Source organism: Vigna unguiculata, chromosome 6 (assembly GCF_037176805.1).
Source record: "Vigna unguiculata cultivar grain cowpea cultivar isolate G323 ecotype 2 chromosome 6, ASM3717680v1, whole genome shotgun sequence".
In the NCBI taxonomy this organism is placed as follows: Eukaryota; Viridiplantae; Streptophyta; class Magnoliopsida; order Fabales; family Fabaceae; genus Vigna; species Vigna unguiculata.
Window position 1 is genome coordinate 6,992,787 of NC_140797.1, and position 72,089 is coordinate 7,064,875.

The following is a 72,089-nucleotide window of genomic DNA, read 5'->3' on the forward strand; positions in this document are numbered from 1 at the left end:
AAGTAGACGATATCTCATGTGTTGACACACAATAGTGACAACAGAAAGAGAAGGGGTTTATAATTGATTAAAGGGTTATATTATCACAATCTTCATTTATGTTTTGTTGGAAATAAAGTTCTAATCGTAAAAACAATGGTTTCAGTTTTTTTTAGTTTGTTTTACTCACTCCTTTTTTAATATATATATATATATATATATATATATAGATAGATAGATAGATAGATAGATAGATAGATAGATAGATAGATAGATAGATAGATAGATAGATAGATAGATAGAGAGAGTGTGTGTGAGCGTGAGAGAGAGAGGATTTGAACATATTTAACGATGTATTGGTAGACGTGAGAAGAGCATTAGACAATTTTTTTTAACTTAAATTTTGAAAGGAATGTAATTATATACATAAGTAAGATATCATCCTTTATCAATTTATTATATTATAGATTCAAAATAGATTATACGAATAATTCAGGTTATGAGACAGAACAATTTCAATACAGAGTTTTTAAACATATATCCTATTATTTTGCTTAAAAAAGGCATATAAGCAAATACAATCATAGAAGAAACTTTTATCCTCTTTGCATCTTTCATACTCTCCTTAAACTTGATCTTTTCATTTCTTCTTCCCCTGCCAAACCAATCCCTGACTCCCTCTCCCCCGAAAGTCCTCCTTTGAGTGCGCTCCCCAACATTATATAGATTTCAATTTATAGAATCTAAAATATAAAATAAATTCAAAACCTAATTTTTAATAAACATACATAATAGAAAGAAGAAAATGAAGAGAAGACAAAGATAAATATGTCATTTCAGAGCTTTATGGAATGCAAATAGAAATGTATGGAAATTGGGAAGAAAGTGTAGTAAAAAATCTGACAAAACACGAACAAGAGCGCACTTCCTGACGCGTGTATAATCATTGTCCTTAAGGACTTATCCGTAGTGTGTTGCACAAGCCCCCTAGGATACAACAAGAACTTCTCGGATTTTTCGATATTCTCAGAACTAGCAAGAAAGTACTCTTAAAAGAATAATCAACCTAGGATAAGAGAAGAAAATAGAAAGGAGAAGAGAGCTTGAAAAAGAAGAGAAAAAGAATTAGATGTGTTGTGTGTTTAGGAGAGCGCCAAAGCCGCTTATTTATAGGTGTGAGTGATGGATGGTGAAGGGCTGAAATTCATAGCATGTTTGGAGAAAAATTAATGCATGACAACTGTCAAAATAATTTCCCTGCAACATACAAAAAACTAGCAGCCATGCCTTCAAGATGAAATCAAAACGGAAGCACCTCTAGCATCAAAATTGAAATTGTAGCAGTGAGAATTATGGTCTGTAATGTTAAGAATCTTTTGCAATAAAAAATGACTAATCTATAACAATCCCCCACATATTGCAAAAGATAAGAAAAGAAAGATTGAAAGAAGAAAATCATGGGTGATGACTGTTTTTCAACAATCATTTCTCAGCAAGTGTACTGGTACGTAGTAGTATCAATAAGTATCGTATCCAAAGGGATTTAGCAAGTATATTGGTAGTTTTATTTTTGTTTTTTTAGTTTATAGAGAGTGCAAGTAAATAAAAAATAGTAGTTATTAGATAGATTGAGTGGAGTAGGGGTTATAAATTGATTTCATTTCATCTTCTTCTACTACACCACTACTATCTTGTTTACTTACTTTGCAAATCATTCAATGTCCTGGGAGTACTCTTTCCATGTAGATATAGGTTCATCTCTGAATGCACTAGAACCTAAGGACTCCAAACTCCAGTGTGATCTCTCTACTCCTGGTAGAATGAGTCCTTGCATTAATGTGCAAGACTCTCTCCTCCAGCATCCACTCTGGTATGCCATGAAGCATCCAGTACATGTGTGATGATTTGATTGGACTACAATTTGGACCGGTTTCAAAACTCAAAATCCAAACCAGTTAAATAGATGAGTGATTAAGTCATCATTAAGCATAAATCAAACCATAAACAACTGAATGAAAGCAAAGATAAATACCCAAGAAGTAGAAGTGAATAGAATCAGAATTGATTACATCAAACCTGGAAACAAGGGAGTTCAGCTACTTACAGAATATTACAATGCAATTCCAGTAGTATCTACACATAAGACCTACACTAAGAGCACCTCCCTCGTGCCTCACAAACCCTATTTTGTCCTAATACTACATTGTGGAGCCTCCACTTAATGCCTGAAATGAAGACCCAAGCTTTTTATTTATAGGAATTTTTGGGCGGTGCCCAACCCAACTTTTGGTGCTCAACCACAGGGGTTACTTCATAAATTGGTTTCCTCCTCAACTCAACCCTTTGTCCTAGTGCTTAACACGTAATCTTTCCTTCTTGGAAGGGTTTTCTTGGCTGTCGAGCCTCATGGATTTAGGCTCCAGGTTTCCCTACAAAGAGGGTTTCCTCACGAGGCTCAACTCCATTTCTTGTGCTCAGCCAAAAAGTGAAAATATGTTGTCCTGTATTTTCTACTTCTATGGCTCAACTACATACTTGATATTTTCTTTTATGTTTATTGTAAAATAAGAAAAATATCATTATAATTCATAAAACTTTATTTCTCAATATTTCATTTTGTATCTTAAGCTAAGGAGGTTTGTTTTGTAAAAGAATATCACCATTTGATGCATGATAAGTGTCAACTTCAAATGGAAAATTTACTTATTCTTAACACTTATCAATGGGTTTCATAAGATGTAAATGCATCGGAGCTGGTATAGCAAGCTATATGAACTAGTCCTAGAAAGATATACTTAACACATAGTGTAGTTGATATAACAAACTATATGAACCAAAGACACTTGATGTGTGTTAGTGGTTTATGAATCACAATACACCCCCACAATCCTTGTTATTAACGTTGTGTTGTGCTTTCTAGGCCATGCACGTGCCCGGTATTCATGATTGCTCTAGAGATAATTCCAAGACCTCATACAAGTAGCTTCACTTAACACTTATATTGGTAATTTCATCAAGTGTATACTACAAATCATACACCACCTGTAAGGGATATGAAAATCATTAAAAACTTTGTTTAAACTAAAATTCTTACACCACATCGAATTTTAGTTTACAAAGTTTAACCTCTCAATAATGCAGTCTCTAGCACTTTCACACATACACACACCATAGGAATGGACATAATTGATATAAAATCAATTTAATGCTATTAGAACTAACAAGTGACTTATTTTAACTCATATGAACCTTATTCATGGGATCTCCAATCACAAAGGTTGGGTTACCATCACTTCTTTGTTTGCAAGTGCCTTAAGTCTCATTCCCCTCGATGTTTCTAAAATCATATTTCATCCCAAGGATTTTGTCAGAGGATCTACTAGATTATGTTCTGACTTCACATAATCAATGGAAATAGTTCCACTCTTTAGCAATTGTTTAACTAGATTATGTCTCAATTGTATATGTCTATTCTTCAATTATAGTTTGTGTTTTTAGTTATAGTTATTGCTTATTAGCAATCACAAATTGACACATATGGGATTGGTTTCATTCCTAGAGGAATGTTTGCTAAGAATTTTTTCAACCACTCGACCTCACTACTAGCCATTTCGAGAGCAACAAACTCATATTTCATTGTTGATCTTGCAATAATTGTTTGCCTGGCTGATCTCCATGTAATCCCACCACCCCCAAGTGTGAATACATAACCACTAGTGGATTTTGTCTCATTTGAATCAGAGATCCAGTTAGCATCATTGTACCCTTCTAGTACAGTAAGAAATCTATTATATTCAATGGTATAATCCATTGAACCTCTTAAGTATCTCATCAGCCTTGCAAGTGCATCCCAATGCTCTTGATTAGGACATTGAGTGTACCTACTCAATCTACCTACTGCATAAGCAATATCATGTCTTTAAAAGATCATTAAGTGTAGTAAGCTCCCAATTATCTAGGCATACTCAGGTTGAGAAACAAATTCTCCTCTATTTTTCATTAATTTAGAGTTAGCATCATAAGGAGTACTCACTGGTTTAAAGTCATAATATCCAAACTTCCTAATAAGTTTCTCAATATATTGTTCCTGGTATAGTAATATATTATCTCCCTTCCTTATGATTCTAACACCTAAAATCACATTGGCTTCACCTATGTCTTTTATTTCAAATTTAGATCCTAGAAACAATTTAGTTCTAGAGACTATATCAATGCATTTACCAAAAATTAACATGTCATCCACATACAAACATATAATGACACATTCACCATTTTTATATTTAGAGTACACACATTTATCAGCATCATTAGGTGAAAAACCATCACAAAGTAACACATTATCTAGTTTTTCATGCCACTGTTTTGGTACTTGTTTTAACCCATACAAAGATTTTAAAAGTTTGCACACCTTATATTCTTGACCGGGGGACAAAACACCCTTCAGGTTGAGTCATATAAATTTCCTCCTCTAATTCACCATTCAAAAAAGTAGTCTCAACAACCATCTAGTGTATCACTAGCTTATGGGTAACTGCTGGAGCTAACAAAACTCGAATAGAGGAAACACTAGTCATAGAGGCAAAGGTATCAAAGTAATCTATGTTGGGTTTTTGAGTAAAACCTTTTGCTACTAATCTTGTCTTATATTTATCTGTGGATCCATCAAGGAGATACTTTTTCTTAAAGATCCACTTATAACCAATGTTTTGCTCCTTTAGGCAAATCGACTAAGGTCCAAGTAATTATTTTTCTCAATTGATTTAATTTCAGTCCTAATAGCCTTATCCCACTATTTTGCATCAGGAGCAGTAGTAGCCTCAAAAAACTTGTTGGATCATTTTCAACTAGATATGTATAAAAGTCATCTCCAAAAGAAGTTTCTTTCCTCTGTCTTTAACTTCTTCTTAAACCCTCACTCATGGTATCACTATAAGTATTTATAGGTTGTTCAATTGTATCACTAACCTTTAAAGGAAATATATGTTCAAAAAACTCAACATTTTTTGTCTCCACACTAGTATTATGTTCAATCACATCACTTTTAAGAATAAGAAACCTATAGGCAACATTATTTTTAGCATAACCTAAGAACATACAATCAGAGGTTTTAAAGCCTATTTTCCTTTTCTGGTAACATTACTTTAGCTAGGCACCCCCACACTCTCAGATATTTAAGATTAGGTTGATAACCTCTCCATAACTTATAGGGAGTTTTACCTGTTTATGATGTATTCTATTTTGTAAAAAACATGCAGTAAGAAGGGCTTCTCCCCAAAGGTTATCAGGTACACTAGAACTAATAAGCATGGCATTCATCATTTCCTTAAAAGTTCTATTTTTCCTCTCAGCTCATCCATTAGACTCAGGTGAATATGGTGGGGTTACTTCATGGATAATATCTTCTCTAACACAATAGTCATTAAATAAAACATATTCACCACCTCTATCTGATCTAATCCTCTTAATTTTCTTATTCAATTGATTTTCTACTTCTGCTTTATAAGTTAAAAACACATCAAAAGCTTCATCCTTACATTTGATTAAGTACACTTTGGTGTATCTAGAATAATCATCTATAAAGGTTACAAAATAATTTTTACCACCTCTTAACATGGTTTATTTTAAATCAACTAGATCAGTATGAATTAACCCTAACAATTCAGTTTGACGTTTTACAGGATAACATGTTTTCTTAGTTATTTTGGATTCTACACATACATCATATTTACCACTTTGTTTATCATGCATATTAATTAATCCTAGTCGTTGCAATTTCATAATATACGAGGAATTCATATGTCTTAATCTAGCATGGCACATATCATGAGTCAACAATATAAGTAGAAGAACATGTTTATAATTTCTGAAATATTAAGTACAAAGAGAGACCTTGATCACAATATTCCTTCCCCACAAAAATATTATTTTTTGTCATTACAATCTTGTCAGATTCGAATGACACTTTAACCCCCACTTTTCCCAATACTGCTATAGAGATTAGATTAACTCTGATAAAGGGCACATGTAGCACATCACTCAAGGCCAGAGTCTTTCCAGATGTAAGTTTTAGAGGAACCTTTCTTTTTCCTAGGACTGGAGTTGTCCTAGAATCACCAAGATAAACATGTTCTTCTCTATCCCCTACACTAGTGTAGGAGGTAAAAGCACTTATGTTTGCACAGATGTGTCTGGTAGCACCAGAGTCTACCACCCACTTGCTCACATTGGTCATCAGATTTACTTGTGAAATGACCGCAACTACAATATCTTTCCCTTGGGCTATATTTGCTCTTGGAGGATTGTCGTTTCTTGCTCTACGCTTGCATTGAGGTGCATGATGGCTTGGCTTCCCACATACGAAGAAATTACCCTTTTTTCTTAAAGGTGAGGTTAGATCCACTAGGACGAGAATTTCGAAAGTTGTTTTTCCTTTTGTGATCAGGTTTGTTCTTGTACCTTTTTGAAGAAGGTTTGTCTTCTACCACGTTTGCCTTTGCAGATAATGCTTTGGCCCTTGCAGTAGCACTCTCCTTCTTATTGGTATCTTCTATTATGATGTGTGTAATGAACTCTTGAAGCGTCATTTGCTTATGTCTGTGTTTCAATTGTTGTTTATAATCAATCCAGGATTATGACAATTTCTCGATCAGAAGCTTTGAAACAAACTCATCAGGCATAAGTATGTTCTCTGCTTTGATATCTTCAAGTAGCTTGTGATATTTGTTGATTTGAATCTTGATGTCTTTATCTTCGACCATCTCTCCGCGTAGTAATTTCCTATGACGAACCTTTGTCGAACGACGTCCTTAGCAGTATATTTCATAATCAACGAATCCCAAATTTCTTTCGCTTCCTTATATGAGTAGTACACATTGAACAAATCATTAGACAAGGCACTAAGTAATGTGTGTCGATCGACATACCTTATTTGCATGAGTCCAATCTTCAATTTGTTTTGCTGGAGTATTAGATTCGTTAGGTTTTGAAGTTGAGGGAGCATTAGCTACTCCATACATGTCTAAAAGGTTAGACTCATGTTCTTGCCAACGCCGAAAGTTCTGTCTAGAAAATACCTCAATTTTTGATACATCCAGAAATGGTTTCGCAAAGACGGTCTGAGTTCCGAAAATGTTTTGATTCTCCGAAATAGAGTTGTTATTGATGTCAGCCATAAGTCCTTTAGATTGTAGTAAAAAAACTGGCAAAACACGAACAAGAGTGCACTTCCTAAGGTGTGTATAATCACTGTCCTTAAGGATTTATTCGCAGTGTATTGCGCAAGTCCCCTAGGATACAATAGGAACTTCTCAGATTTTATGAGGATCTCAGAACTAGCAAGATAGTACTCTTGAAAAAGTAATCAACCCAGGATAATAGAAGAAAATAGAAGGGAGAAGAGAGCTTGAGAAAGAAGAGAAAAGAATGAGATGAGTTGTGTGTTTAGGAGGACACCAAAGTCACCTATTAATAGTAGGTGTGAGTGATGGATGGTGAAGGATGGAACTTCATAGCACGTGTAGAGAAAAATTAATAAATGGCAACGGTCAAAATAATTTCCCAACGTACAAAAAACTGGCAACTAGCAACCATGCTTTCAAGATGAAATCAAAATGGAAGCACATCTAGCATCAAAATTGAAACTATAGTAGTGAGAATTATGACCTGCAACGTTTAAAATCTTTTTCAATAAAAAATAATTATTTTATAACAGAAAGTGCCGCTAGATAGATGGTCGATGATGATTTTCAAGTTTGTACTTGATTATACATTTATAATAAATGTTTAATTTAAGAATAATATCTAATTATATTGTGCATGGGTTATTTATTTATTTTTATTATTAGCCAATTTATTGCAGAAAAAAATTGCTTAGAACACCTATTTTCTTGATGGAAAATACATTTTTTGACCAACCCTATTTTCAATTAGTCACGTCAATATAACCTTTCAGATTTAGGCTTTAGATATTTGCACCCCAAATTGCTATATGCACCACCACAAGATTTATATTACCCTTTTGCCCCCTTGGAATTTTATTTAAAACGGAGTCTTCCATGGAAGAAGACCCTGTGTTTTGTTGCAGGGTGTTGGAAGATGATAATGTTCAAGAACCAGAAACATGTGTTCTCCCTCTCCTTCGTCATTTTCATCATCACCGTTACCTCTCTCACACCACTAAACACCACCTTCTCTTCTCTTCCACCTTCTCCCATCAACTTCTCTTCTTTCTCCAAACTCACATCGCAGTGGCTTTCGCGGCCGAGGCGCCTTACGAGTGCTTGAGCGGTTGCTCATGACGGCTTGAACGGCGCCGGCGGGGAAGGAGAATGGAGAAAAAGGTAGGGTTTAGACTAAAAACCCATAAGGGCAATTCTAACATTGCATACACTCGATGGAGGTGCAGTTAGAAAGTAGCGGGTGCAGGAGGCAATAGCCTCGGGTTTATCCTTGATCTCCAGGACCACCGAGCCAACCCATATGAGCAAACATCACCCATCTAGTTTTCTCTCACTGTCTGACAATTATAGCTGAAATGGAAACTATATTTGTACCTTCTCTCTCCCTTCCACAATTTCCAAAGTCTCAAACTTTGTCAAATTCACCACTCTTGGTTCATTCCAAACCCACCTCACTTGCTTTCAATTCAGTAACCCACCATCATTCGACCAAGTGCTTTCTGTTGCACCCACAAGCTGGTGTTAGATTGAAAGCAAAGGAAAAGCAGAACCTTGGAGTTGTACAAGCCTCAGAGGCTGCATCGCCAAAGACGACGACGACGACGACAACAACAAATGTCAATATTGCAGAAAGATGGCTTCTTGAACCAGTTGGTCAGTTAAATCTTCCTCCTCTATAAAACCCATCTCTACAAACTAGAGCCAACAACAAATGCCCATATTGCAGAAAGATGTCTTCTTGAACCATTTGGTCAGTTAAATCTTCCTCCTCTGTAGAACCCTCTCTACAAACTAGAGCCTCAGAGTAATCCCTCTACAATTTTCTGCTTTCTATTAAACTAAGTTGCATAGAATGTGCTTGAAATTATGCAAATAACCTCATAGGAGAGTGTACTTGAATATGGAAAATTGGATTTTATTTTTATTGATATAAACCCTTTTTAGGTAGGGGTGGTGGGGAATTGTACTAGCCTATATTTTAGAAGTATGTATCCAATCTGGGATGCAACATGCACAAATCTAAAGGCTTTAACATGGAACAAAGAAATTCATGTTAGAATTTCATCCTGGGATTCCTTTACGTTTCTTACTGTTATTCACTATTAGAGGAGTAATAGAACTTGTAAAAAGATGTTGTAATGGTGATACCCTTCATATAGAACATTGATAATCCTAGTGAAAAATTGGGAATTCCTTGCCAGAACAACTTTGAGATTTGCATAGGAAATAGAAGATTTTGCATAAAGGACATTGGGCCATAATTTTATTTGTTTGACAGGGTTTTCTATTTGTTTGTATTAGTTTATTTGACTCTGGAGAGAGTAACATTTTCACTTGTCTTATGGAGTAAAATTTTTCCTTTAGCTTAAGAAGCATCTTTCCATCTCTAATTTCACCCAAACCATCCCTTGATTTCATCCACCCAACTTTAATCCTTTAATTTACATCTATTGCTTTTATCGCTTTGTGTGTTAGATCAAAGACACCTAATATGTGACTTGTAGAATAAAATAATCTGCAATTTTTTTTCCCGAAGTCAGTGCTAGCTTGTGTCCTGTTGAATACCCATTCTTTATACTCAGGTGCTAGTTTGATGCATGAGTGTTTAATATGCCTGAATGTTCTAAGCTTCCATAACAGCTTGAAGGCTAAAAGGTTGTCTTGTAGTATGTCACAGAGAGACTCTTAGGTAGTCTTGTAGAAATATAACAATCTTTGCTTCTTCTTTGATCACAAACTTTTCAAGAGGTAGTTAAGCATTAAATAAGATATAAATGGTTTAACTTAATAATTTGATAGAGGGTAGTACGAAATAGGAGTTTGGGAGGTTTAAGGTAAGAGGCCAACAAGATCCAACAATAGATTAGAATAGTTATGACCCCTAAATATGCTCAGTTACTGATAGGGCTAGTAGTCCAAAATGCTGTCAACTACTCCACTGCTAGGCTTCCAAGTTGCTGGTACCGCATTCCCAACCATCTTAACGTCCATCATGATGCCCAACAAAAGAGAAAACTCACCACTCTATCACTTGCCAATGCAGGTAGCATAAGTCTTCCTCAGACCCACAACTGCAGCACACGTCAAGATAGTAATAACCGTTTTAGACACCATTCCAATTTAAATCAGAACCACAAGCACATACTATTTCTACAGTTCTTCCCTGACAGGGACACAAAAGACGCCAATAATCAAAATTCAAGAACAAGAAATTACTATCAACACCAAGTAGACAAACAAGGAGAATTCAAGAAAAATAACAAGGCCAGCCTTTTCACAAACATGTGGTGGGTAGATGTGAAAGCAGCACTTAGCCAAAGAATCAACTGGGAGGGCATTCTATGTTCAACTATGGTGATCTTAAAAGACCCAAAATTGGCAATGCCCCATCTTTCTGTTCCTGATATAAGGTATGTTGATTGGGCTGAGCTGCGCAGAAAGGGATTTAAGGGCGTTGTCTTTGACAAAGATAATACTATTACAGTGCCTTACTCTTTGAAGCCTTGGCCTCCACTTGAGTCTTCTCTGGAGTGTTGTAAATTGGAGTTTGGTGATGATATTGCTGTGTTTAGTAACTCTGCTGGTAATTCTAGCTTCAAGCAATTTAAATTGTTCTAAAATGTATTCTAGTTGTTCACTATGTCACCTAAATTGTTTTGTGCTGTTTTATTGTTGTGAATCAGGACTTCATCAATATGACCATGATGGTTCAAAAGCTAGGATGCTTGAAGGAGCAATTGGAATTAAAGTCATCAAACATAGTGAGTTTTTCCTTTTATTTTAGAGCATTTTCTGCAACATTTCTTTATGGTGGAACTTGAAAATACATGGTCTCTCTGCTCTGTTTAAAATGTTGGGAGTGTGAATCATTCCCTTGGGATAAATGGCCTTAGTAGTGATGTTGATATGCGTACGAATGCTACAGGGGTGAAGAAGCCAGCTGGTACAGCTGAAGAAATTGAAAAGCATTTTGGTTGTGAAGCTTCGCGATTAATTATGGTAGATAAGAATTTTATAGTGTCCACCTTCTATGAGCTACTTTTTTGTAGTTTGATTCAGATTTATGTTAAAAGTTAAAGCATAATATCTATGGCAGGTGGGTGATCGACCATTCACTGACATTGTTTATGGCAATCGGAATGGGTTTCTAACTATTTTGACAGAGCCATTGAGTCTTGCTGAGGAGCCATTTATTGTTAAGCAGGTATTTTTTCATATTACATTCTGGGTGCAAGAATTGTTTGCTGTGATTAATTGTTCTTGATAAGTGGAAATAATTTTTCATTAATGGAAGAGGATGAGAAGTTCTGTTTGACAGATCCTATAACGAAAGCGAAATATAGCAGAGATAAAATCTTCAAGCTTAAAAGCTCCCGTACCTCTGTATAGTCAACTGATGAGATTCTAGTAAAATTGAGAAAATATATGTTCCACAAAAATTCTTAGAACAGCTTGTAGTGTGACCAAGTAAACTAACTCAACTCGTTTAATGGAACTGTCATACATCTCTGGCATAATTCTTTGTGCCAATGGGAAATTCATTGTACATGGCTCTACATATTCTTTCTCCTATGGCTCTATAGATTTTTTATGTAGGTTACTAAGAATAACTTGTTTGATAGATCTGCTTTCTGATAAGCTTTTATGTTTTAATGCCATTGGAATGCTGGGTGTGTGAAATCTGTTTGACATTAGACAAATTTTATTCAGGAATATTAATTAGTTTCTTATGTTTTAACACTATGAATTAATTTGGAAAAAGAAATAATATTCCCTTAATAATTTTTTATGATAGGTGAGGAAGCTAGAAAGTTCATTTGTAAGGTACTGGTCCAGAAGAGGGTTGAAGCCACTTGACCAGAGGTTATTGCCAGATCCAAAGCTATGTGTCAGAGAGCCATATCCTTCACAAGACTAATCTCTAAACACTGTCCAAATTTTTTAGTACCCTGAGTAATGCATACATGTCAATATTTTTTAAATAATTATTTTTCTTTTTTATTTTCCCAAATGGTAAACATATTCCCCACTTGTCTTATATCTGCTAAGTTATCTCCTCTGGTTAAAGCGTGTTTTGAATAACTTTAATTTAAAAAATAATATTTTTTACTAGTTTTTTCTTACAATTTTTTTTTTTCTGAAGTAAATAAACAATTTTTTTGATATAATCATTTACGAACATGTTATTAATTTTATGTGCCTACAACTTTGGGAGACAAAAATATAAAAAGAATTTTGTAACTTTTCACAATTTTCATTGTTTATTGTGGTTACATTATAATAGCCTCCTATAGAGTACTGGCTACTATTGTCATAGATTTTGAAAGTAAACAGATTATGTATCTATATTTTTCAACTTAATTATTTATTGTAATTTTAAATCTAAAAGAAATATTATTACTAAATTACATAATTTATTTAGTTTTAGATTAAATTGGATGGTAAATTCTTGAATTGTGTAGCACCTTATCTTTTTATAACATAAAAAATAATTTTAGTATGTAGTTTGCATCATTCAAGAACAAAATTGAGATTTTTGTATTAATTACAAAAAACAAATCATAATTGCATATAAGCTCTTAAAATTTCACAAAATTACAAATTGACCCTTGTATATTTTGTGGTGATTGAAAATTGGTGTTAGATTTTTTTTTTATTTGCAACTTAGTTCTTGAATATTTTTTTTAAAACATTAGTTTAATCTCCGCCAATTTTGATAATTGCAATTAAGTCCTTAGTCAACTAATTATGTTGATTTTTGCAAATAATTCAAAATTTCAAAGTAAATTATTTATTCAAAATAATTTGAAATTTTTTTTTAAAATGTATTAAAAATAATTTGAAATGTTTTTTTTATTGAAAAACATTATTTTGGGTTTATTAAGGGGATAAAATAGTAAAACTGTGTTATAAACTTATGACTTCAATCTCATTGTTTGGCATCAATTGAAGATAATATAAATAAGTGAATCAAATCCATTTCCCTAAGAAATTTTGTGCATATATGATAAGAACAAAGTAGGAAGATTTCTCATGTGAAATTTAAAGTGAAGGATAAATTTTAGAAGATTTTTTTCTTCTCTTTCAATTGAAATATTCTAAATGTAATTATTAGGATTAAAGACATAGTTCTTGTATAAATCATCTTTGTTCTTTAGTGCAAAGCTTTGTCTATAAAGTAAGCTTTCTTTTATCTTCTCTTGTTTTTGTTTTTGTTTGTTTTTTCTTCTCTCTTCTCTTCTCTTGTATTCTTATCTTAGTTATTTAAATTCTTTGTCATATAGTTTTATTAAATTAAATCTAGAGTTATGATTTATTTCTTCTTATTCTTCTTAAGTCTACTTTATAAACTAAGATTTTCTTTCTTTTAAAGTTTCATGTGAGGCAACTTAAATTGGAAAAATACACCACTTTGAGCCTTTTATTTCAATATTAGAGTTCTATTGACTTCACCAAGGTAAGGGGGTTCAACTCCAAATCTCTAACTCTTTATTTTGGCATAGTATTTTCAAGTATACAATTTATCCATTTTTATTCTGTAACTATTTGTATACAATTTCAAAATTCTATGTTCATAAATGGATTCCTTGGGTATGAAACCTAGGATTAGATTCAAAAATCACCTGATTTGAAGTTTTATACACAAATTATGAATACAACAAATTTGTTGTTTTATTTATAAAATACATATGCAAAAAATATGTTTTCTTTTATATGGTTGTTGCCCTAGTTTTTATGTTTTTGTAATTACACTATTTTATGGACATCAATCTTGTATAATAGGGATCGGTGGCGGCTTTTTAATTTGGTGCTGGCTAATTTGGAGAGGATGTCGGCTCTGATGTTGTCGGTCCTGGGGATGTGTTCGATGCGGACTCGTTCAAAGGCGAATTGAATGACTGTGCGGACCAGATGGTAATATTTGTAGAAGGATGGGGTCTTTAATCTGGAATTCGTCATTTAGGTGTCCTACAGTAAGCTTGGAGTCGGTTTTGCACGTTAACATTTTGACACAAACTTCGCGGGCAAGGGAAAGGCCAGCGAGGATGGCTTCGTATTTGATTTGGTTGTTGGATGTTTTGAAGGCAAAGTGGAGGGATTTCTCAATGAGGATATCGTTAGGCCCTTCTAACACGATGCCAGCACCAGTACCTTTCGGATTTGAGGAACCATCTACATGAAGTGTCCACTGGTCCTCTGTGGGTGTTTGTTGGAGGTCATTAACAAAATCTAGGAGGCATTGGGCTTTGATGGGGCCATGGAGTTCGTAACGAATGTTGAATTCCGACAGCTCGACGGCCCAGGATGACATCTGTCCTGCTAGGTCTGGTTTTTGCAATATTTTTTGGATTGGGTAGTCGGTTTTGACGGTGATGTTGTGATTTTGGAAGTATGGGCGTAGGCGACGAGCTGCATGGACCAAGGACAGGGCTAACTTCTCCACCATTTGATACCCGGTTTCGTGATCTTGTAGTGTCCTGCTAACAAAATAGACAGGATGTTGCGTGCCCTCTATATCTTGGACAAGCGTGACACTAACGGTATGGTCGGTGGCAGTGATGTACACTAGCAGGGGTTGACGAGTGTCCAGCTTGTGGAGGATAGGTGGTGAGGTGAGAGAGGTTTTTAGTTTCTGAAATATTTGTTCACAATCGTCTGTCCACGTGAACCCGGCGGATTTCTTGAGGAGTTGGACTATGGGTTGCGTTTGTTCAGCCAGTTTGGGTAGGAAGCGAAAAATGGTTGTAAGGCAGCCTATGAGGCGTTGGACCTCTTTGATGGTAGTGGGACTACGCATTTCGATAATTGCCTTGCACTTTTCGGGATTGGCTTCTATACCGCGCTGGGTTAACATAAATCCGAGAAATTTACCGCGGTCGACGCCGAATACACACTTGTCCGGGTTTAGGCAAAGGTTGTATTGGCGTAACGCGGAGAACACCATCGAGAGGTCTTGGGCATGTTGGTGGTGACTTGGAGACTTGACAACCATGTCGTCAACGTATACTTCAACACATTGTCCCATTAGATGGCTGAAAACTTTGTCCATCAACCGTTGGTAGGTTACTCCCGCGTTCTTAAGACCAAAGGGCATAACTCTGTAAAAGTAGTTGGCGTCATCCGTGATGAAGGCGGTCTTGTTCATATCAGATGCGGCCATAGGGATTTGGTTGTATCTAGAATATGCATCCAAAAAACTAAGTACTTTATTCCCTGCCACGCCGTCAATGAGCCAGACGATATTGGGTAAGGGGTAGGCATCTCGAGGACAAGCCTTGTTAGATCTGTGTAGTCTACGCACATCCGCCATTTGCCATTGGCTTTCTTCACCAAGACTACATTAGAAAGCCAAGTGGTGTATTGAGCTTCTTCGATGAATCCTGCACTCAGTAACTTGTCGGCCTCGGCTTTAGCTGCTAGGCGTCGTTCTTCGCCAAGTTTGCGTTTTTTCTGGGAGATGTAACGGGCTTCTTTGTAGAAGGATAGCTTATGGAATGCTACTAGAGGGTCTACTCTAGGTAAGTCAGCGGCTGACCAGGCGAAAAGGTCCGTGTTGCTGACAAGGATAGGTGTGACGATGGCACGCTCGTCAGAATTCAAACTGGTGCCTAAGTTGATGGAGTGGCTATTGGGAAGCTCTAGAGGGGAGGTCTCTTCAACAGGTTTGAGACAAACATCCCAGCCCACTCTAGGGTCTAGATCTTCGCCTGATAGGGCGATGCCGGAGCCAGGTGGTCGCTCAATGTGGTTGGTTTGCTAGATTGGGAGTTGTGGGCGCAGGCTGGCAATGTAGCATTCGCGTGCCATGTGACACCCCGACTACTATACTAAATAATTATTATTTGATAAAAGGATATGGAATTAATTTTTTTTCCCATAAGATTATCCTTGAGAGAACATTAATAATAACATAACTTCATATTCATATATATAGTATACATCTCTATAATTGTTCATGAAATGTTACAAAATATGTATTTGTAAAATATTAAGAGTTCTACATCAGAATAAAAGATTATCTATATTTTTAATATCTCCTAAATATATTAATAGAAATTATCCATGAGTCAATCTTCAGAAGATCCACCAATAATATCCCGAACAACTCTCACTGAGCAGGTTCCTCTTCTGCTCATGCAACAGGTACATATGAAAGAAAAATATGAAAGGAGTGAGGTCTTTATAAGCCTTAAATATCAATCTTAATAAACTCAACAAACAATGCAGACACCGGGGGCCTAGATTTGGACCTATAACCACCAAACTTGATTCTTATTTTATCATTATTTTTACAATTAAAAATAAATAAATGTGAAGTGAAAGTATATATTATTTTATTCAGTGAGCTTGGATATAAGAAAGTTGTATGTACATTTTATCGTTGTTTTATATTCTTTGTATAGTTTATACAATGACATGAATTGATAGTCATCACATTTAATGACCTTTGAAAATATCCAAGAGTATGTCAGTTAAGTAAGAGTTAAGTCTGGTTTCAATAAGTTGAGATTAAACCAGTGTCAAAGTGTTTGTATTTGGGAAGTCACAGTTTGGTACACTGCGGGATGAAAGGCAGGGACCATGGTGGGGTCTAAGGAAGTTTTACCAAGTAGGTGAATATCTGGATAGTTTAGAATAGCGCCCTGGACTAGGATATTCATAGGCCAAACTTGGGACTATCCGATACCTGCTCGGCATCGCCAAGGTTAGGTAGTGAGTATATATCTCTTTTGTGAGCCGATGAATGGCTAATATTCTCGAGAAAGAAATAATTATGATTGTACCAATATTTTATAAGAAATACTCAACTACCTAATCACTTCCCAAAGCAACTTTTGATGTTCAGATTGGATCATCAGAAGTGGAATATGGATCCATATGTCTGGTAAAACAAGATCAAGTTTGGTGGTTATAGGTCCAAATCTAGGCCCCCGGTGTCTGCATTGTTTGTTGAGTTTATTGAGATTGATATTTAAGGCTTATAAAGACCTCACTCCTTTCATATTTTTCTTTCATATGTACCCGTCGCATGAGCAGAAGAGGAACCTGCTCAATGAGAGTTGTTCGGGATATTATTGGTGGATCTTCTGAAGATTGACTCATGGATAATTTCTATTAATATATTTAGGAGATATTAAAAATATAGATAATCTTTTATTATGATGTAGAACTCTTAATATTTTACAAATACATATTTTTGTAACATTTCATGAACAATTATAGAGATGTATACTATATATATGAATATGAAGTTATGTTATTATTAATGTTCTCTCAAGGATAATCTTATGGAAAAAAAAAATTAATTCCATATCTTTTTATCAAATAATAATTATTTAGTATAGTAGTTGGGGTGTCACATGCCAGGCGTTGGTCGTAGTGGACGGTGAGGATGTCGCCGGAAGGGGAAGGAAACTTCATGGCCAAATGGGGGTGGAGACGACAGCGCCGAGAATGTTGAGCGAGGGACGACCCAGGAGGACATTGTAGGATGTGGGCGCGTTGACGATAAGGAAGCAGATGGGAATGGTTTTGGTTTGTGTTCCGTCACGAAACACGGTGTGAAGGTCGATGTAGTCGCGGGTGGATACTTGTTTGCCAGAAAAGCCATAGATTGGTTCGTCATATGGGACCATGGCAGTGTCCAGGAGCTGAAGTTTTTGATAGGTGGCCCAATAGAGAATGTCAACAGAGTTGTCCTGGTCGACAAGGACTTTCTTAACGGCGTAGTTTTCAATTTCAACATTGATGACCATGGGGTTGTCTTGTTGGTGGTCGAGGCCGTGAAAGTCGTCGTCTGTGAAGATGATAGGAGGCATGTGTTTGTGATGGGAATGTGTAATGTGGTTGATGGATTGAATATGGCGGAGGTGTTTCTTCCTAGCAAAAGAGGTGGATCCTCCACTAGCGAAGCCACCAGAAATGGTGTTGATAGTGCCACGTAAGGGAGGATCGGGGAGGGTGATATCGGTGCGGGTTGGGCGGGGCGTCTGTCGTGGCGAGAGTCTTGTGGGGGGCGTCTGTGGTCAGATCGAGGGGGGTGACGATGATCATCTATATGGATGAAGCGGCGAAAGTGACCAGCACGGACTAGTTCTTCTATTTTATCCTGGAGTGCTTTGCAGTCTTCTGTAGTGTGACCATGGTTGCGGTGGTAGCGGCAATACTTGGTCATATCAACGTTAGGGGGAGTGGTTGTCTTACGTGGTGGCGGAATGAGGTCAGCTTGTAGGGCCTCATCAAGGATGCGGGATCGGGCTACAGTAAGGGGAGCATATCTGGTAAAACGGGGTTGGCGTGGCTCGCGTGGGCGGGTGTCGGGGCGAGGGGGCTGTGGGGTTGGGTTGGCGGAAGTGGGAGCATAGTCATTGCAGAATTTGGTGTGGAGGGTCTGCATTTCCTCCATGCGAACATAGTCGGGGCACGCAACTTGAGCTCGTGCATAGAGGCGGGTGGGTGGAGGTAGACATTGTTGGCGAAGGGGCCGGGTTAGAGGGTGAGTGCCACACATTGAAGGATCATTTCTTGGTTGAGGTGTGGTGTCCGAAGGGTTGCCTTACTAAAGTGGTCAATGAACGCTCTGAGTGGTTCGCCTTGTTCTTGTCTAATGCCCAAGAGGGAGATTGTGGTAGTTTGATGTGGGCGGCTGCCAGCGAAATAGGTGGAGAACATGTGGGAGAGAGCGTCGAAGCTGTCGATGGAGTAGGGTGGAAGGGTTGTGAACCATTCTAGAGCAGGGCCCTTAAGGGTGGTGGGAAAGGCCTTGCAAAAGACAACGTCCTGGGACGTGTACAGGGCAACATGGGTGATGTAGACTTTGAGATGTTCGTCAGGGTCGGTTTCACCGGTGTAGCGGTCCAGTGTGAAGGGTTCCCACTGGGCAGGAAGGGGGGTGTTAGCGATAAAATCGGTCAAGGGGTGGCGATGTTTAGGTTGGTGGGGTGGGAGCGGATGGGGAAGGATGGGATGGTGGATCAGAGTGGGGAAGGTGGAGGTGAAGTTGTGAGGGGGGATGTGGGTTGTCGGGAGATATTGCGGGTTGTAAGGTGGAACATGTGTAGTGTGCAGGGTGGTGGGTATATTGTAGGGGATCTGGGTAGTATGGAGGGTAGCAGTAGGGGTAGGGGCTGCGGTGTGCCCTGGTTGGGTGGAGGGGAAGTGAGTGGGATGGGTGGAGGGAATGGGTGTTTGTTGGGTGGTAGTGAAGGTGTGAGGGGTGGGGTTGTATTCACTTTCTTCTTCTGTGGGTTGGAAGGCCGGGGACCTTGCAGCCTCAGACGCCTCCTTGGCTTTTCCTTTCAGGGTGGGATTAGCTTCGATCTTTCGCCTGAGGCGGGAATTCTCTTGCCGTAGTGCCTCCATCCCATCAGCGTTGCATTTCTTCAGGTCTGCTAGCTCTTGTTGCATCTTGGCCTGGCCGTCTAGGATGGCGGCTAGGTCAAGGGTGATGTTGGCGGCTCCTGAGGGACCAGCATCAGCCTGCTTGTTAACTCCAGCTCTACTGCAGGTTGAAACCATCTTCAGAGAAAAACGGGTACTAAGGTGTTGTCTCGTGCCCCACGGTGGACGCCAATTGTTCCTACAAGGAACAAACAATATAAGTTAGGCACAAGCGTCACCTTACCCATGTAGTCCACTATCTCCTTAGTTGGCCTCTTCCTGGTTGGTACATATCGGCTTGGACCCAGGAGGGGTTACCTGCAGAAGGGACTCCAATAATTCTTATAACAATAATAAATAATAGATAAAAAATAAATGAGGTAAGGAGTAGAAATAACTTGGGTTAAGGCACGCATAGCGCTATCCTTAGAGAGAAAATGTCCCTACTACACAAGGCTCAACAAAATCATATACATCTCTTTCCCAAGATACAACAACCCGTCAGATCGATCGAGTGCAACGAAGGATCTCTGAACTTTATGAACATCATTGTTTTAAGAGATAATATAGAGAAGAAAAGAATAACACTTATGAGAAAACTCTAGTGTTTTTTGTCTTTGTCGTGTCTTTTCCCATGCACCTACGTGCTATTTATAGGTATAAAAGGGAGACACAAGAGTCAATTGTAATAAAAATATAGTCGTTAGCCATAAATGACATAAACGCATAAAATTAAAAGTCCATGAAAACATGAGTAATAGTAGGATGTTTATTTTAATTATTTATTTTTTAAATTATACTAAAATATTTCCAACAATCCCTCACATAATTTAAAAAAATAAAATAAAACAAAATCTATTATCTTTTAAAACAAAATATTGTAGTTCAGTGTAAAGAACCTTTCGGGTTTGAGCCTTAGACCTAGTGCTTATAAACTTCCACCCGAGAAAATACAGAGACTTGATTGTCTTGAGCTACATCCCTTGTGACCAACACATACAATATCAGTGTTCATTTTAGGTTCTAATCAGTGGGTGCACGTTACGACCTTGTGCATGTATCTTGTTTCATGAGTGTCAATTAGAGACTTGCCCATGTCTCACAATGGCGGCCCCACCATCACACTCACTAGGTAAACCCTCAAAGGGTTTTTTGTGACTCAAACCCCTACGAAAATTGTCATTGGGTTTATTAAGAGGTATTTTATAAAATAAGCATAATAATTCACATACCTCAACCTTATTATTTTCACAATTTATAGTACACATCGCCATAGGAATGAGTAAAATTTAATCAAATTATTTGGTGTACTTTAGTCAACAACAATTTCGTTGTTGTCCATTGAACTCCACTTCATGGGATCGTCATTTATGTGGAGATGGGTGTCCATTGTTGTAACTAGTTTATGGGCTATAGTCTCATTCCCCTCGACGACTCAAATACTTGTTGTTGATGCATCAACCTTTTGATAAGCAGATTTACAATATTTCTTTCTGACCTGACAAAGTCAAGAGAGATAATACCATGAGTAATTAAGTTTCTAATATATTTATCTTTCATTCTCATATGTCAACTTCATTGACATTTTTACTAGAAACTTTAAATATAACAATTTGATTGTCAAGATGCATTGGAAAAATGAATAATTTATGCTTGTATAGTAGATCATGATAGAATAACAACTTTTTAACATATTTCCATGATAGTGCACCTCCATCAAAGGTTAAAACATAGCCATAACTAGTGGTTGATTTTGTCACCAAAATTAATATCCAATTTATATTAATATATCATTCAATCATCTCAAGAAATTGGACATATTGTTGATGAGTGTGTGTTGTTGCTGTTGAGAACTAAATGGAACATATGATGGTTGAGGTGGACACTCAGAATATGGTTGTTGCTCATGGTATGATGGTTGCTCATATTCCACAAAAGATGATCTAGGATATAGATCATTTAGTTGACGTATAGTTAACCTACTCAAATCAGGTGGAAAAGTAGGTGTGACAATTTGTTGATGATAATCCTATGAATCATGTGGTTGTTGTGGATAATAATCATAGTTCACTTGAAAATCACATTGTTGATTATTTTCATATGAAAAACTATTTTTCATTTTTGAAAGATGTTTTCTGAAAAGAAATAAGTTGAAAGCTTGTTGAGTAGACTTCCAGGAAAGAGAGGTGTGTCTCAATGGACAACTTAAGTACTTTATCTTTCCTTAGCCAAAGTGTTCCCCAACTAGTTTCACAAATTTCCCATCAAAATTTCTCAAACAAAAATTATGCTTAAAAAAAATAACTAAAGAAAGAAGATAAATGTTAGAAAAAAAAATAAAGGAAAAAAATGTTAGTGATAAACAAAAACAAAAACAATAAAATAAAATAAGAACTAAAATGATAAAAATTTTAATCGTGTTCCCCGGCAACGACGCCAAATTTGATAACGTTGTTGTTGACGGGATCGAATTTAATACTACTTTGTTATAACAACTTCAGTATTGTTAAGAAAGTAATCAAAAAAAATAGAAAGGGTAAAGTAACCCAAAGTCGTCTCTCAACGAACACGTAATTGCTTTTTAGCAAATTAGTTCTTATGAAAACTATACAAAAGAGTTATTCAAATGAAATAAAAAAAATAAGAGGATTAAGATAAATAAAGAGAGAAATAAAATTTAAAAGATAAAAAGAAATAAAAATAATAGCAATGAAAATAGATTGATTCCATTGTTTTTCAAAATAGATCCATCATCGGTTATCTAAAGATTATTTCTCAATTAATTATTGTTGTAGATTTGCAAATTAATTAATGTAAAGTCTCAATTAATTTGTTGGCTTCTCACTTTTAACCAAAGTACAATCTCAATTAAAAGTGAGAACTTTTAGATTATCCACAGTAAATTCAACCAAAGTATAGTCTCAATCAAATTTTACTATGCCTAATCATGTATATTCTTTTATCTCCTCACCAAATAAAAAGCTTAATTAATCAAAGTAAAGTCTCAATTAATTTTAGTTAGAGTAAATACCTTTAATCAAAGTAAAGTCTCAATTAAATTTAAAAACCCTTGAACTCATATGATCAACATGCATATAGATTTAAAATCATTACATTTTACGTGATTCAAAAATAAAAGACATAGATGAATTAAAACCTCAACAATAATAAAAAGAACAAACAAATTAATTGATCTAACCTTAGAATCCAATTAAGAATTACAATGGAATTAACTCAAGAAGTTTAGTAATCCATAGAATGCAAAAGTAAAATAAAAATATAAAATGAAAGGAGAGAGAAAGAAAATAGGCCCCCCTAAGGGTTTCTGCAAGTGTAATGGAGGAATGAGGCTGTTCATCGCTGCTGCCATGGAAACGGTGTTGTTGTCGACGAGGCTGTTGTTCTGGTGCACTGCATTGGTGGTTCAAAGGTAGCGTCATGGTCGCAGGTTTCTGGTGGTCCTCTCCTATTCGGCGTCATGGTCTGACGTGAACACGATGTTGTTTGAAAGTTGGTGCAGTTGTAGATTTGCGGTGGATCTGCTGCGTAGGTTCGAACTGATGCAGCGACATAGTGGAGGTTCATGTGTTTTTCTGTAGATTGCATCGTGGACTCAATGGTTGGATATGAAGGTTGAAGATGGAGGCTTCTATGGTTCACGTCGTTTCTGCTGATTGCTCAAGTGACCTGGTCTAACGTGAACGCGAAAGGACAAAGGTCTACTGCTGGCATCATAGTGATGGCCTAGGGTTTCTGATTTGTTGGAGGGACGGAAGATGATGATGTGGCACATTTGATTGGCTTAATTTTGAGTTGTTGGATATATGACATGTGGCAACCATATAGTTGGACAGATTTAAAAGTTGGAGATTGCCACATGACATGATCTGGTTGAGTTGAGTTTAAGTGGTAGAAGGGGTGCAACTTAGTAAAAATTAGGAGTGCAGAACAAGTTTTTAGGTGGTCCACTTCAAAGAGGGGAGTGTATATGTAATTTAGGGGGTGTAGAAGTAATTTTTCTAGAACTTGTTAATTTCAACCTTATTTAAAGGTGGTTTGTAACCTTAAATGAGCTTAATCTTAACTTCAGTTGTATCAACAAACGTTAAAATATCCAAAAATAATTTTTTCAGCTAAATATCACTTTTTAAGACATTTTTATCACATAAGCTCAAATAGCCTAATTATCATAACTGTCAATTAAATCACTCTTTAAGTACACAAATTCAATACCCAGAATTAAACATTAAATGAGGACAAAAATACGCACTCATCAATTGTCATAACTAGAAGAAATACAAATAATATTATCACTAGATGGCCAAACAATACTAGACGTATCACAAACAAATTTAGTTAATTTATCATTTGAAGGAAACATCTCTAAAAATTTATCAGTATAAATAACCAAGGATTTTTTTCTCCTTAACAGGTATTTTAACCTTTACAAGACACTCCACATTTTAAAATATTTTAAATGTGGTTTTTTTTTTAACTCATAAGAGTTTTATCACAACCTTTTGCAAGGAAATATATTTGAAGATATGACAAACATAATATAGTTTCATTGATATAATGTTACGCAAGCCCGAACTTGTAGAATAACATTTACCATATTAAAGCATTATTTGTTTCTTTCGCTACACCATTAGATTAGCACTATATGAAGATGTTACTTAAGGGATAATACCATGAGTTTCACATAAAAACACTCATTTATAAAGACATGTCACTTCTCTATTTAATTAATTTTGTACCTTAAAATTTCATAATATGAATGGATTCTAACCAAACTTCTCAACAATTATCATAATAACATGTCATATAACACAATTTTCAACATTTGTAATAATCAAATAAATAGTTACTAAATATTTTTTTTACAAGATAAATGTACTTAACTCAAACAAGTCATCACAAATACATCATTTACTGACCAAAACCAGAACACATGTCTAGAAACAATAATCCAATTGCACCAAAAGAAACCACTTGATAACCTTGTAGAGCAACAAGGAAGTTTCTAAGTTCAAAAACATGAAAAACTCCTTTTCAAAAAATAAGATAATTTCTAAAAGACAAGTTTAATTTTACTTAACTATCTTCTCAATTTCTGATATGAAGATTTATTTTTTTTATCAGCACACACATGATCATAAAATGATTCATTTTAATTTCATGTCATAAATAATATTTTAAATTCATAAATCTGATAATTTATTTTCAGTCATTTTTTTTCATATAAACATCAAGTTAAACCTTTTTTTTTCCTTTGCAAATGCATAATTTTGTTCAATTGTTTTCCATAACACAATAGTAATTTTAGTATGACAAATTATTTTATAATTGTTTTCATACAAAACAATTAAAATATATATGATATAGAACATCTTTATCAATGGTAAGAGTAGACAATATTAAAGCATAAATTAATATAACAACAAAAACATTAGCTTTAGACATCACAAAAAATTATTCAATGAGCAGCAAGAATTTCATTTATCCATAATTTCATTTATTGTTACCAATAGAAATAAAAACAATTATACACATAAATTTTAGCCTTAGTTGAAACTGATCTAATTATAACCATAACAAACACATTAATTCATAAAATGTGTTTTCAGTCTTCAGCTCTATATTGTTTATAATTTTAGATGAGTAATCAAAAATAGAAATAACAAGATCGTTTTCTCTCTAAAAATGTTAGAAAATGATTACTCAAATAATATTATTAATAATAAAACTATTATAATAATAATTATTATTAGAGCAATAATAATACTGACATGTATATGAATCAAAGAATATTAATCAAAGATCCAATAATTCTTATAATAATAATAATAATAAATTATAATAATAATAGATAAAAAATAAATGAGGTAAGGAGTAGAAATAGTTTGGGTTGAGGCACGCATAACGCTATCCTTAGAGAGAAAACACCCCTACTACACAAGGCACAACAAAATCATATGCATCTTTCTCCAGAGATACAACAACCCGTCAGATCGATCGAGTGTAGTGAAGGATCTTTGAACCTTATGAATACCACTGTTTTAAGAGATAATATAGAGAAAAAATAATAACACTTCTAAGAAAAATCTAGTGTTTTTTGTCTTTGTTGTGTCTTTTCCCATGCACCGATGTGGTAGTTATAGGTATAAAAGGAAGACACAAGAGTCAATTATAATAAAAATATAGTTGTTAACCATCATAATTGACATAAACGCATAAAATTAAAAGTCCATGAAAACATGAGTGACAGTAGGATGTTTATTTTAATTATTTATTTTTTAAATTATACTAAAATATTTCCAACATTATCATGTAACACTGAAATGACAATGGTGAATGTAAAGCCCACTTACAATGCTGCCTTATTTTTAAAGGGCTACCCCAAAATCAGTTGGGCCTAGGGCTAGCCCAAAGGGAAACTAGACCCTAAGTCTGCCATAACACACTCTTTTCTCTCACTTTCAGAAAACAATCGCCTTGTTTTCCTCTCCTCACCCAAAATTGTGCTCTGTTAGGGTTTGATCTCCAGCCTCCGTCAAGTTTGCTCAAGGTCATTCTTGCCCCGTGTAAGTTACTCTCCGACTCATACCACTTTACCCTTAGTATATTCTCCTGTTTTCCCAGTTAGGGTTTCGTAGTGAGCTCAATCTTAAGATTTGTTCCACTGTTTTCCAGCTTTTAAGCCTATTCCTAGAGTTGTTGTGCTCCGTGGTTGGTGTCGAGGTCCTGTACTAGCTCATTCCAGGTAAGAGAAGTTAGGGTTTCTTGCATTTTATAATTTGTTGCTTATTTTTTATCTATCTCGAGTTGGTATGAAGTCTGTGCTGCTGTGATTGCATAAAAATGCTCTATTATGTGTTTTGGACATGAATGTATGGCTGCTGCAGGTACGAACAGTAGCGAGAACTGATAGTCTCGCTCAAGCGAGCTAGTCTCGCCTAAGTGAGATTGGCAGAGGTGCGCCCAGACCTTTTGCATGAGCTATCGCTCAAGCGGGCCATCTTTGTTTTGAGCGAGAGAATGCCTCGTTCAGGCGAGGAGATCTCGCCTAAGTGAGCTAGTGTGAATGGCCACTATTCCAGATTGTCGAGCTCTCGCCTAGGCGAAGGGAGCTTGCCTGAGCGAGACCCTTCAGCCTGAGCGAGGAACTAGGCGAGGGTATTGTGATATTTGTTGTTTTCTCTGTTCTCCGATGGTTGACAATTGCTTGATTTGAATTGTTATATTAAAAGCATGAGAAGAATGATTATGCATGAACGGTATGGTGTATGGGTTGTAAATGATAGGTGTGGTATGATCTTGGCATGTGATTTTATATGGGATAGTTGGTTATCAAAGGGGCATAGTGTCGGTACGAAATACACTTCTATATTCATGGTCTGGGAAGGATGAGTTGGAATGGATCCAATATGGCATATGAATGAGGATTGATTATAAAGGCTGGCATGAGATTTATATGCATGAAAAATATTACTTGTTTGATTGAATATGATTGGTATGTGGTCAGTACGTAATTTCATGAGCCTCTAGGTGAGACCCCATGGTGGTGCTTCAATGGTCGGAACGTAATTCCATGACCCCTGTTAGTGGGAGTTCATGGTGGTTCCCCATCTATATAATTTGGTAAGGATTCAAGGTAAGGTTGCATCCTGACACTCTAAGGAGTCAATTAGTCTCACTTAAAGCGAACTGACTCTTGTGGTGAGAGTAGCAGGAGGCCTGAGATTCATTAAGGGCTAATCTTGTGCGTAGGGGTTGAAACTTTATAACACTTAGCTCGGGGGTGAGCAGGGAAATCCACCACAAGTGCAAGCATCCGCTGAATCCGACTAAATTATATGTATCTGGATGAGTCGAGTATGAGTCTTAGTGTATTGTTTGCAAGGCATAACATGATTGGTTGACATATATTCATTGGTCTATGAAATGGCATGTATCCGTATGATAAATTGTTTTATACTGTAGTTTACCCTTTTTGCTTGTTTGGTTGCCTTGTATGTGGTTTTTCTCCTTTTGCGATGATCATCAATTTATTGATGTGAGCATATGCGAGAGGTTCTCGCGGTCAACAGGGGAATGGTGACTCTGTTGCTTAGCCCGCCTGGGTTGGATCCCACTTAGTGAATTTTCTCTTAGGGCTATGGCCCATGTATTACCTTGTTTTAAATCTTAGTTGTATTATTGTTGGATTATGTATCCTGTGTGTATTGGCATCATGGTGTGCTCCAGGATTTTCTTTTATAAATTCTTGGATATTCTTAAGAAGTGAGTTATACTCCGAACCTTTGCTCGTAATATTGTTTATGCGTGATGTGTCATTTAAGTAAGTCTATTTATTAAATGGGACGTTATAGTGAATACTTTTAAAGGCTAATTGTTCATTCTACACATAACTATATGATATTCAATTTAAGTCATATTAAAAGTGGTAAGCTAGGTATTTTTTAATATAATATTAACTAAAAATATTATACTAATATCTTTTACCAAAGATAGTGTAATATAATTGTATTAACATAACATTTGGAGAACATTTAGGTGCCAATCAAGGAATTTGAGTAAATGTTTGGGTACCAATTTGGAAATTTGTAGCTATAAACTAATTTTGAAGATTGAAAAGATAAGTTTGACAAGTTCAGTGCATTAGATTCATTAGTCTAATTTGTGTGAACTAGACACGTTTAATGAGTAAATCTTTAGACTTGTCTTATCTGTGTATTAAACATACTTGTTCACATTATGGTGCTTTGGAGGCCTATCAAGTTGTCTATCATGTTGGACTTTTTGCAACAAAGTTTGTTACTTTGGAAGTATCTCTTACATTAGATTTTATGCACCAAAATATGTTCTTTATTGCTTATCACGTCGAATCTTCTAACAACAAAATTCGTTTGGATTTTTCTCTTGTGTTGAATCTCTACAAGGGAATCTATCAATGTAAATCATTTATCACACTAAAATCTCTACAATAGAATTGGTTATTTTAGATCGAATGAATCAAAGCTGAAAGATTGTCTTTGAGAAACAAATTGAATTCACTAGAAACTACTACAAATATACATCCATCAACATTCATCGATCACCATCTCATCTCTTATCACTCAATCGTTCATCAGACCATGTTTTATTTTCTTATTTGTAATATCTTTTATTGTCTTTCGTATGAAGAGCTAAATCGTTCTAGGTTGTTTCTCTTGTGAATTTATAGTTAATTACGAGGTTATGGGCGATTAAAATACTATTCTTCAATTTGTGCAAAGTTGAGTCTAATCTATTTATTCCTTTTTTTTTTTTATTTTGATTTGTGTTCTTAGGATTGTTTTAGAATGTGTCGATAATTCAATTTTATTTTCTAATTAAGAATTCTTTTTAGTTTGTTTAGTTCTAACAACCTTTTATTTGCTTAATTCAATAGGTAGAAGAATAAAAATTACATGTAGACGCTTGAAATGAGTGAGAAAATTAGTGAACTAGTTAATGTATACTTAATTTATTTAAAAATTAAATAAATAATAATCATATCATTGATGAAAAATTCAACTATGAATAATGTGGAGAATCAATTTGTCTTCATATCAATAATTGTTCTATATATACATTGTTTATAACAAGCCCATTTTATTGTTATTTCACAATCTTGTGCTTTTTGTTGAGTAAGTGTTAGATTATTCAAAATCTTGTTAAATTTTTAGAAAATGAATTGGGTTGACTAATCTACATTTACTTACATTTTGAATTGAATAGAGGATCTTTTGAACAATCTAATTAAAGACAAGACGATCTATTTCAACAATAAACAAGTTATCTATTAGACATTCTATTTTTATTTAATTTGATCATAAAAATGGTAATGATGAATTATGGTAAAAAAAATTATATTAGTTTTAATTGATATGAAAAGAAAGAAACAATGATAAGATTTTTCATACTACGTATAATTTTAATATGTTATTTATAATTTTAAAATATAAAAAAATATTTATTGTTTTTTATTTTTGATATTTTTTATTATTTATTATTTATTATTTATTATTTATTATTTATTATATTATATTTTACATTTATTTTATTTTGCTTTATTATATTATATTGTATTTTTTCTTTATTTTTATTTTGTTTTATTTTATTGTTTTTAGCTTATTTTATTTTATTTTATACTTTTATTTGATTAAAAAAATGAAAAAAAGTGAAGTGAATAATTAAAGTGAGTGAGTAGAAAGAGAGATAAGGGTGTATCTGGGTGGAGTGGTGGAGAGGAGGTAGAGTGAAAGGAAAAGAAAAGAACAAAGGAGAAGGGGACGGACGATGATTCTTACTTGCCATAGAAAGAACTGCAAGAACAGGTACATCTTGCATTGAATATGGCATGAAGTGCTGTTTTATATGTTGATGGTACATTATGCAAATAAACTCCTGTATCTTTGAAAACAAAACACGCTTTCTCCCTTCCATTCTCCTGCACTTGATAACATCCATACGTAACTTCCATTTTCGAGACCTATTTTCAACCTTCATCTTCACACGCTCATCACAATCCACGAATGCATCTCCTTCGTTTTTCTCATCCCAAACTCCAACATTCTCTTGCACCCTCATCCTCCAAAAACACAAACGCATCATCATTCATCATCGTCTTCACCTTCCACCTGCATAAAAACCAAAAACAACATGGACCCACCGCCACTCTCCAACAACACCCACACATTATTTTTTATTCTACACTCTGTCCCACAAGGTTAATAACTTGTCATTTGTAGGGTTTAAATGATGTATTATTTTGGATTTTAGTTTCATTAACAAATAGATTTTTTTTTCAAGTTTAATATTAAATTAGATAATAAAAGTTAACTAAAATCAATTTTGCAATTATAAAATTCGAAATATCACTAATGATAGCTCATCTTCTTCCCTTAGATATCATCATCATCTTCCCAGCCACAACTACCGGGTCTCGTTTCTTCTTCCTCACTGAAAGAGCACAACACACAAAACCCTAACATTCCCGATGTCAATTAGCTTTCGATGAGACCCGATCACCATTTTCATCCTCATCAGTGTCCATCACTCTAGCCCATTTGGAGTTCTCTTGACAGGAACCGCCGTGCGTCAACCGTGGCCACCGGCTTCCACCGCCACACTCACCGGACCGTGTCGTCTCATCTTCGGCAAGCTTTGTTTATCGCCGCCGTTCACCGCCGTTCACCACCATACCTTCATCGTGTTGGGCCTCCCTGTATCCAACACCACTGTAGTGACGTAAGCGAAGAACTCCTATCATAGCCTCCGGTCAATCTCTCTTTTAGGTGAGTTCGGATTTATGCTCTTTTCTCTATAGAGCAATCTGATTTTCTTCGCATTCAAGCTTCCTTTTGATTGAATGATGTCTCTTTTCATTCTTGATGAAACTCCCTCTAGTTGAGATCCTAAAATTCTACCTTGATTTGTTGTTTGAGCCTTTTGTTGTGGAGAAAGAATGATTCTATGGGTGAAAGCCGTTTGAGGGGAAAGAGCATTGCTAAGCAAAGTCTACACTAGTCCTTTATAAATAATGTTTTTTTCTTAAATAAATTTGTTGAGTGGATTGAGAACAATGAGAAAGAATGAGACCAGCTGACCAATAGTAGATGTGATTTTCTTAAATGGGTTCTGCGAAATAAATGATGAGATTTGATTGTTGAATGTGATTGTACTGATAGTTTATATTGAATTTCTATTATATATGATTTCTATTGTACTGTGAATTATGAATGATGATAGAAAGACATTGAGACGGTGGGTTCTGTTGGTTGGGTTTACATGTCCTATTATGTGAGTTATCATAGCTATTCTTTTCATACCACAAATTGTAACAATGACTGTATTGAGCTATGATGGGTAACGTAAGAATGTTTGTGAAAATTGGTGTGATATTAATACTCAAATTAGTTATTTTCAAGAGAAAAGGAAAAATGCTACTCTAGGATGAGTCAAAAGTGTATGAAAGGAGATTTGTTATGTGACACTATTCTAACTCGACTAGTATCCAACTCTACATAGATGAAGATATCTAGGTGGTGAGGAAGATATCTAGGTGGTGAGAGTCGAAGGAGACTCTATTCAATATGCTAGTCTCCTAGAAGCATAGTCATTGTACTTTGTTGTTTGAGCTGCTTTGCAATGATGTTTGTTTGAGCCATTGGACTAAGCCATGTGTGATGATACTTGGTATTTGATTTGATGAGTGTGAACTGTTTGTGTTTTTGAGCTTGTTCATGTATTGACATGTATCGTTGAATGAGTTATTGGATTGAAGTAATACAGTGAATAAATGGGAAAATGAGAAGGGCTAACTTAAGGATTGATTTCTAGCCAAGATTCGTTTTGATAGTCTTTATTAGAAGTTATTATTTCTTTTATATACTTTATATTTTTCATAATTATTTTAATATGTTACTATTTTTTGTATTTTATTTTCTCATCATTTGTTTATACATTAGCTTACCTTTGCATTTTGTATGTTCTCATGTTTTCTTTTGTTTTTTCTGCGATGATCTTTTTGCGATGATCGTGTGTATATATATATATATATATATATATATATATATATACACACACACGTGAGCAATTATAGGAGTTGATGGTGATAGTGCACCGGAGCTGGGTTAGGGGAAATGAAGTATTAGGATAGGAATATTATAACGATGATGGATTGTGGTTTTGAAAAACTATATTAAGTTCACTGGTTTATATTTTGAAGTATTCATGAGTTCATTTTAAATGCATTTGTTTTTAGTATCTCATTATTTAGTATAAGAACTATAAAATGTGAATTTATTTTGAAATACCTTATTAAGGCTATGATTTAAACATTGATATAGGGTATTTATTAGTTTTTGGGCTGTTACAGATCAGAGATAAAAGGTATAGATATCCTCTAAACATATAAGTTGCCCCAGGATGTACCATTTTTAAATTAAAAAAATAAAATTTAGATTTAAATAAAAGAACTTTAAAAATAATTATATTTGTTTTCTTGTACAATCTCCTGTTTTTCTTTTTCACTTTCCATAGAAACATTGGTTTCAACCGGGAATATGAGTTCTTTTGGTTCTCATTCCTCGTTTCTCGGTTGATCCACAATGCAACAGAGCGCAGCTGCGCGAAAAATACAATAACCCAAAATCCTCACTCACTTTCTTTGCACTCTCTACTATTCTCCTTTTTCAATCCCCATACTGTTCATTACACTGTTTCTGTAAGTTCCTTTCATTATTATGTATAATCATTGTATATAAGATAAATTATTTTAATTCTCGAATATGAAATATTTTTTTTTGCATTTTTAGGTTAACAAATTTGTACTTGTTTGTTTGTAAGGTGACATGCTGTTGATGTACTTTAGTTAGTTGTTTCTTGTCTTTGGTTAGTTAAACTAATTGGAATTATTTCGATGGAAAATGAATATCATTATGGGAAAATAAAAAAGTTTTTATTTTGCTCATTATTTCTTTTTCGGGGTGGAAATGATTTTTAATTCAGTTCGAGAAATGCTAGTTGCACACATTTTGCATTCATATTCTCTCTTACTAATGCAATGTGAAATTTTATGACTGTGCAAAAGTTGGGTTCATTCTTAAGCTTATGCATAGAGTTGAGTTTTGCTTAATAATAGTGTTGGAAAGAAGATCTTATTCAGTTTTATGCCCTAGGAAGAGTGAAGAAGAGCTTAAAATATAGCAAGGGTTTGTTTGATTTATGAAAATTCTTCTAGTTTTCATTTTATGTTCTTACTTACAATTACAAAAAGATCACGTTGTTTTCACTTTGATTATTGTTTTCAAGAATTTGCATAAGAGTGGTGTAAAAGTTCGTTCCATCATCAAAGGAAATGAAATGAATATGGTACTTTTGTAGGTATTTGTCATTTTACAAAAACGAATAGGCCTTAAATTTGTGTTACCCCATAATTAAGCTTCATTCCACCTTTTAATTGTCTTTGTTTCTTTACCAGGGATGGGGGAGAGGGTATTTAGAATAAAGGTTAAAAGGTGAAAACATATGAATCCTTGAATCGTATGGGTGGTACAAATTTCATACATTTAGTCTTGTATTTTAAGATACAAAGTAATTTAAGATTCATCTTGGGATATACATTGGTAGATAGACATAATGTATGAGTTGTGAGATTCATCATATCATGAATAGTAAAATTCTAATAACTGTGTTCCTAATACTAAGCATTTTGTAGGATAGGACGACGATTTAATAATACAGATTGTAGGTTAGTTAATATCTACAGTTCTACTCTATTAATATCTATTTCTGACTCAATGCTAAAGGGTATAGATACTACTTAAAGATTATTTTAAGATTCCAGTATTTAATTTACTACACAAGTGATAGGGACAATTAGTAATACAGAACAATCAAGACCAATTCTTGATTACTTTTATTGAACAACACTGGTTGTGTCAAAAGAGTAGAAGCTAGAACTCAAGATTACAACTGAGAAAGCTTTGAGAGATCCTCACTCTCCTATCAGGTCCTTCAGAAAACTACAAACTGCCTATTTCCTATAATTTCTGACTATTTATAATAGTCAGTTACATGACATATTTAAAAAAGAAAAACAGAATTACACTGCAGAGGTTATAACTGTCATATTCAGTTATTCCTCTTTTCCCTCCTTTTATAAACTATTCCAAACCTATCATTACTCCGCCCCTGCAGATTCACCTTGCCCTCAAGGTGAAGGTCTGGAAACTCTTGCTGGATGGTTGTGGCAGACTCCCAGTCCAAATCTGGAAGTTGCCTCCACTTGAGAAGAACCTCCTATTCTCCTTTAGCATCCTGGCGAGTATCTAACACTTTCTCAGGTGTCACCTCCAATATGTAGTCTTCAGATAGCATGGGAGGTAAGGGTTGTGATGTGGGAATAGTAGTGGAAGCAGTCTTTAGTAAGGATACAATGAAAAACTGGGTGAATACAGCTATGGGCAGGAAGTAGCAGTTTATATGCTACTGGACCAATACGTTCCAAAATCTGGTATGGCCCGTAAAAACGAGGACTCAGTTTCTCATTAGGTCATCTAGCCAAAGATTTAAACCTATAAGGTTAGATTTTAAGGAACACCCAATCACCAATTTGATATGTAACCTCTCTTCTATGCTTGTTGGCTTGAAGTTTATTCTGCTCTTGAGCCCGACAGAGATTGGACTTCAAAGCTTTCAAAATCGCATCACGTTCATCTTGGAACTGGTTGACACTCTCTATTTTACAAGGAATGGTTGTCCCTTTCAAAAGCAAAGGTGGGTCGTGACCATATAAAGCTTTAAATGGTGTCATTTTTTAAGAGGCATGGTAATTAGTGTTAAACCAGAATTCAGCCCAAAGTAACCAACTAGGCCATAACTTAGGTTGAGATCTTGTCATACACCTTAGATAAGTTTCCAAACAACGGTTAACCACTTCCGTTTGACCATTCGTTTGGGGATGGTATGTTGAGCTTTGTACTTGCTTGTTTGAACAATTCCTTCCAAGATTGACTTAAAAACAGTTTGTCCCTATCTAAAACAATTGTGGAAGGAAACCCATGTAACCGAACCACCTCTTTAACAAAAATGGCAGCTACATCTGCAGCAGTATAAGGATGTGCTAAAGCAAAGAAATGGGCATACTTAGTGAGGCGATCGACCACTACAAGAATAGTGTCCATCCCCTTTGCTTTAGGTAGACCCCCAATAAAATCCATGGAGATATCACTCCAAACCTGAGTTGGAATTGGCAATGGTTGTAGTAAACCAGCAGGAGCTAGAGTCGCAGTTTTATTCCTCTGGCAAGTGTCACACTGCATCACAAAATCCTTAATATCTCTTCTCATGCCCTCCCAATATAGAACGCCTGCAATTCGTTTAAGAGTGTGAAAGTAGCCACTATGACCACCTAATGGAGATTCATGCAGCTCTTTAATGATAGTAGGGATTCTACTATAATGTTTAGGCTGAACAAGTTTGCCGTGATAGTACAATTTCCCCTTTTTTAGCTGAAACTGGGCATGAGCAGTAGGATCCACTAACAAATTCTGTATAATGGTGCTCATTTTCACATCCTTTTGTATTTCTGTATCCCAATCTTCCCACTCTTGAGGTTGTAGGATAGAAATGTTAAAGAAGACTTGTCGGGATAATGCATCAGCAACCATATTTTCCTTCCCAGGTCGATATTTGATGTCAAAATCCAACCCAATGAGCTTCGAAGCCCATTTAAATTGTTCCTCTGTCAACAATTTATGATCATTCAAAAACTTTAAGCTTTTTTTATCAGTGACAATGGTAAAGTGAGTACCCATCAAGTAATGCTTCCATTTTTGCATAGCTTGGACGATAGCCATTAGTTCTCGTTCATAAACTGATTTCCTTTGACCTCTTTCTGTCAAGGCTTGGCTCCAAAAGGCCAAGGATCTGCCCTCTTGTAATAACACAGCTCCTAACCCTTTACTGGAAGCATCAATCTCAACCACAAAAGATTTGGAAAAATCTGGCACTCCTAGCGTGGGCAATTGGGAGACAACAGTCTTCAATGCTTCGAAGGCTTGATGTACTTCATTAGACCAAACAAAACCTTCCTTTTTAAGCAATTGTGTTAGAGGTTGCACAATTTTACCATAATGTCGAACAAACCTTCTATAGTACCCCGTTAGACCAAGAAAACCTCTTAAAGCAGTGACATCTTTCGGTCTCGGCCATTTAAACATAGCCTTTACCTTCTTAGGGTCAACTGATACCCCATTCCCCGAGATCACATGGCCCAAGTATTCAATGCTGTCTTGGCCAAAGCTGCATTTCTTCCTATTAACTTTTAAGTGATGATCACATAGTAGTTGAAGAACTTGTGATAAATGTTGGAGGTGCAGATCCATAGAAGTGCTGTAAACCAAGATATCATCGAAAAACACCAATACAAATTTTTGCAAAAAAGGCTTGAGAACTTCATTCATGAGAGATTGGAATGTTGCTGGGGCATTTGTCAAACCAAAAGACATGACTAGGAATTCATAGTGGCCCTCATGGGTTCGAAAAGTTGTCTTCTTAATATCGCTTTCTTTCATACGAATCTGGTGGTAACCAGACTTGAGATCTAGTTTAGAAAAGATAGTTGCTCCAGCTAGCTCATCCAATAATTCATCTATAACTGGAATAGGAAATTTATTTGGAATGGTTACCTTGTTAAGAGCCTTATAATCTACACAAAACCTCCATCCTCCATCTTTCTTTTTCACCAAGATAATAGGGTTGGAATAAGGACTAATACTAGGCCGAATAATACCAACATTCAGCATATCACCAATCAATCTTTCAATCTCATTCTTTTGCGAGTGCGAATACTTATATGGCCTTAAGTTTGGAATGGATACTCCCTCCTTGAGATGAATAGCATGATCTTGTTTTTGGGTAGGAGGTAATTCATGGAACTCTTGAAAAACCTCACCATAGGATGCCAACACTTGCTCCACTTCCTTTGTACAAGCCGTAGAATCCACAACTTCATGATTATGAACCATATCCACCAAAAACCCTTGATCCCCTTGCTGCAATTCGTGTATCAACTTTTTAAATGAAGTTGCAGTAGTGGATAAAGCAGGATCCTCGATCACCATGTGCTGCTGGTTCCCTCCACCAATGGTAAGTTTTAAGTTTCCAAAATCTGCCTTAACCTCCCCTAAACTGGCCAACCACTCTAAGCCCAACACAATATCAGGTCCACCTATCTCAAAAGTGAAAAATTCTTGTCGAATTTGTAATCCTTGGATTTCCAAGATAAAATCTGCACATTTTCCTTGACAATCTATCTTTCTACCATCTCCAACTTCCACCACATAAGAGGGAGTAGCCATTGTCTGCAACCCACATCTACCAATCAAATTATTTGAAATGAAATTGTGGGAAGCTCCATAATCCAACAAAACAATCACGCTCTCCTCTCCAATTTTACCCCAAAGTTTTCAAAACTTCTTGGTAGTGAGTCTAGCCATGGTACACAAGGATAATTGTAAAGCCTGTCTCGTGTCCTTCAAGGTATCTTCTGTTGTCTCTGTGTGGTGCTAGAATTCCCCCAATTCAGTTATTTCATCTTCTGACAGCAGTAACATGTGCAATTGTTTGTTTCTACATACATGTTGAGGCTCAAACTTCTCATCACATATAAAACATAACCCTTTTCTCATCTTGTCTTGCAATTTTGCATCAGATAATTTTCGAAAAAGGGCTCCTCGTTGACACAGCCCTCCTTAATTTCTTAGACACCTCACTGCTCTCCCCCCTGTCCTTATTGGTAGTACTAGAAGCTACCGAGTTACTGCCTTCTCTTGAAAAGGTTTTAGTAGCTGAATATGGTTTGGCCCCTGAATTGTTGCTGCCAAACCCTGGAAGTTCGCTTTTAGATGTGACTCTAATTTTTTCCTCCACCATTTTAGCTTTCATCATTAGTTCAGCAAGACTTTTTGGTTCATATAGCTTCACTTCAGCCTTGATACCTTCTTTTAACTCGTTCAAGAAAATGCCTACCAAATAATCTTGCTCCACGTTTTTCAAGAACCCAACATATTGTTCAAAATTTTCAATATACTCTTCAACCAGACCTGTTTGTTTTAAGCCAATTAAAATCTCAAACGGATTATCCAACATGGTCGGTTGAAACCTGTGCACCAGTACAATCTTGAAAGGATCCCATGTAGGTTTGGGATTACACGATTGCCACCATTGGAACCAATTCAAAGCCTTTCCTTCCAAAGCAATAAGAACAGCCTTCATCCTTTCTTCCTCTGTTACCTCCTTTAAATGAAAATAGCGCTTCAACCTATTGGTCCATCCATAAGCATCTTCTCCTATAAAAACTAGAATATCTAGTTTTCTCCATCTTGACGAAGTAGAAGAACGTTCTCCATTTGTGACTGAAATATCATCACTTTCCGATTTTTCTGTTGACAATATTTTCTCCACCACCACTGTAAGACCACGAATCATGTCTTCCAAACGTTGGAACCGTTGATGAGTCTCATTTTCATGTCTGTCCCGATCTTGAACCATTTCTTGGACCATTCGTTCAACCCCATCCATGCGTGACTCCATTCTGGTATGGACCATGCTCTAACGAACCCTTTCCACAGAACCCAGAAGGTGCTCTGAATACCAATTGATAGGGACAATTAGTAATACAGAACAATCAAGACCAATTCTTGATTACTTGTATTGAACAACACTGCTTGTGCCAAAAGAGTAGAAGCCAGAACTCAAGATTACAACTAAGGAAGCTTTGAGAGATCCTCACTCTCCTATCAGGTCCTTTCAGAAAACCACAAAACTGCCTTTTTCCTATAACCTCTAACTATTCATAATAGTCAGTTACATGACAGATTTAAAAAAGAAAAACAGAATTACACTACAGAGGTTATAACTGTCATATTCAGTTATTCCTCTTTTCCCTCCTTTTATAAACTATTCCAAACCTATCGACAAGGCATTTGAGGTATTTACTTGTGACAAAATTTTCTTTTTGGCTGGTGATTGATAGAATAGAATACTCATTGACATGATAGATAGTGATAGTTCATGATTTGAGTGGATTTTTTGTGTTTTATTTTAAAATTTTGCATCATTATAAAGTCAGAAATGATTTATTGTTATGCCTGTTAGTAAGAACATCTATTGCCAAGGAGAAAAATAATCTTGCCTTTAGTTTTGGTTGCATAGTGTATAACCTGGAGAAGTGTTTTAATGTTGAGCTTTTTTATTATTGTTACAAAGCCATGGATCAACAACATGAAGATCATTTTCATAAGAAAGATAGAGAGCTCATAATACTCACAGGGCAATCATTGAAAAAGATAATGATGTGAATAAAAAATTCTCCTATTTATAGATCTTATTGGACTCTAGTAGTCATATGTTATTAACCGATAACAAACTTACTAATCATGTACAATAATTATTATAATTACTTACTTTGCCTTTAGACATTCAGTATTCTTTTGGCAACAGCTGGACCTAGAAGCAACGAGTGATAATAATTTAAGGTGAAACATTTTTTATCAGAAGACTAGAACATTTTATTTTGTATGATCAATTCTTTTTTACTCTGTTTTTGTGGCTTACTTTCCTTTTTCAAATTTTCTTGTATTTAGAATCTTTTATGTAAGATACTAATCTTCATTATACATTCGTTGATGTTGCATTTGCTATTTATTGATCTTTAATTAAAAACTGTAATTTTGTTTTTTATCTTATTATATAAGTAGCAATGATTGAAGCATACATCTGTAGCAACATGTGGCCATGACATTGGTTAAGCAAGAAAAAGTATAAAATGCTGTCAACTACTGTCGCTGCTCAGCTTCCAAGTTGTTGGTACCGCATTCCCAACCATCTTAACGTCCATCATGATGCCCAACAAAAGAGAAAACTCACCACTCTATCACTTTCCAATGCAGATAGCCAAATTTCCCTCAAAAACTTATGTGACCTAAGTCTTCCTCAGACCCAAAATTGCAGCAAAGGGCAAGAAAGCAATAACCGTTCAATACATAATCCCAATTCAAATCAGAACCACAAAAACTTATTATTTCTACAATTGCTCCCTGATAGTGACACAGATGACATCAATAATCAAAATCCAAGAACAAGAAACCACTGCCAACACCAAGTAGACGAACAAAGAGAATTCAAGGACAATAACAAGGCTAGCCTTTTCACAAACATGCGGTGGGTAGATGTGAAAGCAGCACTTGGCCAAAGAATCAACTTGGAGGCCATTCTATGTTCAACTATGGTGATCTTTAAAGACCCGAAATTGGCAATGCCCCATATTTTTGTTCCTGATATAAGGTATGTTGATTGGGCTGAGCTGCGCAGAAAGGGATTTAAGGGAGTTGTCTTTGACAAAGACAATACCATTACAGCGCCTTACTCTTTGAAGCCCTGGCCACCACTTGAGTCTTCATTGGAGAGTTGTAAATTGGCATTTGGTCATGATATTGCTGTGTTTAGTAATTCTGCTGGTAATTCTAGCTTGAAGCAATTAGAAAATGTTCTGAATTTTATGGTACTAGTTGTTCACCGTGTCACTTAAATTGTTTTCTGCTGCTTTGTTGTTGTGAATCAGGACTTCATGAATATGACCATGATGGTTCAAAAGCTAGGATGCTTGAAGGTGCAATTGGAATTAAAGTCATCAGACATAGTGAGTCTTGCCTTTATTTTAGAGCATTTTCTGCAATATTTCCTTATCTTGGAACATGAAAATACATGGTCTCTCGGATCTGTTTAAAACGTTAGGAGTGTGAATTATTCTCTTAGGATAAATTGCTTTAGTAGGGATGTTGATACATGTACGAATGTGTTGTTAGTGGGATATTAAATGCATTACTAGAAGTTGGTAGAATATTAAATGTATTACTAGAAGTTGATAGAGGGTTGTTAGAAGATTCTAAAGATCTCTTTGTAATTATTATTTTAGGGTTAGAGTCCTCTCTATACAGAGACTGATGTACTCTTTCAAAGAATCAATTTAAATAAAAATCTTATTTCTTTCATATTAATCCTTTCAAGTGAATGCTTCAGGGGTGAAGAAGCCAGGCGGTACAGCTGAAGAAACTGAAAAGCATTTTGGTTGTGAAGCTTCGCAATTAATTATGGTAGATAAGAATTTTAGTGGCCACCTTCTATTAGCTACTTTTTTGTAGTTTGATTCAGATTTATGTTAAAAGTTAAAGCATAATATCTATGGCAGGTGGGTGATCGGCCATTCACTGACATTGTTTATGGCAATCGGAATGGGTTTCTAACTATTTTGACAGAGCCATTGAGTCTTGCTGAGGAGCCATTTATTGTTAAGCAGGTATGGTTTTCATTTTACATTCTGAGTGCAAGAATTGTTTGTTGTGATTAATTTTTCTTGATAAGTGGAAATAATTTTTCACTAATGGAAAAGGATGAGAAGTTCTGTTTGACAGATCCTATAACGAAAGCGAAATATAGCAGAGATAAAATCTTCAAGCTTAAAAGCGCTCGTACCTCTCTTGTATAGTCAACTGATGAGATTCTAGTAAAATTGAGAAAATATATGTTCCACAAAAATTGTGTGGAATGACTCATCTGCATAAAAAAGCATTGGAGTAGTAAATTCTTAGAAAAACTTGTAGTGTGACCAAGTAAACTAACTCAACTCATTTAATGGAACTGTCATACATCTCTGGCATGATTCTTTGTGCCAATTGGGAATTCATGGTATCATGGCTTACAGATTCTTTCTGCTACGGGTTGTGTTGGTGTTGAAAGTCTCTATAGATCTTTTATGTAACTTGTCAAGAGTAACTTGTTTGATAGAAATGAGGTCCATAAATAAAGCACTTAACAACTATTATTGAATCTTTGGTCAATATTGAAATCAATTACACAATGTGTTACTTATCTGTGTGAAAGTCCTCTCTTATTCTTTGAGATCTATCTATTATCTGTTATGATATTTGGCCTAATCAACTTGTAGTTACTTATATATGTTATCTGCTTTCTGATATGCTTTGATGTTTTAATACCATTGGAATGCTGGGTGTGTGAAATCTGTTTGACAATGCTGGTTAAGCATTAGACGAATTTTATTCATGAATATTAATTAATTTCTTATGGTTTATCATTATGAATCAATTTTAAAAAGGAAATAACATTCCCTTGATAATTGTGATGATAGGTGAGGAAGCTAGAAAATTCATTTGTAAGGTACTGGTCCAGAAGAAGGTTGAAGCCACCTAGCCAGAGGTTATTGCCAGATCCAAAGTTATGTGTCAGAGAGCCACATCCTTCACAAGACTAATCTCTAAACACCGCCACCTTTTTTTTACCATATTACTGCCCTTGAGTAATTGCATAAATGTGAATAATTTTTTTTTAAATAATCATTTAGTTTATTTTTTACCAAATGGAAAGCATTCCCCAGCTGTCTTATATGTGGCAATTTATGTCATCTGGTTAGAGCCTGTTTAAATAACTAGATTTAAAAAATAATTTTTTGATCAGTTCTTTTCTTAAAAAAATTCTTAAATAAAAAAGCAAATTTTCCCCAAAACCAATCATTTATGAACATGCTATTAGTTTTCACAAAATAAATTATAAAAATAATTTTTTTTTTAATTTTCACAAAAATTTTCTCCTGATCGTGAAGGTTGTTATATTACACCTCATCGTAGTTTCTGAAAGTAAATGATATTAAAAGATCAGGCTTTTTAATATAACATTAAGTAAAAACATAATATAATAATATAATGTTTTATAATCGATAACGTTAAATATATCCTTGATTTCTAAACTATTGGTTAAAATGGTAAATCGTATTTTGTCCCGCTTCTATGTATACGATGTATACGTTAATTTTGTCTTTATATTTTATAAATGAATGTAAAATATCTTTGGTGATAAATACGTTAATTTTGTCTTTATAAATGAATGTAAAATATCTTTGGTGATAAATTCTACTTAACGCTATTAGAGTGTTTCTTTTCTTCCTATAACTTTCTCTCCTCCTGACTGCAATTCTCTCTTTCTCCATTGCAACTCTCCTTAGAGGTGGGCCTAAAGGTGATAGATTACGTGGTAGTCTTAATGGTGGTTACGAAGGCTGGTGGGGGTTTAGGAATTCGGAAAAATGTTGGATGTGGGAGTCGTTCCATTCAACTCCTTTGGGAACCGTTGGAAATCGCGTTTGTGGGGGAGTGGTGCATGTTCTTCTCTTATTTGTGTTTTCGTGCTTCAACTTCTTTCTCCTACCATTGCAAAAACTGATGTTGTTGGAAACGCCACTTAGAGCCGAGTTTGGAGCGCAACAGAGGCTTATTGTAAACGAGGTCCCCACTCATATTGAACCCTCTACTAACCTATGTAACTATCACTAGGGGTGTCTCCATAACTACCACCATCTTTAGGCCTACTTCTAGCTCAGTCACCTCCAAAAGGAGATTTGTAGTGAGGAGAGAGAATTGCAAACAAAGTTATTGTAGTTTGTTGCGAAAGACATTTTACATTTATCGAACACATCTTACATTCATTTATAAAATATAAAGACAAAATTATTATATACTTTGGAACATGAACAAAATATTATTTTAGTCTTTTTATGATCAAAATCATATATAACTCTAACCAAATATAATATAATATAATACAAAATATATGGTATATAATATATTATCCTATAATATAACATGTATAATATATAGTGTATAATATATAATATATAAAGTAATACAAAATAATATATGCATGTCTAGTATAGGTTCAAGTAGGTTGAGTTGTACTTTACTACCAATCACCTTTTATTAGTTTTTTTTTTCATTTTTATAAGTATCTTTTACCATAATTATTTACTACTTTTAAGTTTTAATAATTTAAACGTTTAATTTATTTGTTTGGTAAGTCACGTAGATTGATACTTTAATTTTAAATTAAAATGTATTTATAATAATGTTTAGTAAAATAAATAAAAAACTTAATTCGACTCCTATAAAATAAATGAGTGGAGTTGCACTAACTAACTCACCTATAATAAATCAAATTGGGTTGTTTCATTAAAAATAAATAGAGTTGAATGAATTCATCTTTAGCTTGTAACACCCCATTTAAATAAATATGTTAATTTAAATGAAATGCCACATAGATAGAATGTAAGAGACAAGTCTTGGAGTATAACACTACTTCGTACAATATCCAGAATTTGCTAGAAGAAACCAAGGCACACCACGATGCCAGATACAAGCAAAATACAAAGCTCAACAATACTCAAATTGAAGTTTAAAGGACAAGCAAATACATGGGTCATAGCCCTATAATAAAGCCCACAACAGTAGAATCTAGCCCATGTGGGCTACGCAGCGGAACCATCGCCTCCCTGTTGACCACAGGTGTTTCTCGCATCTGTTGACATCAACAGATTGATGATCATCGCAAAAAGAGAAAAACCACACATACAAGACATAAAACAAACAACAGAAGGGTAAGCTAGAGCTAAAAAATAGTTTTATCATGCAATCATATACACTTTTACAGTCAATTATACTTACATCACCCAAGCATTTTATGACTGATGAAGGATTGACCCCAACCAAGGATGAAGGCACATGCTTAAGAAGAATAAGCATGTTTTGAAAGGAAGTTCATTAATCCTTCATCCCTTTCATTTGTGTTTGTTATTTTTGATTCCCTAAGTTGACTTAGTTGAATCAATTTTAGTTGACTTTTTGACATTTGACTAGGTTTGACTTGTTGACTATAGTTGACTTGACTTAAGTCAACATGCTAATCTATGTTTATTTGCTTTGTAGGTTAATTAGGAGTAAGAAAGCAATGCTAGGTGGCGCATGGTGATTGGGGAGCATAAATGATGTGGAGGAGAGAGTAAAGCAAAGGCATAAAGCATAAAGTAAAAGGCATGAAGCAAGTGTACCTATGTACCTTTGGTCTCCTTTGTTTTTAGCACACTTTGACCACTTTTTGGAGACATATGAGACACATTCTTTGTCTCCTTTTATGCTAGAACGAAATTAGCCTTGCACACACCATAGTTAGCTCTTTTGTCTCTCATTTTTGTAACCTTATTTGACCTAGGTTCTAGAAGCTAGGGTTAGGTTTTTGTAGAGACATCCTTAGGTATCTTTTATTTGCTTAGAGGCCCCTAAACTCTTCTATATAAGGGGTGCTCCTAGACATGTAAAAGGGTTGAACATTTTGAAGTAAAAACACTCTTGTGTCTCAATCATTTGTGAGAGTTTCCTCCCTTGGGAGTGAATACTTTTAAGCCTTATCTTGCATAGCAAGTGGCGGCACACATCCACTCATCTTCAAGGTTGCCATGGCTTATAGCCTAGCCTTGTAGTGGCGTGCTTCTCACATTTTTACCATTTCTTTCCTTTTCATTTTATGTTTTCTTCTTCCTTTAATTGTTCTTGGTTTTCTATGGTTTATGTGCTTTCCATTTCCTTTTTGTTTTGAATCAATCCATCATCTTCTTCTCTTGAGCTTTGTGAAAGGAACCTTCACATCTAGATAGCTTGCTATCTTAATGTCCAGTGAGGATTTCACTTAGCTTTCTTAATCAATTCACACCATATTCAATAATCTTAAAAAAGGAACAAGATAATCCTTCATCAATGACCTTCCAAACAATACACTAAAACTCGACACGACTCATCTGGGTACATATAATTTAGTCGGATTCAGTAGATGCTTGCACTTGTGGTGGATTTTCATGCTCAGCCCCGAGCTGCTCAACCCCGAGCTAAGTATTACAATGTCTCAATCCCCCACACACAAGGTTAACTCTTAATGAGTTTCAAGCCTCCTGCTACTCTCACCACAAGAGTCAGTCTGCTCTATGTGAGACTAACTTACTCCTTGGAGCGTCAGGATGCAATCTTACCTTGAATCCTTACTAAATTATATAGATGGGGCACCACCATGAACTCCAACTAACAGGGGTCATAAAATTACGTCCCGACCAACTGAGGCACCACCTTGAAATCTCACTTAGAGATTCAAGGAATTACGTCCTAACCGCATACCAATTTATGTTTCACCAACCAAATAAGTATTTCTCATGCATACCAATCTCATGCCACACTTTATAACCAACCTTCATTCATATCCCATATCAGACCCATACCAAACTCATCATATTCAATCCATGAACCAATCCCATACATGCACATTATGTATTTCATGCCTTTAACATATCAATTCATCCAAAAATATAGTAAGCATACAAGGACAACGGAGAAAAACGAAACCTGGTGCATTCTCGCCCAGCTCCTCGCTTAGGTAGAGGAGTCTCGCTAAGGCGAGAAGGTCTCTCACTCAGGCGAGGTCTCGAGGAGGGGAACAGTGGCGCTGTCACGCACTCTCGCTTAGGCGAGACCTCCTCACCTGAGCGAGATGTGCTTCTCGCTCAAAACTAGAGCTCGTTGCCTGAGCGACAGCTCGCGCAGGAAAAATGGGCGAGTACTGCTAATTTCGCCTAGGCGAGACAAGCTCGCTTGGGCGAGAAGACCAAAACCCTCCACTGTTCGCGTACGCACATCTCAATCATTTAGCCATACCAACACACAGTCCATATTCATATCATCAAAACTTCACTCAGGCATACAAAATCACGAAAAGGCAGCAAAACTCATCAAATACAACTTAAAATGCGAAACCCTAACTTCCCTTATCTGGAAATAAGCTAGCAAGTCTTCGACACCCGACAATATAACCCAGCAGTTCAAAGAGCAGATTCGAAAGCTGAAAAATAGTGGAACAGTTTTTAAACGAGCTCACTCAAACAACATTTTAGATGAGGGGTTGATTGAATGGAGAAGTACAAATTGAAAATGACTTACGTGGAGCAAGAGGGCGGGATTGAACTGACTTAAAGAGGACCAAGTGTTAAACCCTAGCAGAACCTTTTGTAAGGAAATTAGGATGGTTGAGAAAAAGTTATTTGCAAGTGAGTGCAGAATAGGGGATCTTGGCTGCTTTAGGGGCCTTGGCACCTATAGGTCAGCCATTAGACCCATCTATTTAAGATAAACCCTTAAAACTTAGGGCAGAAAAGAAATAGAAATAAAATGGGTCTTACATATTTCGTCTTATCTTTAACTTGTGCTAAATGGTCTTTTAAACAAATGAGTTAGTAAAGCAAATCTTTATATATTAAAGAAAAAAAATTCGAACTAAATAAAATATCCTGTAAATATATATTAAATTAATTAGTTACCAAACATAGAACTATTAGTATAATAATAAAACATTGATAATCAAAAGATGGAATACCGAATAAACAAAAATTATTAATTCACATTTATCATTATTAAGAAAGTCTAAAATTTTAAACTGTATTAATTTTCAAATTTTAAATTATAATTTTCATTTTCCATGATACGATTTTCTTAATTATCTTTTTTATTTAACTCGTTTAAAACATGAAACTTTTATTTTAGAGTAACATAAAATAATAAAGATAATTATATGTCATTTTCGTAATAAATAAGATATTACAACAAATTTAAAAAAAAATATCATTTTTTATATTTTATTATGCAAATTTAAAAAAAAAATTACTATTAAGTAATTACATAATATAGATTATATATATATATATATATATATATATATATATATATATATATATATATATATTACCGTTAACAAATTCTAACGGATTTTGAAAAATATTCTAACATTCTTTTACATAAGTAAATTATTAATTATGAATAGGGATATAAAAAAATTCGTCCGCGGATAAAACCTGCAACGAGTAGAAAACGAATATTAAAAATGGAAACCCGCTACTTGCGGGTACGAATATTTTTGATACCCACATGTTAACGGGGCAGGTACGGGTATCATAGTATTCGTACCCGTGGATACCCGTACCCGCTAAACTTACACCCCTTGATATTCTTCTCTTTTCTTTCTCTAAAATTGAGCATATACATCAAACATTATATAGACAATGACGTTTATAGTATGCTTGTTGTCAAATGATGAAATTAAAATAAGAATATTTGACACGTGGCAATTAGGGATGTCAAAAAAATCCATACCCGCGGATATCTGCGGATAAAACCTGCAACGGTAGGAAATGGATATTAAAAATGGATACCCGGTACCCGCGGGTACGGATATTTTTTATACCCGCATGTTAACGGGACGGGTACGAATATTATAGTATCCGTACCCGCTAAACTTTAATTCATAAAAAGTACCCTCATATATATATATATATATATATATATATATATATATTAGTAAAAAATATTTTAGCCTAATTTTTTCTAAGTTGCACATTCTTCAAACTTCAAGTATTGGTACATTGTCTTCTTCCAAGTACACCCATTGGCATTCTTCTCTTTCCTTTATTTGAAATTGGGCATATACATCAAATCCTAGATAGATAATGACGTTTATGGTAAGCTTGTTGTCATATGATAAAATCAAAATAAGAATACTTGACACGTGACAATCGGGGTTTATTATTTGTTTATTTTGTTTATTTTTTAGGAATCAATTGGAGAAAATTGACTTTTTGATCAAAACACTAATTAAATAATTTTAATTGTGTTGAATGTCATTTTATATTTACTTTTATAATTATTTAGACTTGTGTGAACTTGAGTTTATTTGAAATTTATTTAAAATTTATGACAGTGATGTATTTTATTTTATTTTATTTAAATTTATGATTAAATATTTGTTTTTTAAATAATTTTGTAAATACTCGCGGGTACCCGTGGATACCCACGGATATGAAAAAAATAGGTGGGTACCCGCATAACGGATACCCAACGAATATAGGTACGGGTACGGGGTAGATATTTATCTAGCGGGTAGGGTACGGGGGAGCTACTACTCGTACCCTACCCATCCCGTTGACATCCCTAGTGGCAATTGAGGTTTATTATTTGTTTATTTTGTTTATTTTTCAGGAATCAATCGGAGAAAGTGGATTTATTGATCAAAATACTAATTAAAGAATTTCCATTGTGTTGAACTCCATTTTATATTTACTTTTACAATTATTTGGACTTGTATCAGTTTGAGTTTATTTGAACTTTATTTAAAATTTATGACAATGATGTATTTTATTTTATTTAAATTTATGATTAAATATTTATTTTTTAAATAATTTTTCAAATACCCGCGGGTACCCGTGGATACCCGCAAATATGAAAAAAATAGACGGATACCCACATAATGGATGTCTGACGGATGTGGATACGAATACGAAACATATATTTATCCAGCAGATAGGGTACGTGGAAGCTACTACCCGTACCCTACCCGCCCCGTTGGCATCCCTAATTATAAACAACTAAAATTAGAGATCAATAATTAATTTGGTCAATAAATTATTAAGATACTTTTTAAGTTCGTATTCATACGTAAAACTTACATATGGTAATCACATGTGCCCTAGTTTTTCACGACATCACATATAACATTAAGGAAAATTATTAGCCGAAAAGAATTGGGTTAAAAAAATTAATAAATTGAATATCTAAATATAAAAAATAGGGATGGTAAGGCGCGTGCAAGTTTGATTATTCTATGATACGTTGGAGAATTTAAGAAAAGAAATCTCGTCATCAGAATTTAAGATGTATTTTAATGCTTATAAATTGGATAGTTGATTTTTGAGTAGAGGTGTTAATTTCAACATTGATCCTCTGCTCAATTCCAACACATTCTTAAATTAGTCTCTCATTTTATTGGACCATTGAGGGGTTTCAGAAAGTCTTAACTAATATTTTTTTTAAAGGGGATTAGGGTTCAAGTCAAAGTGGGTTTGATCCTACTATAAGATTTTAATTAAATTTTAAATATAAAATCTCTAGTTCGAACTAAAAGTCGAGTTAAGTCGACCAATGTCAAAGGTCGAATTGATTCGAGTCGGGCCAACAACCTCACTCTTTGTCCTCAAACGACTTGTCTAGACTTATTCAATGCACCTCAACATTCGACTAACTCGGCTTATATTTCAATTTGGAACAACTCATCTTGACTCTCATTTTAGACCAATTCGTCTCGATTTTCAACCAAATTCACTTGCCTCGATCTTCGATCCAAGCCTATTCCACTTAAACTTTATCCCAAACCAGTTTCACTTAATTTTGAGTGAGCCACTCAACTCAACATTTGATTCAAACCAACTCAACTTGACCTTTTATTCAGACTAACTCATCTTGATTCTTCGACCTAGATCAACATGAGAACAAACTAAACTTTAAATCACAAACTGTTCAACATGATTAGTCCAACACGTCTCCTTTCTACTTCTAACTATTGTTTTTTACACGCACAATTACTAATCGCACCCCTACAATATCATGAAAAGATGCACGCATTTTCACCACAGCACCCCTGTCATTCACTGCTGCCGCCATACTGCTACTGCAGAGAAAGAGAGGAGAATGTTGCAGAGGAAGAAGAGAGAAAATGTGCAAAAACACTCACTCATCCCGGAAAGCATTTTATGTGTTTTGAAAACAAATTTCATGTAGGATTTTCAGAAAGTTTATATTGGGATTTCATTCTAAAAAGCTTATTCCAAAATACATTTTATATATTTCATATAGGGATGGGAACGGGGCGGGGCGGGAACGGGTTTTGCTATCCCATACACATCTCCGTAAAAAAATCTATCCCCATCCCCATCTCCAAATTCAACAGTATTAAACTTTTGTCCCATTCTCATCCTCACCGGATAGCGGGTATAATCTCGTACACATACCCGTACTCGTTTTCTTACTATTCCAATATTAATTTTAATTAATTTATATAAAATAATAAAAAATAACGGTAAGGGAAACATAATATTATCAAATATTCAATATTAGAGAATGATTGTTTCTTCCATATCAAATACTTTGAAATAAATTGTAATTGTTTATATTTTATATTAAAATACCAAATAAAATTTCATGAGAACCAAAACATTTATTAAATTTGCAAACTGCAAACATTAATTAAACCTAGTTGATAAAATTTAAAAATATAAAAGGAAAACAAATATTCAAATTAAAATATATTTTAAATGTTTTTACTTCAATTTTTAAAATTCTAATGAATCTCTTATTTATACATTAATAAAAGTTATAATACATCACTTGATCAAAATGATGCAAAAAACAAATAATAAACATAATAGTTAAATTTTGACATAGGTCTTGTATCTTTTGAACTTCAATGTATGTTAGATGGTAATAAAAAAATATTTATGGTAAATACATTAAATTTTTATATTGTAGTAAATAAAATTTATTTATACAATTATAGTGAAAAAATATAATAGGATTGATAATGAGTCAGAAAATAAAAAATAATTAGATAAAATATATCGAAATAATATTGTACATGATAAAAATAAACAACAAATAAAAATATTTAAAAATTAACAAATGTGTGTCTTAGAAACAATTTGAGAGACTATTGAAAGAAATCATACAAAGAAAAACAAATGTATAATTAAGGGTATGATAAGATGAAAAATACCTTAGAGATTTAAGAAAACTTTTCAAATATCAACATACATACTTAATGGTTGAAAAATAACGAAAATTGTTTTAACGAAACTAAAGTTCTTCAAATGAAAAAAATAATAATAAGTAAAGAACTTTTTATATTACCTTATAAATGAAAGGTTTATGCTATTAAACACTTAAATGGAGAGTATTAAACATTCTCATGTGAGAGGAAAATATACAATAAATAAAAATATTCAAAAATAATAAAATATTCAAATGTGAGACATAAAATGTTTTTAATTCAAATGCGTCATTTTAACATAATTATATAAATGTTATGATAAGATAAAAAATATAGTGGAGATGCAAATAAGTTTCATGACAAACCAAATAATTAGAAGAAATAAAAGATAGAAAGTAACCATATATATATATATATATATATATATATATATATATATATATATAGTTACTTAATTAATTATGAATATTTTAATAATTTAAACGGAGACAAAAATATGGCGGATACGAGTATTATGGTGGGGATATAATCATCCCCATACCCAATTGTAAAAGTCAGGGATTCTCCATACCATACCCATACCCATACCCAGTCAATGTGGAGATTTTCCATTAAAACGAGGACGGGTTCGAACAATATCCACAGAGATGAGTTTATTTGTCATCTCTAATTTCATATGCATTTCAAAAAATTTGTTTTGAAAATCTTACTATAAAAAATTTATTGAAGAAAATTTGTTCCAAAAATTTTGTTCCGAAAATTCTGAAAAACTTGTTTTCAAAATTTTTTGAAACATATATTTCTGAAGTCAATTTACGAAGGGCAAAATGCTATTTTGAAATTTGAGCGGGTGTGCAAAACAATTCCGGGGTGCAGGAAGTAAAAATTTTAATGAGTTATCCAATCTATTTCATCATCACTAATTTGACAATTAAAAATCAATCATAGTATCAAAAAATGAAATAAAAAAACATGACATTAAGCTGTTGAAGATCATATAGTTATCCGATCTCTTGTTGTGTAAAGCATTAAATGACTGCCACATGCTACACACCCACACTCCCATTAGTCACACCAAGATCACCTTTCAGGTTTATCCTTCATCACCAGCACCACCAACCCATATGAGCAAACATCACCTACTTTTCTCTCACACTGTCTCACAATTCTAGCTCAAATGGAAACCATATTTGTACCTTCTCTCTCCCTTGCAAAATTCCCAAAGTCTCAAACTTTATGGAATTCACCACTCTTGCTTCACTCCAAATCCACCTCACTTGCTTTCAGTTCAGTAACCCATAATCATTTGCCCAAGTGCTTTCTGTTGCACCCACAAGCTGGTGTTAGATCCAAAGCAAAAGAAAAGCAGAACATTGGAGTTGTACATGCCTCAGAGGGTGCGTCTTCAACAACAACACCAACAACAAATGCCAATAATGCAGAAAGATGGCTTCTTGAACCAGTTGGTCAGTTACTTCTTCCTCCTCTATTAAACCCTCTCTACAAACTAAAGCTTTAAACTAATCCCTCTACAATTTTCTGCTTTCTCTAAGCTAAAAATCTTGCATACAATGTGCTTGGAATTATGCACATAGTATATCATAGGAGAGTGTACTTGAATATGGAAAATTGGTATAATACCCTTCAATATTTGATTGAGAATCCTAGTGGAAAAATTGGGAATTCCTTGACAGAACAAATTTGAGATTTGCGTAGTAAATAGTTCTCACATTTGGTATTATGCTCACATTTGAAATTTTGAAGACAGATGGACCGTAATTTTATTTGTTTGGGAGGGTTTTCTATTTGTTTGTTTTAATTTCTTTAACTAGGGAGAGAGTAACGTTGCCACCTGAGATCTGTTAAAATACAAATGAATGGTTTGAAAATGGTATTTTGTAAGTTTGGAAATGTAAGTTACAACAAGTAGCAAACCATTTGCCACTAGGTGGAGTTTGGCTAAATATTATGTTCTGTGCTAAACCAATTCTTCAAAGAATCCATCCATTTTATCATAGAGCCTTTTCATCAGTTTCATTTTGAATCTCTTTGGTTCTAATCCACCTTTTTCTCTCACTATTGGGGTATCCTCTGTTTGATCAATTCTTTCATGTGGCTTCTGTTTATCTTTTTCTCTCATGCCCAAGCTATCTTCTCAAACGTTAGATACCAATAAACCTTTATCACTCATCGATGCACTTAGCAGCCTTTATCTTATGCTCTTGTGTTCTCCAATATTTAATACACTATAGCGTCATTATTCATATGGTTGTGCAGTGTCAAAGTTTCTATAGTTTGTTTTTTCCTGTTATTAGACCTTAGTTGGTTAATTTGTTAGAAAACGGTCTTCTATTAGTTGCTTACTGCTTTCTCATCTAAACAAAACAAAAAAAACTGAGGAAGAGAAATCCCATTTTTATTTCAGAAAAGAGAGAATTATGCACTATCACTCACTAAAGTTAAAAGTTACATGATTATGGATTTGCTTGGATGAATTTCTCCATAAACACTTTTAGAAAGAAAAAAGTTAATAGATGGTCCACCAATCTTTTGCCACAGAAAGACTTTTTGGTTGTCTTATAGTCAACATATCTTTGCTTCTTCTTTGATCTCAAACCTTTCAAGAGGTAGTCACTTTAATTATTTTTATTAATATGATTTTATTTGTCTCAAGATTAATGAATGTTATTTGATAGGAGATGGTGATACAAGGCATATAGGGTACAAGGTTGAGATGCCAGGTGCATATGAAATCGCTTCTGTAAGTAATTTTACCATCAATAATATTGTGTGGCTGAGTATACTTCTGAATAACTGGCTTTTGAATAATTATCTAGAGTGAGGTGACTGTTGGACGTGTACCAGACAAAGCTGATCTAGTAATTCCAGTTGCAACAGGTATAGTGTTCCATTTCAGAAAGAGTAATTGTTATCTATAAAACAATATTTGAAATTACAATAGTCTTTAGAAAATAATAAGGCTGGAAAAAAAATAAATCCAATACAAGATTTTCAATCTGTTAATGATTAATTAGCAACTGATTTTAACTTCATATATCTTCTTTAGTTGTCTACACATAAACTTTCTAGTGCCTCCCATTGACTCTCTGCCATAGGTTAAAAATTATGAATTTTGTTCAAAATTATGATTTTCTTTATCTGGCAAGTTATATGATAATACTGAAGAAGATAGAGATTTGTCTATTCATTTAGTTGAACATTCAATATTCTGCGCGAACATAGTTATCAAGTACTGTACGTAAGTATGTCCTCTAACAAAGAGAAAAAAAGATAGTCTGTGATAAGAGAAAGAAAAGTTTGACAGTAGCAGCAAAAAGAAAAGTCTTTGGATGAGATTGATGAGTGAGATATTTATAAAATCCATTGAATTCATTGAAATTGGTATGTTATTGAATACGATAAACTTTTACGAAAATTGTAAAATCATTAGGATTTTAAAAGACTATTTTACCATTAATACAAGTACAATGCCATAGAGTAACACCATCCATAATATTAGGTTTGTCCCAGAATAGATGCATTTTACGTCTTGTTGAGTATTAGTAACTTCTTATTTCCACCTTGATGTTAGAAACCTTCTCTCAGCTTTTATTATATGATTTTATTTATAAGGTTAAATATGATTTTAATATCTAAATTTGAGATAAAATTGAAATTTGTCTTTGTTCCAAACTTTTACCTTCCATATGAAGCAACCAGAAGGATTTGAGGAGGAAATAAGAAGGATTATGTTTTTAAGTTAAACATATCATTGTATGGTATGAAACAATCCCGAAGGCAATGGAACAAGTGTTTTGATAAGTTCAATTAAAGAATTGGCTTTGAATTTAGTAAGTATGATACTTGTGACTACTTTTAAGTTTCTAAAGGTCCGAAGGGATTTGATAATTTAATTTTTAGGGTATATGAGAAAATAAAATATTATAAAGGAAGGATGTTTTGAATATAAAATAAAAGGTTATCTGATATTTGCAGTATCCGGTGTGCATGCACGCATTCAAAAGAAAGAAAGGAATCTTGTTGTGACAGATTTGGATAGCACTAATGGGACATTCATTAATGACAAACGTCTGAGACCTGGAGTAGCTGCAACTCTATCACCTGGGAGTTCAATTACATTTGGTAACTTTACAAACTTCTAATTTATCACCATCTTTTTATTACTTTTCCTTTTTTAATAATATTTTTCATGTCATATATAATAGTATTTTAGGATGTTAATGTAGTTCAAATATTATATATATATAGTTCCTTTATAAAATTGAAATTCGTCTATTTTTTGAAATTATAATACATTTTAATCTTCAAATTCTAAAAATGAATATATAATTTATTCAATTTAATGACGATAATTTTTTTTTTACGCATTAAATAATATTTTGTGTTAATATTTGAGCTGAAACATGATAAATTGTGTAAACCGTTCAAATGTAACTCCATTTAACACAAAAAAATAAAATAAAAATAAAATTAAGTCATTAGAGTAAAATGATTATATTTATTATTTTTAAAATTTGGAAATTAAAATGGATTAAAGTTTTAAGCAATTTTTTGTCTAAATTTAGAGATTAAAAATATATTTAATTTTGATATATAATGATAATTAATGAGTTTCTTAAAAGAAAAATCATTATTCAATTCAAAAGTTAGACAATTGTAGCATATTCTGTGTCATTACAAGTCTTGACATGTTTCAAAATGATAAATTGATTATTTGGGTTCTCGTTTTATATTTTATATGAATTTTGAGAACTAATTGTTGTCATTAACATTTACAGGAGACACCCATTTAGCTATGTTTCGTGTATCAAAGGTGAAAAATGCGAAGGTTGCTGATACAGTTGAGGAAACTGAAACTGAACTAGACACAGACAAAAAAAGCGATAATACCGAAACAAGTTGAACATCAACTTCTAGTTTTCATGTTTGTATAGTTAAAATAAACAAATGGTGAAAATTTTGACTTTGGTTAATTAACACAATGTATAATTCAATCTTGGTTTTGCAATGTTGATGTATACTTGTTAAAAGGGTTGCTTGTGATTTTTTTTTGAATTTAAGTCAAAAAATAAAAAAGTCATCCAGTTTATTATCTTAGAAAACTGAGCGCTGAAATATATATTATATGCAAATTTTAAAAATTTTGTACTACAATTTGGTAACCTCAAAAAGTAACTTTTCATCACCAAATTTAGTCACTAAAGTACTTTATTTTCACAGTAAAGTTATCTATTGAAATATATAATATCTCATAATCATGTACCAAACACTTTTTATTTTATTTTATTTCTATCATTTAGCTTTATAATAACTTTTGTAACGCCCCAATTAATTAATGAGTGTAATTAAAGGAGCATAATGGTGGCAGGGGAGGGCCATGCCCCCCCCAAAATTTTGATTTTTTCTATGATAGGTATTTTAATTTTTTTTTATATAAATATTATGTATTTTGATTTTTTTATTATAAATATTAAATTAAATATTCTTTTCTTTTATAAAAATAATAATTAATGGTAATAAATAATAAAATATAAAATCATACATAGTAAAGAATAAAAAGATTTATCAAGATATTTTTATTATTTTTTTTATTATAGTTTGAGTTTCTCACAAATTGTTCTCATCTTTCATTCTTATGTGTTTTCATTTTCTTTGTATTTGAAAAGAAAAAAATATTTTATTTTTGCTCTTATTTCTTCTTTGTTCTCTTCCATTCTCGAGGAAGAAAAGAAGAATCGTCTCACTTGATGGTGAAATATTAGTTTAATAATTTATTTAATGAACCTTTTTTATATTAATTTTTTTATTTTATGAACATAGAAGAAAAAGTATTGTACTATGTGTTTTTTATAATCAAATTTTAATTGTGGTTTTATTATATGTCTATTTTCTTTTGTTTCTCAAGAGAAAAAGATATATTATTTTTGCTCTCATATCTTAGTTGTTCTCTTCTATTCTCGAAGTAATAAAAAAGAAGGTAATTATCTTTTGTCTCACTTGATAGTGAAATATTAGTTTAATAATTTATTTAATGAATCTATTGTACATTAATTTTTTATTTTATGAATATAGAAGAAAATGGATTGTACTATGTGTTTTTTATAATTGGATTTTAATTGTGGTTTGATTATCATCGATTTTTTCTTTAGGATTTTAAGTGTGGTTTGATTTCCCGCTAATGATGTAGCTTATTGTTATACTAATTTATGTATTCATTTTTACGGTATTAATACTAATAATTAAATGTATAAATTTTGGATGTATTATTTTGGCTCCCCCAACAATGTTGGTCAAGATCCGCCACTGCGTAAGACCTTACAAAATAAGGCACACTACGTTGTCACAAGAGATAAAAGAGTATCATAAAAGTCTGCTGGAACACTAGCATATAAAGACTGACAAATACATAGGCCATAGCCCTCAAGATATCCCAAGAACACTAAGTTGTAGAGTCGCTTCCTCCCTGATGACCACGATGATCCCTCGCGTCTGCTCCCATCAATAAATTGATGATCATCACAAAGATAAAAACACGACATACAAGGCAACCAACAAGAAAAGGGTAAGCTAGAGCCAATCAACATCTTTATCATACAATTAAACATACTTTCGCCATCCAATATCAATACCACATCAAAGCATGTTAAGACTCTTCAATCAATACACTACGACTCGACTCGACTCATCCGGATACGTATAACTTAGTCGGATTCAGCGGATGCTTGCACTTGTGGTGGATACCTCTGCTCGACCCTGAGCTGCTCATCTCCGAGCTATGTGTTACAAGTGTTACGATGAAACAAATCTCCCTCACCACAAGGTTAGCCCTTAATGAATTTCAGGCCTCCTGCTACTCTCATCACAGGAGTCAATCCGCTCTAAGTGAGACTAACTGGCTCCTTAGAGTGTCAGGATGCAGTCCTTACCTTGAATCCTTACCTAGTTATACAGATGGGGCACCACCATGGACACCCACTAACAGGGGCCATGGAATTACGTCCCGACCACTGAAGTGCGACCCTGAAAGTCTCACCTAGAGACCCCAAGGAATTATGCACTGACACATACAAAACAAAATCCCGCAGCCAAAATAATATTCACCATGCACGTATACGTTAATTGTACCAACCTTTAAAGCCAACGCCTTTCATGTTCCAGGCCCAACTCATTTCATCTCATCATAAACCATCCATGTACCAAGGATTTCCAAATCATATCGTTATCATGCCTCTTTCATACCAACCATTTCATTACAATCTCATGCGAAACTCATGTCAACCCATTATTCGTAATTCATGACTTGTATCACTCAATCATACTCATTCATATCAAACCTTTATCACAATACTCAAAACCAAGCATGCATTATCCATACAAAGCCAAGAAAACAATCCCACATTGCACTGTCTCGCCCAGCACCTCGCTCAGGCTGGAGGGTCTCACTCAGGCGAGACGTTCTCGCCCAGGCGAGCCCCCCTTCGCCTAGGCGAGGGCTCGAAACATGGAGCAGAAGCACAGACGGGATCTCGCTTAGGCGAGACCCCTCTCGCCTGGGCAAGATGCTCGCTCGCTAAAAAAAAACACAGTGGGTCGCCTGGGCGACCCTTCGTGGCGAAATACCTAGGCGAGCCCTGTTAACCTCGCCTAGGCGAGACATGCCCGCTTAGGCGAGTTTAACAGTCCTCGCCACTGTTTGCACCTGCAGAACGCGTACACACATACCAAACAGATATTCCAGCCAGTACGGTCACTCATGGCAGCACACAAACTCAATAAATCAATGAACTACAATGATACAAGTCAAATAACACCATACAAAGAAGTTCTAGCTTCCCTTACCTGGAAGGGAAATAAGAGACTTCGGCAGCCAAGCGTGCGAACACAGCAGCTCAAGGAAGAATAAAGAAGCTGAAAGGATACTGAAACAGAAGCACGAGACGGGTTACCTGGAAGCCCTAACGGAAAGAAACGAAAAGGAACAATGGAGACGAGAATGGCTAGCACAATACTTACATGGAGTAGAGAACAGCTTCGAGCTAGCTTGAAGATGGCAAAAACCTAACCCTAGCAGAGCTTTTCGCGAGAGGGAGAAAAGGTTGACGGCTGGATCTGTGAGAGTGAAAGGGTGAAAGCGTTAGGGCAACCACAGACCAGCTTTATCCCTTGGGCCAGCTCTTTGGCCCATCAGATTTTGGGGCATCCCTTTTTATTAAGGGTTATAAAATAATAGGGTCTTACATTCTCCCCAACAACAAAATTTTCGACCTCGAAAATTAAAGACTCACCAGGTAAACAGATGTGGATGTGATTTTCTCATGTCCTCCTCTAACTCCCAAGTCGAGTCACCCGTCCTCCGATCCCAGATGACTTTAACAAGACTGACGGTCTTTCCTCGACGTTCCTCAACCTTGCTATCCTCAAGAGCGATGGGTGGTACTTCCACCGTGAGATCCTCCCTGATCTGTATATCCTCAGCTTCCAACACGTGGGCCAGATCAAATACATACTTCCTTAGCTGTGACACATGAAACACTGGATGAAGGTTTGCCAACTACGGGGGTAAAGCTATCTCATAGGCCACCGGCCCGATCCTCCTCGTGATCTGATATGGGCCAAGAAATTTGGGTGAAAGCTTCCTTGAGCGGAGAGCCCTTCCCACGCCCGTGGTTCGGGTCACCCTCAAGAACACATGATCTCCCGCTGCAAACTCCAAAGGCCTCCTCCTACGATCTGCATAGGCCTTGTGCCTACTCTGAGAAGCCTGCATCCTGTTCCTCACCATCCTCACCTTCTCGGTGGTCTGCTCTAACAACTCAGGTCCAACCAACACTGCCTCTCCATCCTGATACCAACAGAGAGGAGTCCTACACCTCCTGCCATAAAGAGCCTCGTATGGCGCCATGCCAATACTCGCATGAAAGCTGTTGTTGTAGGTAAACTTTATCAAAGGCAATACCTCGTCCCAAGCACCCAGATGATCCAATATGCAAGTTCTCAACAAATCTTCTAACGACTTGATCGTCCTCTCAGACTGGCCATCGGTCTGAGGGTGATAAGCTGAGTTCATAGTCAACTTTGTTCCCAATGCCTCCTGTAAGGTTTGCCAAAACCGGGATGTAAACCGTGGGTCTCTGTCGGAGACTATGCTCGAAGGTACCCCATGCAACCTCACAATCTCTTTGACGTACAGCTGGGCCAACTTGGCCATGGACATCCTCAAGTTCATCGCCAAAAAGTGTGCACTCTTGGTCAACCGATCCACTATCACCCAGATGGTGTCATGTCCTCTGAAAGTCCGTGGAAGATGAGTCACAAAGTCCATGGAGATGCTGTCCCATTTCCACACTGGTATCTCTAAAGGTTGTAGGATTCCCTCAGGTCTCTGGTGCTCCACCTTCGCCTTCTGACAAGTCAGACAGGCGGATACAAAATGTGCTACATCCTTCTTCATCCCCTGCCACCAGAAAGTTTCCTTGAGGTCCTGGTACATCTTAGTCATGCCAGGATGCAAGCTAAGACGACTCTTGTGTCCTTCCTCAAGGATCAACTTTCTCACCTCAGCATCATCAGGTATTCATACTCTGCCTCGAAACCTCAGTATGCCATCATCACTCACGGCAAAGTCTCTGGCTTCCTCTGATCCAAGCTGTTCTCTAACCCTATTCAGACCGGCATCCAACAATTGCCTCTCTCTGATCGAGCCCAAGAAGTCACTAGATATAGTAAGGGTACTACACCTAATGGACTCGGACCCCAACTCCACCTATATCCTCATGTCTCTGAACTTCTCTAGTAGTTCTACCTCTTTTATCATGAGATGTGCTGTGTGTACCGTCTTCCTACTCAGAGCATCTGCCACCACATTTGAATTCCCCGGGTGATATAGGAGTTCGAAGTCATAGTCCTTCAGGAACTCCATCCACCTCCTTTGCCTCATGTTAAGCTCCTTCTGGTCAAACAAGTGCTTGAGGCTCTTATGATCGCTGAACACTCAGAACTGAGCACCATAAAGATAGTGCCTCCAGATCTTCAAGGCAAATACTATCGCTGCCAACTCGAGGTCATGAGTGGGGTAATTACGCTCATGCACCTTAAGCTGTCGTGAAGCATACGCCACTGCCTTCTTTTCTTGCATCAAGACACAACCAAGACCGAGATGAGACGCGTCACAGTAGACTTCAAACGGTTTCCCCACATCCGGTATTACCAATATAGGAGCGCTCGTCAATCTCCTCTTTAGCTCTTGAAAGCTCTCCTCACACTTGTCTGTCCAAGTGAAAGGTTGGTCCATTCGGGTAAGCAAAGTCAGAGGCGCCACTATCTTGGAGAATCCCTCTATGAATCTCCTATAGTAGCCTGCTAACCCCACAAAGCTCTTAATCTCTGTGACCGACTTAGGATTTTCCCACTTTACCACTACCTCAACCTTTGCCGGATCCACTGCAATCCCCTGCAATCCCCTGGGCAGATATCACGTGTCCCAAGAACTGAACTTCATCCATCCAGCACTCACACTTGGATAACTCGGCATACAATTGCTTCTCTCTCAAAACACCAAGCACGAACCTCAAGTGTTCTGCATGCTCTTCCTGAGTCCTGGAATAGATAAGGATGTCGTCTATGAAGACTACGACAAACTTATCTAGGAAAGGCCGGAAGATCCTATTCATGTAGTCCATGAACACTGCTGAAGCGTTGGTCACACCAAACGGCATAACCACATACTCATAGTGGCCATACCTCGACCTGAAGGCTGTCTTCTGCACATCATCAGCCTTCACTAAAATCTGGTGGTAACTCGATCTCAGATCTATCTTCGAGAATATCGATGACCCATGCAACTGATCCATCAAGTCATCAATTCTCGGAAGCAGATACTTATTCTTGATCGTCATCTTGTTCAGCTGCTTGTAGTCCACACACAGACGTGAACTCCCGTCCTTCTTCTTTACCAACAACACTGGTGCTCCCCAAGGCGAAGTGCTGGGTCGTATGAACTGTTTCTCCATCAGATCTTCTATCTGTTTCTTGAGCTCTACCAACTCTGCCGAAGCCATGCGATATGGGGCCATCGACACAGGGCCTGTTCCCGGGACTAGATCAATAGAGAACTCCACCTCTCTACTGGGAGGCAACCCCGGTACCTCCTCCGGGAATACATCCCCAAAATCTTGGACAACCGGTATCGCTGACGTTGCCCCTCCTCTCTCCACCTCCATATGTGTGAAGATCATGTAACACTGTGCGCCGTCATGTAGTTCCCTCATAACACCCTGAGAAGACACCAACTCAGGCTCCTCTGTGTCGGGAAAAAGCAGCTTCTTCTCTCGACAATCTATCAGAATGCGATTGGCGGAGAGCCAATCCATCCCTAAGATCACCTCCAACTCCTGTAGAGGCAGGCAGATGAGATTCACACTGTACTTGCGTCCCTCTACCTCTACGGGAAGCCTAGCACAGAAGGACGACGTCCTGATCAAACCCGATGCCGGAGTAGACACCGCAAGCTCACACTGCAGCTCGCGCACCGGCAGACCCAACCGTTCCACACATGCATTTAACACAAAAGAGCGTGTCGCTCCAGAATCATATAGCACACAACATCTCATCCCTGAAATCACACAATAACCCATAACAAGGTTACCTATACCTGTAGCCTCAGCTCCGGTCATGACATAGACTCTGCCTGTCGCCTGAGGCCTGTTGCCTCTGTCCCTCCCCTGATGCTGATGGGGTGTCTGAACTGGAGGGCGTGTCGCTGCCCTGGCAAGGTTGGGACAATCCCTCCCAAAGTGGCCTTCCTTGCCACAGTTGTTGCACCTACGGTAACCTTCCCTACGTGGACAAGCGTACCTCGGGTTGGGTCCTCCACATGTGTAACACCTAACTCGGCCTTGCTGCGAAGAAAAGCTCCTAGACTCCTGAGGCTGATGGTGTGGTCTATCATACGGTCTCCTTCGCTCCTCATGTCTGGGCCTGGACCCAGATGGTCCACCGATCCTCTGAGGCGGGTGTGGCTGCTGTGGGCGCTGACCTTCCACATCGCGCTTCATCTTCTCCATTACTCTGGCTTTCTCTACCAGAGCAGCAAAATCCTTGATGGACAAGGGTGCCACCATCAAGCGAATATCACCGCGAAACCCATTATCGAACTTCCTGCATCGTCACTCCTCATCGAGTGGTAGGGTGTAGAAACGACTGAGGTGTTTAAACCTCTCAGCATACTCTGTGACAGTCTTTCCCCCCTGGGTCAACTGGAGGAACTCCACCTCCTTGGCGTACCGGATGCTGTCTGGGAAGTACTCTGAGAGAAATCTCTCTCTGAAAGTCTCCCACGTCACTGGCTCATTCCTCTCCTCTAGGATGGATCTGGTGCTGCTCCACCAATGCTCCGCCTCTCCAGTGAGCATGTAAACCGAGAATGCCAACCTATTCTCCGTAGGGCACATCTTGGCGTCATAGATGCGCTCTAAGTCCTTCAGCCATTGGTCTGCGGCGTCAGGACTAATCTTCCCGTCAAACTTCGCCGGGTGGTGCTTCAGAAAGTCCTCCAGGCTCCACTCCCTGATTGCAGGTCGTGGTTCCGGACCAAACACAAGGGCAGCCGCCTTGTTCTCCTCCAACTGGCGGAGGGCCTCCATGTGTTGCCGATGAGCATCCTCAGCAGCTACCCTCGCAGCCTCCATCTGTTGCATCACTGTCTGCTGCTGCTCAAGCGACGCCGCCTGTCGCTGCATGGATGCCTCATGCTGCTGCATCATCGCAGCACTCTGCTGCGCCATCGCCGCTACCATCGCCTCTATGGCTTTGGCGATATCAGGTACATCTCCCTGGGATGATTGTGAAGTCCTACGAGGAGGTGCCATAGTCTACTGGCACACAGAAAATCACTTGGTTAGACTTGATAAAGGAAAGAATTTTAACTGAACACTCAGAGACACACAGAGAAAGCTAAGCGGACAACCCAAGTCCACAGACCTAAGGAATGACCGCTCTGATACCATAAATGTAACGCCCCAATTAATTAATGAGTGTAATTAAAGGAAACGCCACATAATTATAATATAACAGCGTAGTTCTGGAGTTTAAGCGTAATACCTTACAAAATAAGGCACACCACGATGCCACAAGAGATAAAAGAGTATCATAAAAGTCTGCTGGAACACTAGCATATAAAGACTGACAAATACATAGGCCATAGCCCTCAAGATATCCCAAGAACACTAAGTTATAGAGTCGCCTCCTCCCTGATGACCACGAAGATCCCTCGCGTCTGCTCCCATCAATAAATTGATGATCATCGCAAAGATAGAAACACGACATACAAGGCAACCAACAAGAAAAGGGTAAGCTAGAGCCAATCAACATCTTTATCATACAATTAAACATACTTTCGCCATCCAATATCAATACCAGATCCAAGCATGTTAAGACTCTTCAATCAATACACTACGACTCGACTCGACTCATCCGGATACGTATAACTTAGTCGGATTCAGCGGATGCTTGCACTTATGGTGGATACCTCTGCTCGACCCTGAACTGCTCATCTCCAAGCTATGTGTTACAAGTGTTACGATGAAACAAATCTCCTTCACCACAAGGTTAGCCCTTAATGAATTTCAAGCCTCCTGCTACTCTCACCACAGGAGTCAGTGCGCTCTAAGTGAGACTAACTGGCTCCTTAGAGTGTCAGGATGCAGTCCTTACCTTGAATCCTTACCTAGTTATACAGATGGGGCACCACCATGGACACCCACTAACAGGGGCCATGGAATTACGTCCCGACCACTAAAGTGCGACCTTGAAAGCCTCACCTAGAGACCCCAAGGAATTATGCACTGACACATACAAAACAAAATCCCGCAGCCAAAATAATATTCACCATGCACGTATACGTTAATTGTACCAACCTTTAAAGCCAACGCCTTTCATGTTCCAGGCCCAACTCATTTCATCTCATCATAAACCATCCATGTACCAAGGATTTCCAAATCATATCGTTATCATGCCTCTTTCATACCAACCATTTCATTACAATCTCATGCGAAACTCATGTCAACCCATTATTCGTAATTCATGACTTGTATCACTCAATCATACTCATTCATATCAAACCTTTATCACAATACTCAAAACCAAGCATGCATTATCCATACAAAGCCAAGAAAACAATCCCACATTGCACTGTCTCGCCCAGCATTTCGCTCAGGCTGGAGGGTCTCGCTCAGGCGAGACGTTCTCGCCTAGGCGAGCCCCCCTTCGCCTAGGCGAGGGCTCGAAACATGGAGCAGAAGCACACACGGGATCTCGCTTAGGCGAGACCCCTCTCGCCTGGGCGAGATGCTCGCTCGCTAAAAAAAAAACACAGTGGGTCGCCTGGGCGACCCTTCGTTGCGAAATACCTAGGCGAGCCCTGTTAACCTCGCCTAGGCGAGACATGCCCGCTTAGGCGAGTTTAACAGTCCTCGCCACTGTTTGCACCTGCAGAACGCGTACACACATACCAAACAGATATTCCAGCCAGTACGGTCACTCATGGCAGCACACAAACTCAATAAATCAATGAACTACAATGATACAAGTCAAATCACACCATACAAAGAAGTTATAGCTTCCCTTACCTGGAAGGGAAATAAGAGACTTCGGCAGCCAAGCGTGCGAACACAGCAGCTCAAGGACGAATAGAGGAGTTGAAAGGATACTGAAACAGAAGCACGAGACGGATTACCTGGAAGCCCTAACAGAAAGAAATGAAAAGGAACAATGGAGACGAGAATGGCTAGCACAGTACTTACATGGAGTAGAGAACAGCTTCGAGCTAGCTTGAAGATGGCAAAAACCTAACCCTAGCAGAGCTTTTCGCGAGAGGGAGAAAAGGTTGACGGCTGGATCTGTGAGAATGAAAGGGTGAAAGCGTTAGGGCAACCACGGACCAGCTTTATCCCTTGGGCCAGCTCTTTGGCCCATCAGATTTTGGGGCAACTCTTTTTAGTAAGGGTTATAAAATAATAGGGTCTTACAACTTTTACACGTACGCTTCCACTCTCATTGTCTTTCATTTTTTTCTTCAGCAAATTCTTAACCTTGTAAATGAAATTGTAGCTTTTTACGTTCTTAATTTATGTTAGAAAATTATTCTAGGGTTTTAAAATTCATAATTCTTACATATTAATACACATAAATTATAATAGATACTAATCTTAATTATTGAAATATTCAATATCAATGTATGTTTCGATTTATGTTCTTCGATTTTTTTTCTCAATCTATCTCTTTGTTTATCTTTCTCCTTTCATACTTGTATGATTACTTATTGGAAAAGAACATTATGACAAGAAACAAAATCCTAATTTCTTTTATAAACCAACATCCATCAAGTTGATTTTTTTGTTTTATTTTTATTTTACTTTATTATAACTTCCCATAATAACTAATAGGTCTCTATGAGTTATTAAATCACATATTAATTATCATAATTTATAATAGATATATTAATACACATAAATTATTATAGATATTAATCTTAATTCATGAAAGATTCAATATCAATGTGTTTTTCGATTTATGTTCTTAAACTTCCTTTTTTTTTTCTTAATCTATCTCTCTGTCTTTCTTTACCTTCTTATACTTTGATGACGACTTATTGGGAAAGAACTTTATGACAAGAAACAAAATCCTAATTCCTTTTATAAATCAACATCCATCAAGTTAGTTTTTTTATTTTATTTTATTATAACTTTTCATAATAACTAATAGGTCTTTATGTGTTATTAAATAACATATGAATCATCACAATTTTTTCAAATGAGTCACATAATATAAATAATTCGTCAATTAATTCTAATATTCTCTCACTCAACTTATATCATGTTGTAACATTCTATGATTTAATACATAAATAAACATAATGCACATTAAAGAACCTTACATAAATTAGTTCTATCATTATTCATAACTAAATAAATAACATGAGTCATGGTGGTTGCACATTATTCGGTCGATGGGTTCCTTTCCAAAGAAGAAGAAGAAGAAGAAGAAGAAGAAGAATATGGTGATGACGACGATGATGACCACCACGAAAAAGAAGAACACAGAAAAAATGAAAGAGGGAGGAGGAAGAAAATGAACAATGTGCGTTACCGACAAATTTTTTTGAAATTACCGACAAATTTGTTGATTGGTAATTACCGACGAATTTTTCGATCGATAATTACCGACGAACTTTTCAGTCGATAATTACCAATAAATTTTTCCATGAGTAATTATCGGCAGAATTTACCGATCAATTTTTCCATCGGTAATTATCGATGGAACATGATTTTCGTCGATAAAATATTACTGACAGATTTTTTATCGATGATAATCCGTTGGTAATTCTGATTTAGCGACAGATTTTGACCATTATCGATGAATTTTTATCATTACCGATAGATTTTGACTGTCGATAATATTAATTTTTCTTGTAGTGATGGTAAAGGATATTACAAATAGGTTTCACACTTCCACTTTTAGACAATGTCTTTAAAACATTTGAAAGCACACAAGGTCTTTTTTTTCTTTCTTTTGTATCTCTCTTGTTGTTTTCTTTTTTTTTTTTTCTCTTCTTTTGCATCTTCTTGTTGTTTTCCTTGTATTCTTCACTAAAGTATCGTTTTATAGCTTCATAGGATATGACCATTGTATCTCTTGAAACAATAATATTTGATCTTATAGAAAATGTATTTGAGTTTTCAATATGGTATGTAATCTTTAGATTATTCTTTCTTGAAAAATCTTTTATTTATATAATACATTTACTTGAAGTTCTTTTGATCCTTTTCTTTCATCTTAAGATTAGAAAATGTTTGATTTGAATTGATATTATTTTCCAACATTCAATATTGTATTTCCTAGAAATTGTATTCGAGTCTTCAATATGGTATATAATCTTTAAACTATTATTTCTCGAAAATATTTTACGTATATAATACTTTCACTTGAAGTTCTTTTGATCTCTTTCTTTCGTCTTAAGATAAAAGAATGTTTGTTTTGAATTGGTATTCTTTTCCAACGTGCAATAATGTATTTTCTTAAAGAAGTGGACACAATCTCATAAAATCACTTATTTTCTTTAACCATTTAAGAAGAATGTTGAAAGAAATAATGCAATTTAAAATCAAACGTTATAACCCATTTTTATATCCATAGATAAAATGATTGTTGATAATTAATCATGTAATTTCTACTTGATTATCTTTGATGTCAAATTTACTAAATCTTTGGTATTATTTTCTTTGAATATTGAAGGAAACGTTATATGCATATTTATCCTTAAAAGGTCAGAAATATCATGTAAAATAATTTGTTTCCATAAAAGATGTCAAAAGATTCAATTCAAATATGATTAAGATTGATTTTGTGTTGGCCTAATATTTATAAAAACACAATCAACTATTTAATTTTATATAACAACCAATCATCAAACTATAAGAATTAGATGATAGGTGATGGACGTGGTCCTTTAATTGTCTAGTCCTTTGATAATACTTGATAAACATAAGCTTATTGCCTCCAGATCCTTCATCTACATAGCTAATCATGTTAGATGAATAATAACATATACTTTCATCCCTTTATAGTGTTTCTTATCATAAAAAACTTCTTAAAGCTTTCGTTTAGTTGGGTGTTTTGTATTGTCTGATATTCAGAATGTAGCTCTCGTCTAGCCCTCTAAGATTAAAAATCAAATACTACTCGTATTGGTGAAGTCTTAATCTCAACAAAGGATGGAGGCACATGCTTAAGAATACCAAGCATGTTAATGAAGGAAGTTCCCTAATCCTTCATCCCTTTTATTGTTTTTTATTTTGTTTGAATTTCCTTATGGTGACTTGTTGACTTAACCTTGGTTGACTTGTTCACCTTTGACTATAGTTGACTAGTTGACTTGACCTAAGTTAACATGTTAATCATTGTTTATATGTTTTATAGGTTTAACTAAGGTTAAGTATGGTGGATGATGTGGTGCATGCAAGGTGGAAAGTAGAGGTGACTTGGCACCTAGGTGGAGGAAAGAGGAAATAATAAGGTAAAAAGCATAAAGCAAGGTACATTTGTACCACTTGGTCTCCTGTCTTTAGCACCTTTTTGGCCTTTTTGGAGACATATGAGACACATTTTTCAGTCTCCTTTAGAGCTTGGACGAAATTCCCTTTGTATACACCATAGTTAGCTCCTTTTGTCTTATTTTATATCCTAATTTTAACCTAGTTTCTAAAAGCTAGGGTTAGGTATTTGTAGACATAGCCTTGTACAACTTTTGTTATTGCTTAGAGACCCTTAAACTCTTCTATATAAGGGATGCTCTTATACTTGTAGATAGAGCTGTCAGAATGGGTTGGAACCCGCGAGCCAACCCGACTCACCACGGGTTCGGGCCGGGTTGGGTTGAATTTTTTTTACAAATTTAAATACGGGTTGATTTTTGACCCGGCTCATTTAGAACCCGGCTCATCCGGGTTGAACCCGTGGTGAGCCGGGTTGGCTCACCAACCCGCAGATAAAAGGGTCACACAAGTGTTTTTATTTTATATTTTATTAAGTTGGACTTTACATTTGGGTCATGTTAAGTTATTTTTTTATCTAACACATAAATAATATGTATTTTTTTTTGTGGTTTGTATTTGATTTGTATTAAAGTTTATTTAAATTTTAATTAGAATTACAATTTAGTTTTGACTGAAAAAAAAATAAAAAAATAATATTTTTTTAATTAAGTGAACCCTTTGAGCCAATCCGTTTAACCCGCCAACCCGTGACGGGCCGGGCCGGGTTCAAATTTTTTTGGCTTGCTAAAAAGTGAGCCAGGTTGGGTTGGCTTACTAAATCATCAACCCGTGGTGGGTCGAGCCGGGTCGGGTCGGATTATCCGTTTTGACAGCTCTACTTGTAGAGGGGTTGATCAATTGAAATTTATTACACATATTTTCTTCAAACTTTGTTATCTTAATGTCCAATGGGAATCTTCACTAGGTTCTCTTAAATAGCTCATCACCATATTCAAAAATCTAAAGTGGACCAACTCAATCCCTCCTAGTTCCTTTAATGCAGCAAGGAATTTGTTTTTGGCACAATGGCAACTTCATTTAGTGTAACAACTTTGTTCATTAGATAGCAACTAGTGCAACAACCACATTCATTTATCCAAATTTGGGACATAAGCGCAAAATTGGAGTTGAATGTAGCTGGAACCATCACGCAATTATAGTTTTTCACTGCAGTGCAAAATAATAGCGGTGGCAGTAGTCCACAAAGTTGACCCATAAGTTGGCCTATATAAAAGGCTCGTGAGTGTGCACTCACGTATTTTGTACAGATCATTTTCCTAGAGCATTAATTGGCACAACAATTTTTTTATTTATTTTGGTTCGAGGGTGGCAACAACCTTTTTAGTTAAGCGGTGTGCATAATGGTTGCTTTCCTTTACATAATCCACTGGTTGGAATCCTTAGGGTGGTATTGTTGTAGTCAAGGAAAGCATCACTACAATACATAGCTTCTTTTTTATAGCAATCAATTGAAGAGGTGCCAAGTGGTGCAAGTGACAACCACCAACTAACTATCTAAACACATATTCCTAACTCAATCCTGGATGCGTGATAAAATGCCTTGAGCTGCATTTTGCAAGTGCTTTGGTCCATCAAAATTCTAGTGCCACGTGCAGTGTTGTGGTCAGGGCTACCACTTTGCAACAGTTGTCCAATTTGACCAAATTGGAAGAATGGTTGGTTTCCTCCAAGTTGGTAGTGGTGTGCAACAATAAGTTTATTCAGACCATTTAAGGTGATTGGCCTTCACGCGCTTTGATGAATTAGACCTAACCCTAGGCCCAATCAAAGGCTAAACACTATGCTTCTCTAATGGGCCTAAGATCTTGAGGACCACAACGGGCTTAAAGGACTTCAAATGCTTATCTCATGGGCCAAAGAGGACATCAAGCTTCCTAAAAGTCCATTAATATAGTTTTCAATTGGGTTGATTGTGTAGGCCAAGCTTTCAAAATAAATTTCTAGAAGTAGCTTTGGATCATAATTCACTTAGCTTTTGCAATTGGATCCATTAGACCCAATTACAAAAGTCTAGGACGAATTGTATCCAGGTTTAGCCATGCTTTGCATAGTAAACACATGTGGTCAATAAGGGAGGAGTGATCAAGCCAAATGGCATTCTAGGAATTGAGAGTATTTTTCACCTTCTTAAGGGCCATATGGCACTCTAGGAATGATGCATATTTTTCCACCTTCTTGAGTGGTCACATGGCACTCCAGAAATGAAGAGCATTTTTCACCTTCTTGACTAGTCACATGTCCTTCTCCTATTGGAGAGGACTTTTGGCTTGGTCTCCAAGCTAGCCAAGTTAGAGTTTTTAGGGTTTTGCATCTCTAACTCAAGAGACACCTTAGGCATAAATAAATGTCTCCCCCTTAT

The 72,089-nt window shown here is 35.7% G+C and overlaps 3 protein-coding genes across 10 annotated transcripts; all 3 read left to right on the forward strand.

Moving 5' to 3' along the window:
* Nucleotides 1-8,065: 8,065 nt before the first annotated feature.
* On the forward strand, nucleotides 8,066-12,158 carry LOC114187874 (phosphatidylglycerophosphate phosphatase 1, chloroplastic/mitochondrial). The gene is made up of 6 exons (XM_028076260.2): nucleotides 8,066-8,810; nucleotides 10,201-10,740; nucleotides 10,841-10,918; nucleotides 11,083-11,156; nucleotides 11,254-11,361; nucleotides 11,953-12,158. The coding sequence occupies exons 1-6, from the start codon at nucleotides 8,513-8,515 to the stop codon at nucleotides 12,073-12,075; spliced, it is 1,221 nt and encodes a 406-aa protein (XP_027932061.1). The 5' UTR covers nucleotides 8,066-8,512; the 3' UTR covers nucleotides 12,076-12,158.
* Nucleotides 12,159-29,758: 17,600 nt separating this feature from the next.
* LOC114187938 (phosphatidylglycerophosphate phosphatase 1, chloroplastic/mitochondrial-like) lies at nucleotides 29,759-42,505 on the forward strand. Of its 8 annotated transcripts, none has more exons than XM_085674572.1 (8): nucleotides 29,759-29,899; nucleotides 30,471-30,859; nucleotides 39,827-39,934; nucleotides 40,022-40,588; nucleotides 40,693-40,770; nucleotides 41,151-41,224; nucleotides 41,320-41,427; nucleotides 42,277-42,505. In XM_085674572.1, the coding sequence occupies exons 3-8, from the start codon at nucleotides 39,898-39,900 to the stop codon at nucleotides 42,397-42,399; spliced, it is 987 nt and encodes a 328-aa protein (XP_085530698.1). In that variant the 5' UTR covers nucleotides 29,759-29,899; nucleotides 30,471-30,859; nucleotides 39,827-39,897; the 3' UTR covers nucleotides 42,400-42,505. The 8 variants fall into 8 exon arrangements, with proteins under 8 accessions (XP_085530698.1, XP_027932171.1, XP_085530700.1 ...); XM_028076370.2 differs by having other exon boundaries at nucleotides 39,830-39,934; XM_085674574.1 differs by having other exon boundaries at nucleotides 39,855-39,934.
* A 10,193-nt stretch (nucleotides 42,506-52,698) lies between these two features.
* On the forward strand, nucleotides 52,699-56,650 carry LOC114187052 (SMAD/FHA domain-containing protein). The gene is made up of 5 exons (XM_028075171.2): nucleotides 52,699-53,065; nucleotides 54,296-54,360; nucleotides 54,437-54,497; nucleotides 55,596-55,742; nucleotides 56,399-56,650. The coding sequence occupies exons 1-5, from the start codon at nucleotides 52,777-52,779 to the stop codon at nucleotides 56,521-56,523; spliced, it is 687 nt and encodes a 228-aa protein (XP_027930972.1). The 5' UTR covers nucleotides 52,699-52,776; the 3' UTR covers nucleotides 56,524-56,650.
* Nucleotides 56,651-72,089: the final 15,439 nt, after the last annotated feature.

Coding starts and splice junctions, on each gene's coding strand:
- LOC114187052 (XM_028075171.2), top strand. CDS start 52,777: ATGGAAACCATATTTGTACCTTCTCTCTCCCTTGCAAAATTCCCAAAG. Junction 53,066..54,295: donor ATGGCTTCTTGAACCAGTTG/GTCAGTTACTTC, acceptor GTTATTTGATAG/GAGATGGTGATACAAGGCAT. Junction 55,743..56,398: donor TGGGAGTTCAATTACATTTG/GTAACTTTACAA, acceptor TAACATTTACAG/GAGACACCCATTTAGCTATG.
- LOC114187874 (XM_028076260.2), top strand. CDS start 8,513: ATGGAAACTATATTTGTACCTTCTCTCTCCCTTCCACAATTTCCAAAG. Junction 10,919..11,082: donor AATTAAAGTCATCAAACATA/GTGAGTTTTTCC, acceptor CGAATGCTACAG/GGGTGAAGAAGCCAGCTGGT. Junction 11,362..11,952: donor AGCCATTTATTGTTAAGCAG/GTATTTTTTCAT, acceptor TTTTTATGATAG/GTGAGGAAGCTAGAAAGTTC.
- LOC114187938 (XM_028076368.2), top strand. CDS start 39,898: ATGCTGTCAACTACTGTCGCTGCTCAGCTTCCAAGTTGTTGGTACCGC. Junction 40,589..40,692: donor TGTGTTTAGTAATTCTGCTG/GTAATTCTAGCT, acceptor GTTGTGAATCAG/GACTTCATGAATATGACCAT. Junction 41,428..42,276: donor AGCCATTTATTGTTAAGCAG/GTATGGTTTTCA, acceptor TTGTGATGATAG/GTGAGGAAGCTAGAAAATTC.